The sequence below is a fragment of the Clytia hemisphaerica genome, unplaced genomic scaffold, assembly GCF_902728285.1.
Source record: "Clytia hemisphaerica strain Z4C2 unplaced genomic scaffold, Clytia hemisphaerica genome assembly, whole genome shotgun sequence".
In the NCBI taxonomy this organism is placed as follows: domain Eukaryota; kingdom Metazoa; phylum Cnidaria; class Hydrozoa; order Leptothecata; family Clytiidae; genus Clytia; species Clytia hemisphaerica.
This window is the reverse complement of record NW_027104525.1, coordinates 49,111-113,071: the sequence shown is the minus strand read 5'-3', so window position 1 is coordinate 113,071 and position 63,961 is coordinate 49,111. Positions and strand designations below refer to the sequence as shown.

The 63,961-nt window shown below is 35.3% G+C and overlaps 5 protein-coding genes across 5 annotated transcripts; 2 read left to right on the top strand and 3 right to left on the bottom strand.

The window, feature by feature from the left end:
- Window positions 1–4,341: 4,341 nt before the first annotated feature.
- On the bottom strand, window positions 4,342–16,828 carry LOC136822035 (uncharacterized). Its single transcript, XM_067078254.1, has 6 exons — window positions 16,631–16,828; window positions 16,061–16,147; window positions 15,665–15,733; window positions 15,086–15,097; window positions 14,437–14,606; window positions 4,342–5,477 (listed from the first exon to the last, which is right to left on the bottom strand). The coding sequence occupies exons 1-5, from the start codon at window positions 16,769–16,771 to the stop codon at window positions 14,478–14,480; spliced, it is 438 nt and encodes a 145-aa protein (XP_066934355.1). The 5' UTR covers window positions 16,772–16,828; the 3' UTR covers window positions 4,342–5,477; window positions 14,437–14,477.
- A 16,353-nt stretch (window positions 16,829–33,181) lies between these two features.
- LOC136822013 (ribosomal protein S6 kinase-like 1) lies at window positions 33,182–39,183 on the top strand. The gene is made up of 11 exons (XM_067078234.1): window positions 33,182–33,304; window positions 33,967–33,999; window positions 34,266–34,380; window positions 34,530–34,642; window positions 34,810–34,897; window positions 35,640–37,056; window positions 37,255–37,382; window positions 37,770–37,852; window positions 38,082–38,177; window positions 38,722–38,752; window positions 38,928–39,183. Exons 1-11 carry the CDS (start codon window positions 33,197–33,199, stop codon window positions 39,026–39,028), a joined length of 2,313 nt encoding a protein of 770 aa, XP_066934335.1. The 5' UTR covers window positions 33,182–33,196; the 3' UTR covers window positions 39,029–39,183.
- A 4,070-nt stretch (window positions 39,184–43,253) lies between these two features.
- LOC136821995 (uncharacterized) lies at window positions 43,254–45,023 on the bottom strand. Its single transcript, XM_067078211.1, has 4 exons — window positions 44,716–45,023; window positions 44,260–44,461; window positions 43,772–43,912; window positions 43,254–43,532 (listed from the first exon to the last, which is right to left on the bottom strand). Exons 2-4 carry the CDS (start codon window positions 44,339–44,341, stop codon window positions 43,363–43,365), a joined length of 393 nt encoding a protein of 130 aa, XP_066934312.1. The 5' UTR covers window positions 44,342–44,461; window positions 44,716–45,023; the 3' UTR covers window positions 43,254–43,362.
- Window positions 45,024–46,914: 1,891 nt separating this feature from the next.
- On the top strand, window positions 46,915–49,044 carry LOC136821992 (uncharacterized). The gene has a single exon (XM_067078209.1). It carries the CDS (start codon window positions 46,947–46,949, stop codon window positions 48,744–48,746), a length of 1,800 nt encoding a protein of 599 aa, XP_066934310.1. The 5' UTR covers window positions 46,915–46,946; the 3' UTR covers window positions 48,747–49,044.
- On the bottom strand, window positions 49,039–51,947 carry LOC136821994 (uncharacterized). The gene is made up of 3 exons (XM_067078210.1): window positions 51,670–51,947; window positions 51,090–51,571; window positions 49,039–50,522 (listed from the first exon to the last, which is right to left on the bottom strand). The coding sequence occupies exons 1-3, from the start codon at window positions 51,801–51,803 to the stop codon at window positions 49,420–49,422; spliced, it is 1,719 nt and encodes a 572-aa protein (XP_066934311.1). The 5' UTR covers window positions 51,804–51,947; the 3' UTR covers window positions 49,039–49,419.
- Window positions 51,948–63,961: the final 12,014 nt, after the last annotated feature.

Below are 63,961 nucleotides of genomic sequence, written 5' to 3'. Positions count from 1 at the left end.
TATGGTGATGTTACTTCAATGGCATCGAAATAATAGACAGATCTTTATGCTATGACACTCTATCGCTTACCCTTTTTAAAACGCGTTGATTACATTTTGAGTTATCTTTTCAACAAAGCGAATAAGGATAATCAACTTTGAACTCAATCCAAGATCTTGGATTATCGTCATACTTTTCTCTGCGTTGATTGCGCGCTGAGTAGAATTGCTTTTTACCGTCACAGAGGTCGGAATATGTCTGCCCAAAGTTTTTCCTAGGGGAGTACAGTTTGTCCTTTTTCGGAGGAGGGATTTTGAGCTATCCTGCACTATCCCCTACTTCTTCTTTTCAAACGATCTTCATTTAAAATGTATTTTGCTGTCATACTTGTTGTGTTATCTTTGAGATTTGATTAAAGGTCAAAAATTATTTCTAAAAAACTTTTAAAAAAAATCTTGTTTGCGGATGGTGCACTCTGAAAATTGACGTCAATACAACGCCGTAAAAAGGCTGAAAATATCTTATTTGTTTGGTAGTTTGAGGACCCATTAGGAACTCAACATCCAAATTTCAGACGCGTTATTTTTTAACTATGATACGGATGGATATATCAAATTTCTCGGAAAAGGATCTACAACTCTCAACTCCAATCCTGAGCTAAACGATCCTATAGTGTACACAATGTTACTTAGCAGGGAATAATCCAGGAGGCCAGATAAGTTTGGAAAAGGAGCCCAGGGTAACTTAACACTTAAAAGGAAAATGTGTACTTCCAAAATTTTATCCAACATGAGCCTGATATGGTATTTCAATACCACTTTTGGTAACAACAAAGCTTGGTTGACTCATATCTGATACGTCTCATTAAATGATTTTGTAGAGCTCAGTAGGTGGTCTCATTGCAAAAGGATTTCTAAAAACAAAGTAATAGATTTTTGTCCATGACAACTATGAAAATATATTTGAGGGCCAAATATCATTAAGGCTTTTCGGGTTTTAGCTGGCAGGATAGTATGCTTTGACGTCACAGAAAGATTCTACGAGGAAAAAGTTGGCAACAAATACCCAGAATACTTACCACGTTTTTTTAAGGAGACACGTTTATAAGGGACCTTAAGCTGAAAATGGTCCGAATAATAAGGAATCGTTAAGGAACTGCTCAGGTTGAGAATAAAAAAACAAGTCAAGGAACACGGAGTTAAACTTTTACAAAAACCTAAACAAAAAGATGACAAAATATTGACGAAACATTATTCAATAAAGGTTTTTTTACGCTAAGGAACATTCAAGGAACAAGGAATAAGGAGCTTGATAAAGAACTTTGAGGCTGGAACTCTCTGGAAAAGTAAAAGGAACTCAAGGCACATTTCTCTCGGAAAGAGTGAAATGATTAATTAAAAGGTCTTTTTAGAAATACACAGGTTGCAAAATTAAAGTCTTACAATGAAGTGGATACAGTCGCTCTCATGTTGTCTTCTGACCAGCCACCAGAACCGTTGGAAAACCAACGGATCCGGCGGCGAGACTCGAACTCACAACCATGCATGAGAGCGACTGTACTAACTTCATTGTAATACATAAGGGCAATATTCATGAAAATTAAAGTCTGAAGACAAATCACGCTTTTACTGGAATTTTTTTTATGTGCTTGTTACATGACAATTATTTCTGATTGGTTCGAATTTATTGACACTAATAAAGTTATCAGCTGTAAGTTGTAAAGCAAGTCCCATGGGAATAAAATCACGTGAGCTTTTGCAACCCGTTTATTGTTATAGCCGTAAAAAGTGCGAAATGTACGACAAATTGCAAAAACTTTTTGGTCTAAACTAGAAATTATCTTTCCAACGAGATTCTCCTTTTCCCTCAAAAAAATCAAACTTGTACCCAGTCCCTTAACTCGCTGTTCAACGAGTCTGATGGCGCTCACAAACGATTGTACCAACCTCCAATATTAAAATATAAAGTGCTTCAAGTGGCTCTTAGTACAAGATTGTTATAAGTTAAGGTTAAAAAAGTAACAGACTGCCAAATTTTTGAGACAGACTTTAGTGGCGATTCAATCGGTACGGACTTCACATTCTCTGAATCCGTCTTCACAGCGTATATTCATGGACTGAGTACTCAAAATCTTAATTCAAACTTGTAACAAATACTTAAACCAGTACTATTATTACCCAATTCATTGAAACTGAGAGAGGGTGGATAACGTCTATCTTAAAAAATTAAAAATTGGAATTAAATCAAACTAAATCTCACGCATTTTCAGACAGGCAGGGGATTATATAAACTGATAATTATCACATGTTAAAGATTAAAATTTCTCAAAACATGTGCATTCTTAATGCCTATTAATCCATAGGATTTAATTATGAGTTGTTTAGCTTCCTAGCTTGATTTTATAGCTAGACAAACAGCAGGGGACATGCAAATGAGTTAAATGAGGTTGATGAAAAGCCTTGTGATGACGTGAATAAAATCATAGTTGTCATGGAAAGGAAATTTGTGAGATTTTTAAGAGGAAGAGTAAACCTGTAAACAGCAAGTGGCTATTTTTTCCATGACACGCGATCTAGGACTTTCACCACTCTAAAATACTTTTTAAATTTCCTTTAAAGTTTAAGGCTTTCCTAGTATGGCAAATTTGAAATATAAATTGCCTCTACTCTAAGCAGTTGGTGAAAAAAGAGTTTGTTTGCAATGATGAAATTTTTCAAATCTGAAATAAATTATTGACTTCAAAGCCCCGAAAGAGCTAGACTCGAAACTCTTGGGTCGCCTGACCCGCGTGGTTTTCACCAAATTGAAAATAAAACCTATCGCCGGATTTCGAAAAATATGCCACTTAAAAACAAAGAAAGAGCTAGATTCAATCAATTCTAAATGTGGCACAAATTTTAAAGGTTTCACTTTTTTTGCTTGAGAAGGTCAAAGATTCCTCTTTAGCAGCTTCGGGGCTTTAAACTCAATGGGCGCGCCTCTTTTTATATCAACAAAAACATGTGCAACAAGTAAGACCAGTATGGAAATTCTCTTGACAAAAAAAAATATTGAAATTCTCTTTCAATGACTTAATAAAGAATGGTATTTTGAATTTCGGTACAGTATGTAAACATAAGAGAAATCCTCCACTGTGCACTACTGTGAAAATTTTATTGTTCATATTGTGAGCCTGTAGCGATAGGTACCTCCTAAATATAGTAGAAAAGAAACTCATTGAATTATGAAAGTTGAAATTTAATAACAAATCCGTTTTTAAGATTACCATGAGAAGAAATTTCTGAATCTCGCTGTTTTGTATTACTATGAAGGCCACACGATGCAAAATCCAAAACTATGTGCCTTGTTGCGATTATTAGATAAAAATTAAAAATCAATTTCAAATCACTTTCGAAATCTAAAATGTGAAATGAAAAAATGAATTGATTTTGAAAACATCACATCTCTTATTAGGCAACTAAGATCCAACAACGCCTACCATAAAATTCCATAAAAGTGGTCGCAAACTTACTTACTTCATAAAATTCAATCCTTATTATAAATGAAATATCCCGTGCGCTAAAAAGCTGAAAAGCAACAAATACTTCTTGGGTAAAGCTCATTTATTCCCCCAATGTGTCTAAACCAAGCCCGAGAAGACCATCCCTAAAAAAGCAGGGGGTTGTACAGAGGCAGGGTACTAACCCATAGGGTACTAACTTGATTTTTTACTAAAATTTTGTTTAGTACCACCCACCCATATTTAGTACCGGGTACTACTTCATTTTTGCTGTAAAAATAGGGACACCACCCCTAAAATCTTAAATTTTACAGATTAGACCAAGAGAGGGGTACTATTGTTAGTTTTTCACACTGAAAATTGACAGATAATTCAAGCAAACTATCAATGATGGAGTCAGAAGCTTTTGCCCTTTGATTTTCATAACACACTTCTTGACCATTTTGGAAGTTATGTCTTCAAAAAAATCAAAAAATTTCTCAAAAGAGTAAAAAAAAATTGTCGATTAAAAGAATTTCAAATCAAAAAAATTAATATTTGAAAAAAGTCAAAATATTACAACAAACTACTTTTTTATTGAAAACAGCAAAATTCTGTGAAAAAGTACCCAAATAGTATCCGGTACTTGCTTGAAGAGTGAAAAATACACACCCACCCCCAAAGTAGTACCGGGTACTAACTTTTTTGAAATGCAAAAATAGACACCATCACCTGGCTATGGGTACATCACCCTGTGTCTGTACACCCCCCTAAAAAAAGCCCCCTAAGAACTATATATACACCGAAGAGGGCTACGTTAGCCTCAAACTAATTATTGTCTTTAGAGACTTTTAAATTAAAATAGGATTAATTTACCATAAGATTTTGATTATTTAGAATTGTCTTTTGTCAATTTACGAAAATCTATAAAAAAAAATTTAAAATCTTTAATTTTTGAAATACTTATGTACAAGTTCTTTGAGAATAATCAAGAATAAACATGATATATAATAAAATATGAACATTTCTTTTACATTTTTAAAGAATTAATAATTTCTCGTTTAAAATACGGGGATATTACAAATTGAAAAGTTCTTTGAATATTGTTTTCTTCTTCCATTTTTTCAACGATCCGAATGATCCATTTTGGCTACTACTGCGTTGAAGAAATTTCTTATACTGCTCGCAGTCACCCACAATGGATTTTAATTTCAAATATTTGCAAATTTTTAAGACTCCATTTACATTGTTCTCGTTAAGGGACCATTCACACTCGTAAATAATTTCCAATACAACTGTCACTTCGGCAATTGTACCTGGAATCTCGAGAATCAAGTCATCGTTATTTTTCAATCGATCATTCAAGAATGAGCTCTGGGCTGTCAACAAGTTTTTATGGACTGGAAATAATTTATTTTCAACTTTTAATAACAAGTCATTATTTAAGGTATTCCATTTGACCTTCAGTACCTCAAAGCCTTGAATCGTCTTTGAAATGACTACATCGCTGGTTAATTTGCCTCGCTTATTCGTATCCGATATATTGAGATTAAACTGGTCTTCATTAATAATCGAGCCAAAAACAGAATCATTATCTTCGTACTCATCATATAAACTTTCTTCATCTGAAGATGAAAAATCGGATACCGTACTTCTGGATGTTCGCGATGACGTCATTTTCTGCATACTGAGGATGGGTAAAGTACGTTCAACATTCTCAATATAAAAATAAGGTAAGCATAAATCTTCCTTATCCACAGTGTTTTCATTCAACCAACGAGTAATACGGTCATTTTTCTCTTGATGAAAATTTTGCACTTGTTCGTAAACCATCTTGATGACATTCGATTGATAAACTGATTCAACCAACAAGTGCACCAACATTTAAATATCATTCCAATTTTTTAATTGTTGCTATTTACAGGGGGTGATTATCTTGTCCGTTATGCAATTATCTTTTTCTCATTCGAAATGTCAAGTTGCTCTCAAACGTCCATCATCATTGACTTATTACTTCCACTGAGAAGGAAAAACAAAAACAAAATATATTTCAACGACCTTCTTTCTACACAACTTCTCTTTACTGCGAGATCCAGTCGCATTCTTATTATTTAATAACGTCATTATGTCAAAAAATGATTAAAAATAGAGAGAAGAAAGACAATAAAAGTTTATAGACAATGTAAAAGATATCTGACCGTGTTTATAAGAATAGATCAGAAACTATTCTAACGTGCTTATAACTTAGCTTCAAGGTATGGAACAGGGTGCGGTTTTGATAGTAAGAGCTTTGTAGCTGGGTATGTGAGTGCGGAACGTAAATAGAAATATAAGTAAAATCCAGAAGCTAAGGAGATGTTTGGTTTTGAAGAAGTCACTTTGGAATATAAATTTAGTTTCCCTGAGGGTTGGTATTCGGAGTCTATAAATAACCTGAATCTTCTAATTAATGGAAGGTAGATATTCACCGGTAGCTTGAATATGTGAGTCGTGCAGCGGATTAGTAAGAAAGTCCGCCAAGTCAGCAGTAGCGTAGCCAAGAGGGGCGCAAAATTTGTGTAGGAGAGCAGATTTTTATGATACAGCACCTGACCCCGAGAATTAGCCACATTCCGCGGACGCGGTCGAATTGGCGTGTAGGGATAAATTTTTCAAAATGGTAGATTTCACTTTCGTTTTCAGTTAGGCGGCCTATGGATCTGAGCAAATCTGAGACTATAAGACTGGAAAAATAAACAGATTTAGCAAAGAAGAAGCTGAGGAATCAGGGGCGGATCTAGGATTTTGAGGGTACCATGCAAAAACTGAACCTTTTTATCAGGTTTACATTAAATTTTAGTCAGAATTAGTATGAAAAGTGTGTCCTTTGCTTTCTCTCATAAAAACCATTAATTTTCAGTACAGTAATTTAAACAAAATCGTTTTTTTCTCTGTATAATAATAACAAGACCAAATAAAAGAGAAACCATATAAATATTTAATGAAAAGCAAACAGCAAAAGAGCAAAAAAAATTTGAGAGTTTTATCTATTACTGTACTTTGTATAACAAGAAAAGTGTGTAAAGAGGGCAGTATAGAGTGATGAGAAAGATCTTCTTTCAAATTTGTTTTTTTTAATATTTGAAGTCATAAAATATTTTCCATAAATTACATTTTAAAGATAATACATATATACCTACAAATATATTACAAACAATCCCACCAAATAGAAATTCTTGTTGATACAAAAAATTATTTTGTCTGTTTTGAAATTTATTTTGCAATCTTGAATTCCAAGAGTTCCATACAAAAAAATGTCATTTAACTGTAAATCCCATGTTGTAATTTGATCAGTGTCCATAGGCTCAATCTCGTTGTCTCAGTCCACAGTGGGATTGAATTGTATGCAAAGTTTTACAACTACGCAAATGAAAATAATATAATACACATCCTGAATTCAAAACTAGGGGTGGAGAATTCATACCGTGATTGACTGATTGACTGCAATAATCTTGAGGACCCTCATATTGTTTGTATATGTAATTTTTTTATGAACTTCAGAATTCAGTTCTATAAAAACATCCATTATTGGCATTAATTTTCAAGCCAGCACATAAATAATGTCTTCTGCAACCTCATCCTTGAAGCATGACCTTTGATGTGTTTGTATCCTTCGTGTATCCTATTTGCTATTAAACATCGAGCTGTCAGTAAAGTGTTCAACAAAGCCAAGACCAAAACCAAAACAAAGCTAAGTGAGCAACTATCAAAAGAAATCTCCTGATGGTCAACCTCCTGGTTGTTGTTGGGGTTTCGATTGTGTGTGTACTGCTTGCTCATTTTCTCCATAGCATTGTTGTTCTTGAAACTGATAGAATTCCAGATAAAAAACCCAACGCTTCTTTACTTGTTCGTACTTAATTTTCTTGATCAGTTTGTATTGGGATTCAGGAACTATAACATCTGGTAAATCATTAGAAGATGATCTGAAACAAACTCCAATGGTCAAACATATGACACCAAATTTCCAAATCCTTCTGTTTTGAAAAGTCTTTTGTACTGTTTTCACAATTCAGGATCCTTTGACAAACGATGGAATTTAATAGGGTTACCATTACAGTCTTTCACAAAAACACAAGCTGGAACTGCAGTTACTTTTCATTGTGGGTTGTGAAAACAACTCCAATCTGCTAAAAATTTCAGTCTTCTCTAACTTTTCCTCTCAATCTTGCCTTGTTTTGGTTTGGAATTTTCGCAAGATGGCGCATATCATCGAAAAAGTCCCTACAGCTAGTTACCAGGCCCTTTTACGGAATGTGGCTCTAACGATAGTTCAACTTCACAAAAAGTTGTATCAGAGCCTGCTGTTACATATTACTTATCATTTATAGACATAAACTTGAATTAGTTTTATCCAACGGAAATCTGAATCAAAGTTGATCGGATACAACCCGAATTGAGGCATTTTTTAAATAAATCTTCTCTAAATCGAAATCTATTGGAATTAAGTTATGATAATAGGGTATTTTCTTACTCCTAATGGACAAAGGAAATGGGAAAAATAGTCCATTTCAAAATTTATTGTTCTAAGTCAGATATTTTGACGAAAATGTTTGACCTACTTTTTGGGGTTAGTTGACCTTCAATTTTGGGCCTTCATAATCCGACACAAAAAAGTTTGTCAAATTATGTAAAACTTATTTGTTGTACTTTCATAACATGAAAGTACTACCTGAGAGATGATTGATGTTCACATTTTGAGCTTTTTCGACGTATCCCAGACCCGCTGGGACCCAACCCCAATTAGAAAACTTGCCTAAGTTTGGAACAATAGAATTTCTATCCACATTGGGACTTTAGTAGAAATCTTTGTCCCCGTTGTGGGAAAAGTTCCAACGGGGCTATGAGGCAGGGGTATAGTTACATTATTCACATATTTTAACAAAAAATTTTCAACCTACAAAATAAAAACAACTTTCTTGTCTCTTCTTTTCTTCCTTTTTTTTACTTTTCCTCATTTGTAGCACATAAAATTAATATCTTTGTTAAATTTTTGTCAGAGTATATTTCTAAAGTATGAATTTCTCTTAGAAATTAATAATTTCGGATGAATACTGAAATTCTGTTCTCAACAACCAAATCTTTTCACCTACATTCTGGGGGTTAAAAAGCGAAAATATCCATTTTTCAGAATAACAAAATGCTCTTTAGAATATTGTTTTCACATAAAATATTTCTAAAATTTGCTGTTATAATTAATCCATTTGAAAAAATATCAACATTTTACTATTGCTAGATTTAAAGCCATAAAACCAAACCTACATTCTGGGGGTTATAAAAAAAATGGGAGTCAACTTCAAGGACCAAAAAAATTAGCCTATCTATCAAAAGTAATGAAACTAACCTCTGGGAAAGGATTTTAGAGGTTCAAAATTTCATTGAAAACATTCATTGTTTTTAAAAATTCAAATCTACATCTTTCAGGCCTGATTCAAATTTCACCTTCATTCTCGGGGTCAGGTGCTGTACTGTAATTATCTATTCATGGTATTAAAAGATAATTATAATGGCATAAGAAAATGCTCTCCTACACAAATTTTGCGCCCTCTTGGCTACGTTACTGCAGTCAACTCCTTATTTCAAATGATCAATAGACATCGAATACATTCTTGAACTTTGATAAACTTGATGTTCTATAGCATACCGTGTTCTTATATAAAATTGTGAAACTCATACCGATGTAAGTTATAACAAGAGTGACGAAAGCAGTTAGATAATTTCTCCCCTATCTCATTTATTTAACATTCTTAAATCCTAAAGTATTAAAAGCAGATGTGGTATCTAAAAATAGGATATGCTAGGATATCTTCATCCAAGCCCCGGAGACAGGGTTTTAGAATGAGATGTCACATTGCTTTGATCTCACAGATGAAGGGTTTTAGCCAGTATCATTAAGGTTGTAAAGTTACAACTTGGTAAAAACGAGCTCTCCAATGTAGTGTTCTTTTGATTTTTAAATTTTCTGCAAATGATGACGCATTTGTGGGAAAATCTTTTTCAAAATAACAGGCATTGAAAATGTGATAATGAAACCACTTTTCGCAGGTTGCTGTTAAACGATAGAAATAATGGTTAGATGAATAATACTGTACCGAAAATAGATTGAAGTTCTTCTTATGTAAAAAAATGGGTGCGTTTTTTGATTGATAGGTGTGTGGGTTGGATGGAAGATGATTTCAATTGAATTTGCCATTAGGATAATAAAAGTAGGATACTTCCGAGGGGAAAGGACTCTTTTATAACTTAATCCAAAAACCTGTTCATATGTAATTTTGCCTTAAAAATACAGTATTTTGGACAAGTCATCTATAAAGAACTTTAGAGAACTAAATACACGTTTTTTTTATTAGAACCCAGTTTGTAAGAACATTTAGGCTGAAATTTGGTAAAAATTTAAGAACATTATAAGAACATGTCCAGCCTGAGAATCGAATAGTTTGACGAAATTCGCTTAAAAATCTTTAGATTTCTTAAGGAGTTTTGTGCAATTATTACTGTAATTATTCCTCTCATCTAAAAATAATAGCAAATTTACTCGATTTTTAACCCAATATCGACATTCAAAGGTTTTATTAGATTTTAAGCGAATCGATTTCAAGAACGTCAATAAGAACATTTCAGGCTGAAAATTGATGAGAAAATAGGCACATCCAGCCTCAGCTAAAATGAAGACGTTCTAATAAAAAAAAACGTGTATAAAATTTGTGGATTTTGAGAAATTTCTTCAATTGTGTTCATTACAATATGCGGTCACTGAAGGTCAAATGCTAAAGCCAAGCGGAGCCAGCTATTATACGAACTTTATGGAGTTATCGGGTATCAAATAGTAAAGCTAACAAAATATACAAGTCCAGAACAAGGACGTGTTTCACCGGCTTTACGTAAAATTAACTTCCTCAAAGGATACTAATTAATTTCGTGTGCAAGAATCTCAAAGTCATTAAAGATTTTTCTTGTCCTTGTGGGCATAATAAGGAAAAGTTAATGAGATCACTCAAGAAAGCAGCAGGTTGCGTTTAAATTGAAGTTGGCAAGATAGCAAGGAAAACGTGGTTTGAAAATAAAATACTAATTAGAAACAAATTACGACAAAATTAGAGCTCTTTCGATTTCGTTGATGTGGGTTGTTAGTAATTTCTCTATGATTGAAACACGTTTAAAAATCAACAGGTGGTCACACTAGAAAGTAAGGTCAGAAATTGCCTGAAAGCAAACACAATAGTTGGTAGTTTCCTAATCTAATAAATTACTTTACACAAAGTGAAGTCTCTCTATCTCGAACTTGCAAGGGAAAAAAAGATTGCTCGATACAGAGTCTGATCCTTTTTTCATTAGCTATTTGCAAACATAAGGATATTTGGAGGAATAGAAAGTTTGGTTTGACCGGAATAACTTGTATCCAAGTAAAGAGCTTCAATTACAGACCTTTCATTATTCTGAGTGAGACTATCAAATCAATTTAAAAAGCTTACATTGAGCCGAGAAACGACGATTTGAAATCTCGGATTTTCGTAATTTTAAAGAATGAGAATCAAGAAAACAAACTATCTAAACGCATAAGGCGGCTCCGATGGCCAAAATATCAAAAACAAGCTCAGAACATTTAAAACGTTGCGGACTCTAGAACACCCAATTTCTTAGATTATTGCAGAAAAACACTCACAAAATGGTGAAAATAAGAACATTTTGGCTTAAAACTTAAAAAATTAAGAATATTCGAAGGCCTAAAAAATGTTGGATGTTCTTATAAAAAACATGTTTACCATATAGTCCATTCGATCGAGAGTTTTGTTCGTGATAGAGGGACTTCAAGATAGAGAGGTTTTACTGTAAATTCCATACATGGTTTTTAATTCATTTGGCTTTAGAATGCCTTTACAATGCCATAACTAACTTACAGTTCAAAAATCTTGCCATCGTTTGGTTTCACAGAAATTTCAATGAATCATTTTACTCATTATAGTAGACCTTCATTTAAAAATCATTATTCACAAAAAAAGATTAGATTATTACCGTCTAGTACCTAAAAGACATTAAGGCATGTTCAAATTAAGCATATCGATTTAGGAGGATGACAATAACGGCACAAAGTTTGAGCAATTTTGTGTATTTTGTGTATGACAATATCGGCACATAGTTTCCATTTCTTTGACAATTTCAAATCACCCATTTCTTAATTAAAAATATTTCATTTAAAGAAAGACAATAAGACGTATTTGATAATTTGTAATGGTATCATGACGTATTTAGTAATTACTAAACTATTACATGAATTTAGTGCACTAGAATTTAGTAATTATTAGATCATTACATTAATTAAGCGGTCGAGAGCGATTTCATAAATCAAATCAAATCAAATCAAATCAATACCGTAAGATTAGTTCGGCAAATTTGCATAGAATGACAGCGATGCGAAATTTAACAACTTTGGCATTATCAGATTCCACACAAATTTCGAAGCGTTTCCACTGCAAAATTTCACAACGCTTTCCTTCAAACCAAGAACGGGGTCACAGTCAGGGTGACGTGCGGGGTCTCAAATTCATGTGTATTTTGTAGAATAGCCCTAAAAGTAAACTTTTCATCCTTGGATTTTAATTTCCTATAGGATTGTTCACAATCATTCTTGACTTTGTTAAATAAGTGAGATTTTTCCTGATTTTGCTTTTTTCGAAAAAACCGCAACGTTACGGAATATTACAGCACTGCAGAAGTATACAATCATGAAAGGCATGCACTACTAAGATTTCAAAAAGCGTGATGTGTGATTGATAAGAAAATTTCTTTGGTGTAATGGGCACGATGAGAAAATATTTTCGACGTGATTGCGGGATAAGTAGGGTTTCCTACAAATTATACTAAAGTCTATTCACGATAAGTGTGCACTCTTTTTTCTTTTACCTATAACCTTTGAAAGAATTATTCAATCTTTATAAATTTGGTGTCATTTGAAAGATATTAGTGAGTGGAACAATTTAAAATAGAACAATTTTCAAAAAAATTCTGAAAATGAAGATGAAAATGAAGAAGAAAAAAATGAAGATCTTGTAGACAAGTGCTATAACTATCATTTTCACTGAAGTGAAACCTTGATCATCGAACGTCGTCACTGTGAAAAAATTTCTCAAAAATAATCATTCAGTCAAAAGATGTCAAACAAAGTTATAAGCTGATTGACGTCTAAAAACCCTGTTTTCTGCTGTTCTTTGGGGTCACTTATTAACTTTGTATCATAACTTTATATTGAATAAATATTTTAGTGAAATTTTTTCACAGTGATGACTTCCAAAGATCAAAGAATCTCTCCAGTGAAAATGAAAGTTATAGCAATTTTCTACAAGATCTTCATTTTTTTCTTCTTTATTTTCATCTTCTTCATTTTCATCTTCATTTTTAGAATATTTTTGAAGATTTTTTTATTTCAAATTGTTCCACTCACAAATATCTCTCCAACGATACCAAATTTATAAAGATTGAAGAATTCCTTCAAAAGTTATAGGTAAAAGAAAAAAGAGTGCACACTTATCGTGAATAGACTTTAAAAGAGGTTCATCAGCAAAATCAAAAAATGAACTACTAAATTATCCTTGGTTCGGTGTCCGAGCAAAAAACAGTTGAATTTCAAAAATTGTAGTCGTTGAAAAGTTCAATGAAAAAAATTCCACTTCATAATTAAGGTCGAATATAATTAAGTAAGCCTAATGTCATATGATCGATTAGTGTAACTAAAAGCCTTTTTATAGAAATCATAATCTCTCAAAGAACAAGCGCTAAAGGAACTCAAGCAAAAGAAGTGACAGATCCTTTTCTATAATTAAAAATAAAGCAAGGAAGGAAGAAAAAAATTCGAAAAAAGGCTTTTTTTATAGGAAAAGAATTTATTTAAAGTTTCACAACAACGATTGTACAAAAAGTTATTCGTAAAAGTGACAAAAAGCGATTTGACACCAATGCTTTCAAAAATAAAGCTTGTTTTAATATTATACTTATAAAGCAAATTCGAATCAAAGATTCTTTGTTTTGAATCGAGATAATGTATGAAACATGTATTTTTTTTTCTTATAAAACTTACTCATAGTAGATACTGTAGCAGGATAATCAGGAATGCCCATTCAACTTTTTCTTAACTTCAGTTCTTTAAAATTACTCGATTTTAAATCCCTTTAAATCCTTATAATCAGTTTAAAAAGATTATAAAACATTTTCGTCTGGAGCCTGGTCGAATTAACACCGACAAAATATAACGGTTTTAGCATTGTTTTTAAATGTGTGCTAAAACAAATACGAAATTTTTATAATTGCAGCGAACTACTTCGTAGGGAGGCGTTTCCTTGAAAAGAATTCCAGTACAGAATTAGCACCAATTATCGTATTTTAGAAAAGTCTCCATACTTCGATCTTCTTTGTCTATTAATATAACATCACTAGAGTTTCATTTGTAATCAAAGACACATCGGTGTCTAAGACACAAGACACCGAAAGAACTATTTATTTGAAAGTGTCTTGAAATGAAGACATCTTGATTTCGATTGTTCCTGTCGGTAAAAATGTTTCTTTGGTGAAAATAATCCAGAAATACCAGTACAGCAATTATTGTATTTAGAAGTTTCCAGAAATATTCAACAGAAGAATTTGTTATTGAGAACGGTAAAGTAGATTACATAAAGTTTAACAAGGCCGAACCCCGGTTTTATCTCGAAAAGTAAGACCGTTTAGGATTTCTATCTGAAATAAACAGTACTTAATTGCAAACTGTCCAAACAAAAGTCCTGCAAAACTCATCCCCGGTTTAGAAATCAGCATTCTTCACCAACAAGGTTATTAAATTAAAACAACGAGTTTACAAATTTTTTTTAAATGGTAATATTAGTAAAAGCTCCAATAAAGAAAAAACAAGGTCAATCAAATAGAATTTGTTGAAGAAAATGAATTTACTTACTTTACATGAAGAAATATAAATAAACAAAGAATATAGAAGCATCAATTTTGGTTGGCTTTTTCCATGTATGATAGTGGTGCAAGTATCTTTTTGGCGCAAGTCTCAATGATATGTCCATTCCATATCATTTCATCCACTAAGATATGGACTTTCTCCAAATTATAAATCAACTGGTTATAAAGAACTTTAAGTTAAGGAATTTCAACATAATAGAGGATGTTAAGAAGGAAGTATGGGGTTTTGCGCTACCAAGGGTAAAGGTTCCCTTCATTAAAAAGTAATTCTTTTCAGGCACTGTCTTCATAATTCCTTAAAACCAGGGTAAACAAAGTCGTACATTTCAAGACACACAAATCACACGTTAAAGAAAAAAAGAAAAAATGTCAAAAAATGTAATCCATGTTGAAAGTTCACGTTCCTCCAGTCCTTAGGACTTTTGATTGTAGTCAGGTTGAGATTCAAAGATTTTACAAATTTAGGGAGGGATTGTTGAATTAGGTGGAGGTTGGGCTGATAAGAGATTTCAGTTGGTAACTCTATGTAAGTGGGGTGACCTTTTTCAGGTGGGGGTTGGAGGGGTGTTGCCCACTTTAGGGATCTGGTACGATTTGTGCAATTCTGTCGCTCTAAAATATGTTAGAAAAGATACATCCAGTTCGCACTAGAAATAGAAAGAATATTTAAATGAAAGTACAGTTGAAAATCTCTAACTTGATTTTCTTAGGAATATTTAAAACACATGGAGATTGCATACAACTTTTCAGCTGAAGAAGAACGTGTTAAGTCGATTTACAGAAAGATTCGAATTTCAGAAGTTCGAATAAGAAAGAGTTGGCTGTTTTGATAAAAACAACAATAGTCAGATGTCATGCATTGAAAAAATTATTTGTTATTTTACCAAATGGTAACGATTCCTAAAAATCTAATGCAATAAAAGCATATGTTCTTTTTGGTGTTCCTTTTTGTTGTTTAAAAATAATCAAACAAATTCACCTTTTCGACCGTAGTCGCGCGGTTAGGTGCATACCACTTATTCATTTATACATTCCCCTAAACTCGATCCAATCCTTTTTTGACACATTTTTCTATTGTCTATAGGTGCGAAAAAAGGACTGGGACGCTTTTAGTGGGATAAAGCGGACAAAAAATACCCGCGCTGCAATTGGCGGCTACGGTGGAAAAGATGTATCAAACAAATTGAAAAATCAAGTGTGATTATAATTCTTACCACTCCTCTGAAGTAACGATCCAAAATTTCAACAAGGTTGTGTATGAACTCGTAAATCGCTAATTCATTCTGTATAATGGAAGGTAAAATAAAAACGAAGAAAACCAACAAAGCGATTGAAAAGTTATCCGAGCCCATTTGCGATAGTGGTCAAAACTTTGAATCATAACAAAAGGAGAAAGGAGCTGAATATAATCAACAAGTAAAAATTATCCATCTGTCCGTTCACACTGAAAATTCGTTAATCTAAAATGTAAATCATAATTCTTAATCAACCAAACTTAAACAAAAACATAAGTAATCAAAGAAAATTTTTACCTAAATAGCAGTCAAGTTTTTAGTAGCCTTGACTGATTACTTATTATAAGATTTTTATAATGAATGATAGAAATTTACCTCTTTTTCATCGATTCCAACAATGAAAAATAATGAAGCATATCGTCTGTATACAACTCTGTAATTTCGATATTCCAAAAATGAGCACTAGTAAAAAAGAAAAACGTGTTTAAGCAGTAAACACAGGAAAGTGATGTAGAGGTTAGATGAGATGAAATGAAATACGTCCTTTAAGATACCCCTTTCTCATTGACGTCCTGTAAGACAGCCCCTAATAGCCCCTGGTTTTAGAGTGAAATTATTTCCGTTCAATTTCGAATGGGGATGAAATCAAAGTCAATTTCCTAGTGGGGCTAAATTATAGGGTATTTCTCCAGTGGGATTGAAATCTTGGCCAGATTTCTAGTTGGGAAGAGGTCCCACCGAGTCGGTGTTTGAAGGATATATTAATCATAATCTCGCTCACTTAAAACACATTAAAGACTAAAGATTATAAAAACATCACACATAACAACTATAGCAAATTGCAATAATTACTTAATAAAGTTTGTTTAAAATGTAAAAGCTTTAAAGGACAGATATGAGGGTGGGATTAATACCCCATTAACTGAGGTGTGCCATTGTGTATACCTGTTTTTCATTCCTTGTTAGACATTTGCGAACAATTTCAGCTTCAATCCAACTCCTCTCCTCTCTTTTGATACTTTCATCATAGTAATTAGAAAATCGGGTATGACCTTGTTTGTTTACTAGCAAAATAAATTTTATCATTTTTTTCAATTTGTGTTGCTGAATTTTTTTCTAAAATCAGTCAAGATATTTATATGATGCTTAGTGAAAAAAAAATATTTAAGTTAAAAACAAATATTTCACTTTCACTTTCAAACATATTATATAATCTCCACTATACAGGATATCCTTTGTCAGAGAAAGACTAAGAGTAAAAACATTTTTGTATTATTATGTATTACTGCCAAATTTGGGGTTCAAACATATATTTCAGTATATAGCTAAAAAATGAAAAAATACAAGAAAATACAGAAGATAGATGATATAAAAAAGAAAATCACAAAGCAGGTACCAAAAACTTAATATAGGTGCCGTTCTGGAATCTTTGTGAAATCATGTGAGCAAATCCTGATTCTCCCAAAGACGCCAGGGAACGATGATTCAAGATAATCACGTGCGCAAAACGGACCCCGGACGACTTTAGAGACGTCTACTGTCGTAGAACATGATGCAAGACTAGCATCAGAATAGGGAGAGGTGTGCACATATCTTAACCTTTAAACTTTTTGCTAATGTCCTGACGACTGATGTCCTCATGACAGATGTCGCCAGGACCAATGCAACGCTGAATATGTGCACACAAAAAGGTTGAAAAATGACAAAAAAGAAAACGAACCTAGAAAACGAAAATCTATGGCACGGCAAATCAGATGAGGTGAAGAACATGAAAATGCCTTGCAGAATAGAATGTCAATCTAAGGTGATAGATAAAATGTTGAAAATAAAAATACATTGCTTACTTTAAATTGCCGAAACCCAAAAGGCAGCAACAGAAACCATACCAATAAGTAAATACAAAATCTTGAGCAAAAACCTGACATGAAAAATCGATTGAAATATCTCTTAAAAAATAACTTCTCTATCTCTCGTTCTGTGTGTCAACTGACAAGCAAATGGCGAAAAACCAACTGAAAAGAGCGCCAAAACACGCAATGCCCAAGAGACTATAGCTAAACAAAAGGACAAGGCATATAAAAAAGTCTGTAAAATTAAAGTGAAATAATTGCCTAGTAAAAATTCCTAAAGAAATTTTATTAAGCAGAAACGCCATAAATTTAGAAACATAACTATAATATCAATTGTTTAATAAAACATTTGTATGAAAGTCCCTTTTAAACAGTAATTGACGTTTGCATAATATCAAAACACATAAATACTAATACTTCACATACACACAGAAAACATTTTAAACTTGTAGTCTTGTTCTGACACAAAAAAAGTCCTGTCCACAGAAAAAGTCTCATATATAATATTTTTATAAACATATGCTTTTGATAAGACACCTCCTCCCCTTAGCTCATATGTACTATGAGGATGGCCCCTTAGCATTGATGTTAAAGAAGAAGCTGTCAAGACTGTTAGAAACGCAAAACTAAGTATATATAGGCAATTCCATAAAAATGCCAAGAAATAGGTCATCCTTGCTCCAAGATAGGCAACCAAAGAATGAACTTCATTTATAGACTGTATAATATCCTTTGTCATTTATTTGAGATTTTTTGCCTTTGAATGCATTTGAAAAAGGTTAAGACTAAAAAAAAATCATCAATGTTCAGCCTATGCGATAGACCATAGTTGTTTTTGAGAATGCGACGGCCTATTGAATAACTAATACTCCACAACAGTTACCTAACCTAAACTAGAGACAAGATAATTTATCACATTTTTATTGGCTGAGGGAAAGTAACAAAAACACACCAGACAGTCTGATGCGTTGGCAGGGTCATAACCATGCCCATGTTTGTTTATAGATAAATAGATTCCACAAAATCTAACAAGTCCGGGAAGAAACTTCAACACCAAACAGTTAGTCACACTAGCAGACTAGGAAATCAAGCTTTCAGAAAAAACAACATCAGTCATCTACAGGATGTATTTGCAACAACAAGGATGCGAGTTACCTGAATCAAGTTCAAGTTCCCAAGACAATTAATTAAAACTTTGAAACTTAAAATGATAATAACCAATGGACACTAAATAACCCACATCACACAATCAAAACTTTTATTGAAGCCTTTGAAAACGATATAAATTAAATAACCATGAAGTCACAAGAACCAAACGCAAATACAATCTGAAAAAAGAAGAACGTGAAGCTTTAGAACAACTAAGGAGAAAAGAAGATATCATCATCGCAAACGCCAATAAATGAGGCGCCGTAGTAATCCAAGATGTTGCAGATTATATAAATGAAGCCCTAAGACAACTAAATGATAGACTTTCTACAAGGAGTGTGACCAAGACCTCACATCAAAACATAACAAAAAGATACAAGACATCATAGAATCACTGAGAAAATCCAAGCTACTAGACGATAAAGCCACTGAAATGCTTACCGAGACACAGCCAAAGACACACCCAAAATACACAAACCAGATAACACAGGCACACCTGTCATTAGCTCCATCAATTGTCACACAGCACGTATCTCCCAATATGTTGATTATCACCTACAAGACCATGCGAAATCACTACCTTCATATATCAAAGACACAACAGACTTTATCAACAAAACCAAAGATTTACATATACCAACACACGCATGACTTGTGTTGGCACTATATACCAACATCCCGAATGTCGAAGGCATAGCCTCCATTCGTAAATCATTAACAAACGTCGAGTTGTCCATTAAACACATGACAGTAATTTTAACATTCTTACGCCTCATCCTCACCCTTAATAACTTTATATTCAACGACAAACACATCTCCAAATCAAAGGATGCGCAATGGGTACTAAATGTGCCCCATCGTATGCAAACATTATGGGAGAGTTCGAAGAAAGAGAAATCTATCCACGTATAACTAACAACATCATAAAATACCGTGAGTGGTCCTAAATCCGACAGCCCTGACGTGGTCTTTCAAAGATACAAACTAAAATAAAAAAACATTTTGCTGTGACGCAACGAAAATACCAAAGTGTCAACTAAGTTGAACCAAATAATTAACAATAATTGCTTCTTATACGAAACATAATTTTTTTTGCAATATGTCAAACATCATAAATGATAATAAAAGGTAATTACATTCAGACTTTTACAACTCACACTTTTTAATTACATTATTGACATTTTGACATTATAGCCATCTTGTTAGATGTTTTGAATTTGTTTTGAGAATTCTTGCAATAGTTTTTTGTTCAACTTGGAGAAGGAGTGTTTGTAAACATAGAATTTTTTTTCATAACCTTTATTTGGCAGTTTGGGGGGTCGGAATTAGGCAGGGCTGTCGGATTTAGGACCACTCACGGTACCTCAGATTCATAGATGACATATTTTTTATATGGAAAGGCACAGAAAGTGATCTAAAAGAATTTTTCGCAATCATCAACACAGTTCACCCATCAATTAAATTCACGACGGAATACTCTCATAGCGAGACCGACTTCCTGGACACAACGATAACCATTTTAAAGAACTATCGACTAGATTACAAGATCTTCAAAAAACGAACAGATCAGTCATCATAGGTCCATAATACCTCATACCACATAAACAACCTAAAACACAACATCCTATACGGTCAAGCACTAAGGATAAAAAAGATTTGCTCTAACCCAGAAGAATACAACCAATCCCTCCTCCAAATGAAAGATGCATTCATCAGAAGAGGATACAAAGCTGAAAACCTCCATAAACAGTTCGACAAAGTTAAGAATAAGAACCGGGAAGATCTCCTAAAATACAACAACACCAAGAATAAACAACAAATCGTCTTCATCACTACCTTTAACAGTGCGTCTCAAACCGCGATATTTCGAGAGCACGGAAGCGCGTCAAAACACCAGCTTTTTTAGAGTTTTGTCTCGTTTACCCAAACGCTGCAATCCTGCGTAGGCTTTGGGCTCAAGACTAGAACCCCCAATACGAGACATTGGCCTGACCGAAAAAAAATCATCATCATCAATTTTGTTAATTGTCAGAGTCGTTTACTCACTGGAAATACGCAACTTTCTGAAGTTTCGTTTTTTTTCGGTTGTGCTTCATTTTAAAAATAACGAAGATGAAAAGTTACCATCAATCCCGCGAGTAAAAGAAAGTACTCCGACTAGTCTACGAAAAGTGCGCTCGCGCGGCGAATAGAATATCTCGCAAATTAATATATGCATAAAACTGACGAAATCCTTTCTTTTTTATGCTTAGGTGACGTCATCATCGATCCTGACTCGACAATGGAGAACCAAATTTGGCAATGTATAATTATTACGAGCGGCCGAGAAAGTTTGTGTGACGCAAAAATTGCGCGATAAACGAAGCCCTAGAAGAACGCCCACTGAAAATGAAAATTGAAACCAGGAATTTATTGAATATTTCACTAATGAAGTATCAAACTTTTTGTTTTTCGTAATTATTATAAATTCATAATTTTTAAATACTATTTTTTGAATGTCAAAGGACAATTAAAGTGAATTTAAGCTGATTGGGTGGATATTGGGCGGACGGGCGTTTTGCACGTGCCGAGATTGGAAATTAAATGACAGTAAAAGACGGGGGCGTCTTAGTATGTAATATTAATTCATTATTCTTTTATTTTTATTTTTCGCGAATGAAAAAGGAATTTTTGATTTTTGAATTAAAGAAATATAGTATAATATATTGTATTTGATTGTCAATGCCAAAAGATACTTACGAATAATCTGCTGTGTTGCTTCGCTATTTACCCCCGGATTGTTTTAGTAGGCACTTCGGTCACGTAAATAAAAACACGTGTATATGTTGAACCCGACTGTGGACTGACCGCAATTGTAATTTACATAAATTATTGTGGAAGGGAACGCTTGAGACGAATGTTTGGGAAATCAAAAAGACAACTTTTGTGAGAATGTTGAGTTTTGTTTATATGGCTGTTTGTCACGCACTGTTTAACAAAAACTTACCACCTATCCGTACCTTAGGTACGCAATGACTGGTGTTTGTTGGAAGGTATCTTGAAACCATTCGTTGATGTTTAGGATGATAGCCCAGTGCTTTTCCAGTACCTATAGACGCAACAAAAACTTGAAAGATCTACTTGGACAAACATCAATATCCAATAACAAAGTCTCAAGAAAACAACAAAAACTGAAAGGAAAGTGCCAGCCTTGCTTAACCTCAACCTTCACCAGCCAACAAACCAAAAGGTTCAGCATCACCCTGCCCTGTTTCCGCTGTTTGTATTCTTTCTGCAATTAATGATTAATTCATTTTTTCTTGTTTGCTTGATTGTTCCTCCAACGATTAATAATAGAGAAAAATAAGTTCAAGTTAAAAGCTGTCAAGAAAAAGCACAAGCTAAGACCACACACCACACACAAAGCACACACACCCTGCGACCTGCATACCCACACTTTTTTACTTTTTTAACTTTTTTAATTTTAGGAAGAAAATGAAAGTGAAAGTTAAAATTTCGGATTCCAAAACGGATTTTTTTCGGATATGAGTGGGGGCGTGGGCGCTAGGCGTTTTGTCACAAACGTACTCACCCGTAACAATCCAAAAAGTGCTTCAACAATTAAATTAATCCGATTGGTTAAATGTTATAGTTAAGCCAAATCAACAAATCAGTATTTAGAAAAGTTACTTATTGCTAACACAACTTTTGGATTGTTACGGGGAGAAATCGCGGTAGCTCCCAGATCTTCAAACTTACGAACCGCGTAGAAATTCCATGAGTTCAACTCCAGGAAGGAAGTAGAAGGTTTGAAGGCACAATGTCAGAATGTGTCGAATGCACACAGAACTGCACAGAAGGTCCTGGACTGTCTGATCTGCTGATCAAGTTATATAATATTTATCCATTTAGAAAAGGCAAATAGACAGGGATTCTTGTTGGTAAGAAGGGATCTCTGGGAGAAAAGCATTAGGGGAGGGGTTATTAGACTAGAACTAGACTAGGGCAAACGGGTTACAGGGATGCGCCGCTGGTCAGGGTACCTTTATAACCCCTACGAGTCCCTATGCAAAAACACCAAAAAAGAAAAATCAGCCCCTCATTGGGGAAAAAGTAGAAAATTTGAGAAAATTTTGGAATTTTAGTCCCATTCAGGGTCACTTTTTTCGCAAATTTCTGCAAAAAATTTTTAAAAACGAGTCCCACGTATAGGGTCCATTTTTCGAACCTCAGCTACTAAAAGCACCCCCGTCGGTTGTTAAGGGTATTACTCCCCCCGCCAGGGATAGCATAGGTCATGTTTTAGAAAGGTAAGGCAGCGTCTGTTGGAGGCCAAAAAGGGCACTAGGGCATTTTCAGTTGGGTGTTTAAGATAAAACCGGTAATTATTGCTCTTTTTGGCAATTTTTTTAATGATGAAATGTCGATTCAGCAGAAATGTGCTGTCCTTATGAGGGCAAAGATGTCAGAGGTGTTTGCAAAATGTAAAATTATATTGAGGGAAAGGTTTTTCGGATCTTTAAAAGTGATTTTTTCAATTTTTCATTGCTCAATGACATGAAAAGTTCTAAAAATAAGATGTGAAAAGATCCTGCATGTATGACGACCCACACGACATGGCCCGAACATGTTCGGGCCTCTTGATTAATACTGCCCGCGCAGTTTCAGACCATGTTCGGGCCAGATTTTTGAAAACTTGCTACGATCGCGCGTGTAATTTCAGGACCCAATATTTATATTTTAAATTCCTTATTTTAGCAAACAAATTTAAAAATCTTCATCTTTATTCAAATATATATTGTTAAAATATAAAGGTTAATCATCTATTTTCCAATAGACCTTTTTTTTAAGAGGCAGCCATGTTGAATAATTATGTACTCCAGCATAAAACAATGATACAACCATGCATAATTTTTAAAATATGCATGATACAGTAATTATGCATGGCTGTATCATTGTTTTTATTCTGGAGTACATAATTATTCAATATGGCTGCCTCTTTACAAAAAGGTCTATTAAGTTAGGAAAATTATTTAAAAGAATGATTTGAATCTTACATAATATGGTCTTCTTTTTATTCTTTATCCCATTCCCTTTTCTCGTGGTCTTCTCCTATCCTATTTGAAGCAGAATTTTTCTGGATCGTTTTTTGTACTGTTATACAACTTGAATCAAACTGGTATTTGGAACTTTGAATTTGTCTAATGAAAATATTTAACAATGGATGATGATAAACCAGGAAAGGTAAATTAAATTAAATTCTACTATTCCTATGATGTTCCTTAAAGCTTGGTCCTCACTTGTTGAAAAAATTGCATCTTACATTAGACGCTTGCGTCGAGTTCTAGGTGCCTGTGTCTAGAAATTATGTCTTTGTTGTCCTCACTACGATGAACTTTTTTGAATTAAAGGATTAAAATTTGGGAAATGTGAAAAAATGAAGTTATGAGTTTGAGCTTCTCTTCAGTTTATGTTTTCTTATTGAGTGATGGAAAGAAGATGGATAGCTACTTTGATAATTGTGAAGATTTGCTCCTTCTACTTTTGTTACGAAAAAGACAAAATAGGAGAAAAGGGCGTCGCAGGCGGTTTTGGGGACGAGATATTTTTCAAGAAAGACCAATCCATGGAACGTTTAATACTCTTGTTTCAAACATTGCTAAAAGACAGTGAAATGTTTTTTCGGTATCAAAGAATGACTACATCTTGCTTTGAGCATCTTCTCTCACTAATTAAACATCGTATCAACAAGAAAACCACTTGATGTGTCAGCCAATATCAGCTAGAGAACGTCTCTTTGTAACATTAAGGTTTCTGGCCACTGGAGAAAGCCAACAATCCCTGTCTTTTTCTTACAGAATCGGACGCACGATGGTATCAAATATCATACTGGGTGTCTCTGAAAAAACTTCCCCCTGTTTGATTCAAAATTGCGAAAAAGTGAAAAAATATATTAGCTTGATTTTTCGAAATCGTTTAGTGGAGGGTTTAACTTAAATTTTGGTATATCAAACTTTAAAATTGCTTCATTAGATCAAAAGTTATGACAAAAAGAGTAAAAAAAAAATTCAAAAAGAGTGAAAAAATAGGAAAAAGATATGAAAAGATTACGAGAATTTACAACTTTGGGGACATTTAATTCTGTTTACATTGCGGTGCCTTTGAACGTTAGACGCGCAGAACAAAATTTTTTGTTCCACGCGTCTAGCAAATTTTGTCAAAGTCCAGGCGTCTAACACTAGACGCCCGCGTCTAACACTAGACGCTCGCGTCTAACAAGTGTACTCACTAGAGGTTCCAAACACTTAGTCGCGCGTGTCTAATGTTAGACGCGGGCGTCTAGTGATTAGACGCGATTTTTTCAACAAGTGAGGACCAAGCTTAAAAGATGGCCCAAACATGGTCCAAACAAAATGTTCAGGCCGATTCAATAATACTTTTTTGTGGCCTGAGCATGGTCCAAACTGGCTCAAACATGTTTGGGCCATGCCGTGGGTCGTCATCGATGCCGAAACACAGCTAGAAGGAAAAAAGAGAACCCCCTGTTGTAAGTTTGTGTACATATGACTCGATTTTGCTAGTCTGCATTCTGGAAGAAACCAGTTGAAAACAAAAATAAACGAGGCAAAGTGGGCCTACTAATACACCGTTTAACAGTGTCGACTGCGCACACGTATGAACAATTTTCCATTGTTTTTATTTTGGCAACCACGGGAAACTTCACTCTCCTCCGTAAAAAATGGTAGGTAAACATCCAGTTCTCATAAGAAAACCCAGCAGAGAAATAGTAGGTAAAGAACTCCTTTTAATCATAACTTCTTTTCCTCTAGATGAATTTTTGTGAAATTTTTAGGAGAGATACATAAAATTGTCATTAATATTATGTTCAAATATCTAAAAGATTCTCTTTAAAGGAAAGAAAAAATGGCAATTTTTACATTTCTCTAACCTTCCACAGTACTAAAGTGAGCATTTTTACCTACCGCCTCTACGGTGGAGATGGCGAGACTGTTAAACGGTGTATTTCAAGGGTGTCGAATACCATGTGTTTAATAATAAAATCAATTTTTATTTCCAAAAACTGCAATAATTGCCGAAAACGGCAATTTTCATTTATTTACTTTTTTTGCTTTTCTGCTGAATCAACATTTCATCCAGTGTTTTTCCACTAAAAAGGCTGGTTTTATCAATATTTTAGTAATTTCAGGAGGGGCAGCGTCTGATAACTAGACACTTAGGGCATGACAAATGGCCTAGAAAATATAAATTGACCGTTTGGCTGTTTGGAGGGAAAAACGCAAAGGTCTTATGAATAGCTAATTACTCCAGCAAAAAATTTAATTGATAACGTTGTATAATTGATTTGTCTTCAACAAAAACACAGCTGTAACGTAGGGACAAGGTAATTTACCCTATTTTTACTGGCTGAGGGAATGGAAAGTAATGTGTACCGTGAAGTCAGGTAACTTGCATCAATGGAGGAAAACTTGCATAGCCATTAAATGACTGACCAATCAAAGCAGCAAAATTTCAAAACAAATGAACTACGCAGTTCCGCTCGCAGATCTACTCTACCACTTTTGTTTTGATTTAACTTTGTATTTTAATGACCAGACAGGTCATTCATTTGAGGGCTATGCATGTGTTATAATGTATGATGCTGGAGTAATTTTTTTAGCTATTTAAATAGTTGTTTGAGAATTTATAGTAAAAATTGCATTTTGCAGTAATTAATTTTCGTAAAAGACACCCAAAGACGCAAAAAGGTACTAAAGAATCAAGGATGTCCATGAAAGACTTTTATCTCGCCTGGCGTGAAGAGGGAGCAGAAGAGGCAGACAAGAGAAGACGTGCACCAAATGTCATCGTTCATGGTTTACCAGAGAAAGATGAAGAAAATGACAAAAGTTGGGCATCAGATTTTATCAAGGATACCCATGCCCGAGCTAACATTCAGCGTGTCAGAAGATTAGGCGTAGCAGATGGAAATAAAAAGCGACCCTTGTTGTTATCACTCAAAAATGAACAAGAAAAATGGACCGTTATCGGAAATTTAACAAGTTTAAAGGGATTAGAAAACTACAAAGGTATCAGTATTACAGAGGACCTAACACCCGCACAACGGAAAGTATATAAGGAATTATCGAACGATGCAAAGAAGCTAAACTCTGAGGAAAAATCTCAAACTGAAATTTATCGAGTCAGAGGTGATACAAAAAACGGTTTTGCTGTAAAGAAGCTGAAAATCAAAAAACAACAATAGAAACAAACCACTATAAACAAGCATCAACTAGCAATAAAGCAAACCCTACCCCAAGAACTATACCTGAAATAAGAATCCTATCAACAAATGCCGATCAATTTACGAAAGCAAAGAAAGGAATATATTAAATAAGATAAATCAACTCGAGAAACCGCACCTAATCGCAATTTGTGAAGTAAAACCCAAACATGGTGAAAAATGGCAAATCCACGAATACGAAATGAAAGACTACAAAGTTGTTAACTCCACTAATACCAATAACAACAAAGGTCGAGGAATCGTTATATTGGCACACTCATCAATAGACCACTAGTTGCTGACATCGAAAGTCCTGTTGAATTCGAAGAAACCTGTATTATCGAGATTCGTCTAGCAAAGAAAGACAAACTTGTATTTGCGTGTATATACAGAAGCCCTACGAAGCAAGCTAACTCGCACGAAAACAATTCTATGTTGAACAGCCTGTTGAAGTCATTGAGTCAAGACAAGAGATATTCACACAAATGTATAGTTGGAGATTTTAATCTACCAACAATAAATTGGGAAAACTGGACAACCCCCCATATTGAGGACAGTAAAGAAGAAAAATTCTTGGATGCACTACGAGATTCATTTCTTTACCAATACGTCAAAGAGCCGACGAGATGTAGAGGAACAGACGATCTGTCTCTAGTAGACCTCATTCTAACCAGTGAATATAACCAAGTCAACAATCTCAAATATCTTAGTCCACTTGGAAAAGGTGACCACAGTGTACTTGTCTTTGACTTCAAGTGTTGTGCTGAGCAGAAGCCAAGTTGCCAAAAGTATTCCTACAATTCAGCTAACTTCCAGGAAATGCGACGCTTTCTTCGAGCGGCTAATTGGACGCAAGACTTTATCGCGCGACATCAAACGGAAAGACAGTATGTGAGCTCTGGGAACAGTTCAAAACTGATCTAAACGATCTAAAGAGCCGATTCGTCCCGCTAAAAGAAGTTGGAAATTCCTTCTGGAAAGAAAAAAGGAAATATTCCGATAGGGGAAGATATTCGAAATGAAATCAGGATAAAAGATCGCCTACATAGGAAGTGGATTAATTCTTCGGATGCTGAAAAGGAGTTCAATAGAGCAAAATATGTTTCGGCGCGAAACCGAGTCAACAGTATAATGAGACGCACGCGTAGAAACCATGAACGAGAAATTAGCAGATCGGCAAAGAACAACCCGAAGCGATTTTGGTCGCATGTAAGAAATCAATTGAAGTCGACAAGCCGAGTTGCATCTCTTCTGGAGTCGGAGGACAACAAAGAATCATTGAAGCATGAAGACATAGAAAAGGCAAATATCCTACAAAAGCAATTTTGTGGTGTATTTACAAATGAGCCAAACGGACAATTACCTTCATTTGATAAAAGAACAGATACGATAATCGATATCCCTGAAATTTCTCTAGAAACAATAATAAGACAGATCAAGCAGCTTGACCCAGCAAATCATTTGGACCAGATGAGATTCATCCGTTGATGCTGAAGGAACTAGTTGACTTCGTTGCAGAACCGCTGAAGATAATCATGAACAAAACATTAGAAGATAGCGTATTACCTGAGGACTGGAAGATGGCGCATGTCACGCCAATCTACAAGAACAAGGGTGCTCACAACCTAGCCATAAACTACCGTCCAGTCAGTTTAACATCTATAGTATGTAAAATGATGGAGTCAGTGCTACGAAAAGCAATTATGGATCATCTTGTGGAAGAAAATCTTTTATCTGAAAAACAGTACGGTTTTATTGGTAAGCGATCAACAGTCACTCAACTTCTTTACTACATTGACCGATGTTGTGAAACGATGGCAGAAGGCAAAGTTGTCGATTGCATCTATTTTGAGTTTGCAAAAGCGTTTGACACCGTCCCTCACAGGAGGTTAAAGAAAAAACTGGAATGTTACGGGTAGGTGGAAGTCTACTAAACTGGATAACATCGTTTTTGTCAGATCGCAAGCAGCTGGTCAAAGTCAACTCAGCCAAATCAACAACTAACCCTGTCGTAAGTGGGATTCCTCAAGGAAGTGTACTTGGACCTCTGCTATTTGTCATTTACATCAATGATTTGCCAGACAAAGTAGTTTCGGATGCATTTCTCTTCGCTGATGACACGAAAATAGTGAAGACTATAGATTCGGTAGAAGACTCTATTGTTGTACAAAGAGATATCGATGAAATGGAAAAGTGGTCTCAGGATTGGTTACTCACGTTCCATCCTGATAAATGTCATGTCTTAACAATAGGTAAATTCGCCAACATCAAGCATGCACACAGATACCAGCTTGGAGGTAATGAACTTGAACATGTTTTTGGAGAAAAAGACCTCGGCATCTTGATCGATTAGGAACTAACTTTCGAGGAGCATATATCCAAACAGGTTAACAAAGCAAATTCAATCCTTGGAGTTATCAAAAGAAGTTTTAACGACTTGAGTCCTTACTCCTTGTACTCTGTACACCACCTTTGTCAGACCTCACTTGGAATATGCACAATCAGTATGGCAGCCAAAATTACGTCGTAGTATAAACTTGATTGAAGATGTTCAAAGACGGGCGACAAGACTGATTCCTCAATATCGTAATCTCCACTACGAAGAACGTTTAAAAAGACTCAAGCTTCCATCTCTTGAGTTCAGAAGGCTTTTCAGTGATATGGTGCAAATATATAAGCATATTCATTTTTACGACCCACAGACAACTCGGAACAAGTTTGTTAAAAAATCCCGTCCAACCAGATTCCATGATCATGAATTTGTTCCAAACTTTGCTGATGATGGTTTTCGTGGGGCTCAGACGAAATCTTTCTACTATAGATCGATCCCAACATGGAATGCACTACCGCGATTTGTCATCGAGTCGACCTCAATCAAATTGTTTAAAGAAAGCCTAAACAAAGCGTGGGAAAAACACCAACTAAGATACTTGACATATTAATATTGTAATTAGAAATCGGTTCGTAGAGGTCCACCTCGGGCCTGTGAGCTTGTATACATCATAATAATAATAATAATAACATTATCGAAGTCCTCTACATCAAAGAAGAAATTGTAGCATGAATTTCCAGATCTCTCTCTATAATGTAATATAGCAATGCGGACAGTTACATCTGCCATATACCATATATAAATTCTGAGATTTGATAATACTCTATGATGGCACTAGACATAAACATTAAACAATCCAATGGGCTGACAGAGTCGTCTTTTTTGGAGGGGGATCTCTTTGATTTGAAAACAACTTCGTTATATTATGTGTGTCAGATAGAGATTTTTCCAGACAAGTTAGCAGACCATCTCAATTGAAGAAAGTCCAAAAATCATTAAATTACATTGAATGGCTAATTCAAGTGACATTTAAATGATTTCTGTTTCATGTCATTCATCTATGTTTGAACTGTGTCCCATTACATAAAGCACTCTTTTTTCATAAATGTTTCATTTCTGTGATTTGATTTGAATTACTCTAGTTAATGTTGGATTGAATCAACTAATACAATCCAAAAAGTTTTACTAATTCAGTCAGAGAAAGATCCCATCCCGAAGAGTTAAAAAATCAGAGTTCTGCATTAACAGGGATGCGTAATTTGTCGTTCTTTTAGACCACATGTAGTTAATTCCTGTGATAAACAATCAGGAATGAATCGGTAGGGGTGGTTCAGTCACTTTTCAGTTGGGGTTGTGGATGACCAAAGGTGGACTTTTTTTTTATTCTTCCTTTTTGACCTTTTCGATATTTTCGATTTTTGATTATTTCGATCTTATCAGTTACGGGTCATAGCCTATACTAGACGTTACGGCTTTTTCTCTACGTAGTAACGTCTATTCTACTTTGCGACTTTTTCGAATGTTTTGAGCCCAGGTTTTCGGGCTCCAAACATTCGATTTTTTTATGTCACTTTAAACTTACGAAGCTCTTGCAGTAGCGAAAATATCGAATTTGCCTCAAAGCACTTGTTGAAAGGCTTCTATTTTTCAAAAATCATCAAAGTGGAACTCACTAAGAAACGGGATAAAAAATCCCGGCTTTTAGTGAGGTGCTCGCTATTAGGGTCAGGGTTGCAGCTCGAAACATTGTGCCATTATTTAGATGATCTGCAACGTGTAGAAGAGGCTTTCTGGGGGAAATTGTATATTCTTTGGAATAGGACCTTTCTCAGCCTTTCTTCCCCTCAATTTAGCATGGTTTCAGCCCCCCCCCTTAAAGGGGTAAAAATCTTAGAATCTCTGAATTAAGGAGGGACTTGGTCTCAAGGGTCGAAAATAGAAGGGACTAAAAATAGTCCCAATATAAAATAACAATGAAAGGGAGATTGTCTGTTATCTGTTATTTCATCCAAGTTAGTTTTGAATTTTGAAAAAGTTTCATGACACTTTTGATGGCATTTGAAATCTCATTAATTCCATCTTGTGTGAAAATCAATTGAATCAAGTATAATATAGGTTGACATTTTTATTAAAAGTCGAGGTCTAAGTTCTAAGTTTTATTTCAAAAATGTTATGTAAATTTCCAGGCCCAGTTCTTTCTGAGAGCTAAAAACTTCACAAAGCATAAGAGAAATGTTTCTTGTATGAATTGTCATCATTTTTAAATGCCTCCTCAAATAAATGCTCCTCTAAGTAAAAGTTTTCAATAAACGCCTCCTCAATAATAATATAATAGGCTTTATTATTTGATAATAATACGGTACCTTGTGTTGTGTGTCACAACCCTTTCTATTTAGTTTTTAGAGTGTTTCATATTTGGCCAGGAACTTGGGAATAGTAGAGAAGGAGTCTTGTTTGCATTGCAGCACTTATGAAATACATACAGCTAGTTAAAATCTTTAAAAATTATTCAAGAAAAACTGAAGAATGTAGAAATAGAAATGCTTTCTTGCATCAGAGGAATGTAAAGAAATTGAAAACAGCTTCTTGAAAACAATGGAAAAACAGCTCGTCATATACCAGGTCTCTTGCCCTTAAGGGAGTTTATGTTGAGTAAATAGGTTTCTTTTGTTGTCGCTAAAAAAATCTGCATAATTAGCGTGTTGTGACAAAATTCTTTTGTTTCAAGCCTGATTATGCGCAAACTTTTAGGGCTTATATTTTGGGTACACCTCTCGCATACAAAAAGGTACCTATATCTTCTTGCTCAGAATTTCCTAGCGATTCTACTGATATAACCGCATCATGACCGCATCATAATATGGAAAGCTAGAGCTCGAGAAAATTATAACTTCATCTTGATTTTGCTCGACTTCTGACAGTTTTACAAGAACCAATTTAATATCATTGCGTTAAGAATTTCTTTTTTATACATTGGTAAAAATATTGCTCCTTATTCTTAAAAATTGAACTAGTAATCGGCAAAAAAGGAAAAACAAATTTTCATTTTTATCGTCAAATCATGTAGAAACCGTCCGATTTGTATGGCGATCCGTCTTTTCTGGACTTTCATTTAATGACCTAATCAACGTTATTACAATAGAATTTTCAATAGAAGTGATTTTTGAACTTTGAGTAATCAGAAAAGTTGTTTTTCCATCTCTTTACATTCTTCTGCTTGCATATTGACGAAACCACCAGACAAGAGATTTCTGAAATTTTGAAAACTTAAATAAATGTAAATAAATCCTACAATAAATCGACATGATCAATATAATTCTGATGATCTCTTTATGTTTATATATTACATTAGCTAAGTTTTCTTGCTTCAGTGATTATCAAATCTTGCATGATACAGTTGGTGATAAGCTCGAATATCTGCCAGTATAGGCTGTATCATTTGAAAATTCCAGGCGTGTGGCCAATCACACTCCTAAAATCTTAAGCCTTAATTTTAGTAATTTAGGTGGTAGTAAGTAAGTAAGTAAGTCTGCGACCGCAGTCGGAGGCAATCCGAAGGCCCCTCTTTCGATAGCTATCTACCCTAAGGTAGGGGAGGGTGCCACTCTTTCTCCCTGGATTTCTCCACTTACCCTTGATCCTTCTCTTAGTTGCTGAGCATCAAGCAGAGAGGCATCGAGTACCATTTTGGGAATCTTTGGTATGACCCGGCTGGGGGTTGAACCCACAACCGGGTCATACCGGGTCATAGGTGGTAGTAAGGAGTGCTATGCTCAACTTTTAGTTGTGAAACTAACTTTATGGCATGCAGTTCTGCACTTCTAAGACATTTTAGGACAAGTTATGCAGCCTGCAATATCAGCCAAACATCATTTTTCTTCAATTGATTTTTTTATTACAGTAAAACTGAAAAAAATAAAATGGAAGCAATAAGTAATGCCCTGAAAGAAAAAAAACAAATTGGTTTTGATGTTACTGATCCTATGCGCTCATTTGCTGGCTACACAGTTTACAGACTTCATTTAAAGGTTTGAGAGGTTTTCTTTTTTTCAGTTAGTGTTGATGACAACATAGGTATCAAATTGAAACAAATAAATATGTATAAAGGAATAGTTCAATTTATGCTATTGTGTTCGGAAAAATAAAAGCATGAAAATTTTGTGAGTGCATATCCTCCAAATCATATACTTTACTAAGCCTGGAATCATTGAAAAATAAGATGTAATTTATTTGTTTAATCAATATTATTTCCTTGGTGATTTGATGAGTTTTTTGGTACATGTTTTTCTTTATAAGCATACAAAAATCCGAAAACAGGCTCAGAGATGCTTAGGTCGAAAGCTTAATAAGGCTGAAACATGGGGATGCTTAAATCTTCAGCATAAATTTAGGGAAATACTTAAAATCTGTAAAATTCCAGCCAAAAAAAGCCAAAATCAGGAAAAAAACATTTTTCGTAGGCTCAAGTAATGCTTGCCATGCCATAGGCTTAATTTTTCCCCATATCTGAGCCTAGATATGCTTATAAGTGCAATGCTTATAAAAAAAACATGTAATAGACTTATTTCTTCCTTTCACTCATACCACAAGGGATATAGGTAGATACTTTTTTAAAGGTTAAAATGTAGAAAATGCTTTTTTCTTTTATGAGATAAATTGTAATTCAAATAAGCGGTTTCTTTCTTTTTAGATTTTCACTAGCCCAGAAGAGTGCACATCACAAGTAAGATCTCCTCAAATTTTGAGGGATATTCATGATGAAATACTTCTGGAAGGTCTTATTGAAGTTTTGACTAAACTGACTTTAATCTGACATCTTCAATTTAATTTTTGCAGAGTGTTTTTGTTTTAGTGGGAAAATTTTCACAAGTGAAACTATTGTTATTAGAATTATTTAGAAATATTTACAACTATTTAAAATTTCCATCAGCAAACGCTAAAATCTAACCATTTGTTCTTAATAATTCCTTCGAAATTAATGTTGTATAGTTTATAGGGTGGAAAAGATTCAATGATTTCAAACACCTTCATAAAACAATGAAAACAGTATTCCCAAAAGAGTTCAATACCGGTTATAATGAATTCATCAAAGGGAATTTCTTTGGTAAGGACATGTTTGTCTTCAATACATTAGCTATTATACATTTGTTGGCTTCAAGTAGAGCTTAAATTTGCTGTTTGTTACAGAAACAAACATAACTACTAAACAAAATTTTCTGGTGTTCATGGTGTTTTATATCCTTTATTACATAGGTCGATTTGATGAAGCTGTCATTGAAGAACGACGAAAAGCTGCTATTCGGTTACTTTCATTCATCACACTTTACTCTGAAATGCTTGAACACCAAGTTTTCCTGCATTTTTTGGTATGCTTTCTTTCTATTGATTTCTATTGATGAATATAGATTTTGATGATTACCAAGAACTAATCTGTCTAATTTGGAAATGGAAATATTCAAAAGCAAAATTTTCTTGTTCAGTATCTTGTACATGAATTACCCCATCTTCTATCAAGACCTCCATTTTACTTTAGAATAACAATGAGACAGGACACAAGAGTTCTTCTGATGATTCCCCTCGTATGCATGAAGATTCAATGTCCTCAGACTCAATTGATTGTGGTATAAGCTCTATTATATATACAATACAAGAGTTAGCAGTGATTTTAAAAGTAGAAAATTTTTTAAAGAATTATAAGCTGAAAAGTTTCTTTGGAAATACAGAAAAGTAGCAATTCAATAGAATTGCCTATAAACTATCGTTCGTTCGTTCGTTCGTTCGTTCGTTCCCAATTTTCACAAAAAGTTTTTTTTGGGCAAATATGGGCCAAAAATTACAAAGGTTTTTTGGACTTTGTGTGAGATTGCTTCATTAGTTTTTTCTGATTTTTTAATAAAATAAAAGGTCAAGGTTCTTTAAAAAGTGGCGAAACAGTTTTTTTCAGAAATTTGTCTTTGGCTTGTCATTTTTAGGGAAAATTATCATTCCTTGTGACTATCTTGGTATTTTTTTCTGATTTTTTGCACATTGATGTAAATTGGTAATGTTTGAAATCTGATAAAGCCCAATTATTTTCAAAAAAATAATTTTTTAGGCAAATTTGGGTCAAATTTCGGATTTGTAGAAGTTGTTCCATTCAATTTTATCTTTAATGAGATAGTTATCTTTATAGGAAAGGAAGGATTGTTTTGTTTCTGCCAAAAACTCCTTGGGGGCTCCTTAGCTCTAAAACATCCGAAAGTTTCATCATGTTTTCTTTTTCGTTCGAACATTTTCATTTTCACTCACTCAGCATGTTTCCGACTAGCCATATCTGGTAGGTCCATCCAGCATGTTACTTGGCATTGTTTTTTTTTATTCTAGGGAATCTTTGTGATGAGGAAGATGGTGTCATAAGCACTGATGACGTATTAGATGCATCAATTCAACAAATGACTGTTGTTGAAGATGGTGAGGAACCTGAAGCTCCTGACGATGAAGTCTTCCTCAATGTCGAAAATAGTGGTTCCTCTTTTGAAGATGATGATGGTGGTAGACACACATGGTTGAGAGAAGCAAGGTCTCTCTGTGGGGATGATTTAGAAAGCCTCGCATCTGAAGCAGCCGATGATTTTCCAATTACACCACGGTTGAGTGATGATAGGAATAATAGTGTACTGTTGGGTGATCCACTTGATGATGATATTATTTGCCAACAACAACAACAAATTCCAACACAGGATATCACTAATAATAACAATACAGATATCACCCCAAACTCGACTGAGCCTTCAGAAATTTCAGAGGAGAGTCCTCCGTCAAATATAAATGATTTTCATGAGAAATTACAAGTTGATGAAAAAATGTCTGCTATGATCACAAAAACAGTGGAAGAGGATGACTATGTTTTTCAAGCAAGTGTTGCAATGAGCAATGCTATTGAACAAGAGGAACTAGGGAATGTAGAAGCAGCTTTTGATATGTATAAATTTGGTATTGGTCTCCTGTTACGTGGTGCTCAAACAGATAAAAATACAGACCGCATTGAGGCTGTCAGGAGAAAGACTGCTCAGTATTTACTCCGTGCCGAAACACTTTACAAACTGTGCTTCAAGGACAAAGAAGAATTGAAGGAGGTTAAAAAGGATGAAAAAACAATTCCTACAGATAGCATGTCCTTAGATAGCAAGTGGAAGTTTCGATTAAGTGATGTAAAGGTCATTGGTGTTATTGATAAAGTTATGCTGGTCCAGAAAGTCTTTTCTAAAGAGGATGATGTATTTATTATGAAAGTGCTCCATAAACAAGGTGCCGAATATAAAAGGACGGTATCGAATAAAAAGGCGAATAAATCAAAAAGGAACTTGTATAACTGTCGCTTTATGACAGCTCTTGTGAACTGCGTTGAGACAAAAACAGGTGTTTATTTACTGTTAGAACATGTACATGGTGGTCGACTATGGGACCTGCTAGGACTTCAAATATTCACTAATCGACGTAAAAGCTCACATCACTCTTCCATGACAGATACAACACATCATTCTTTAAACTCTTCAACTTCACACCATGACGCTAACAATGAAAATATAGACATTGTTGATATTCCAGCTAGTAATTATGTTCAACAAGGTTCTGGTGCATTCCCCTCAAGACTAAGAGGTGTTTCTTCAAGCTCAGTAACTTGTAAGATAAAAAGATCTCCTTCAAAGAGCTCAAGTCTTGATGAAAGTGAAGTGCAAGTATGGGCAGCACAAATTGCGTTAGCTTTGATGGATCTTCACTCAAAAGGAGTTCTTTGTAGGTGAGTCAAAAATGCTCATTTTCTGTCTGTAGGAGTCTTCAAACAAATATACAATGATGAAGATCTCGTACTCGCAAAATGGTTCATTATTATTCTGGAATATTACATAATTTTCATCTGTTTTTTTTCAAAACTTTCCTTTCATCATTACGCTCATTATGTTAGTTTGTTCTAATTTACCTTCTCTACTATTTTCAGAGATTTGAACCCAAGAAACATTTTAGTTGACACTAATGGGAATATCAAGTTGACATATTTTTCGCAAGTTGATGGTATCGATTATTCACTTGATGACAATGCTGCTCAATGCTTGTACACCTCACCAGGTAAGATACAAGTTGAAAATATTTTCGGGAACTTACTAATAACGTTGTTAGAATGGACATCTTTTTCTGTATAGACAACCAGCTTGTTGGGGCTTAAGTCTTCAAATTAGCCAATTTTATCACTATCTTATAAAGCAAAAGCCTAAAAGATAATCTAATCATGACATAAGATAACCCCTCATCCAATAAGCAAAAATATGCTATAATATCAGGGGTGGTCAAACCAAATTTTTCAGAACATGAACTAGAGTGCTAATTAAGAAAGCCCTGAACCTGAAAATTGGAGTTGATTGTAAAAAAATTGTAGCCCGTCTTTCATGGTATTGTTTTTCCACTTTATTTATATTTCTAGTCTCTTCATATTTCTTTACTATGTTTATCCTTTAGAGGTAGATGGTGTGTTTGAACCTACTTCATCAACAGATTGGTGGAGTTATGGAGCCATCTTGTTTGAGCTATTGACAGGAGAAGTAAATATTTTTCTGTTTTTTTTTTCATGGTAAAGACCACACAAACATGGCAATATCTTTGATTAGTTTTGTGAGGAACCCAATTATATTACTTGAACATAACGAACATAGACTTTGTGAGGGATGAGCTATTGCTTCTTAAACTTAAGTTCCATACCGCTCTGACAGGAGCAAAGGAAAGATGCTTAGCACAATATCTATATTATTTTATATATTATTTTTAATTCAGGCTCTATATTCTTGTCATCCGAACGGTATCAGCAGAAGATCAGTGATAACTTTACCAAGACGTGTCAGTAACGAAGCTTGTGCCTTGTTAGCTGGGGTAAACCTTTCTCAATAAAAGATGTCACTCTTTTGAATAGATAGATAGCTAGATAGATCTGAGCCCTCCGAATGCATTCGGGATGGGTCCTACCCACGAAGGAGTAGGAATCACGGCGCTGACAGACACTGCGACTTGACAGACGCGAGCTGCCAAGCCATGGCGTATACTATGACACTCGAACGACACTGGGAGAGCGATGCTCACGTGAGCCCGGACTTTATGAGTGCCACGGCACGTCACAATGTCTGTCTAATCTACCCACACTCTTGTATCAGAGTACCCAATTCCCCTCACATGGCATGGGTTGACCCGGGCGAAGGTATATTCACTTGCCAAGTGAATCGAAGAGACGCGGTGGGTATCGATCTCGGGCCTCCCAGGCGGGAGTCAAGGATGATAACCACTATACCACTACGCCACACTACACCACTCTTTTGAATAAGGCTTGTATTAATTGCTTGCTTTTATTAAGTCTGATTGCATAACAAATACTGCTTAACTTTTTACTAAAAATTCTAATGATGATTTTCCTTTATTTCAGCTTTTAAAGTATGACTCAAAAGAAAGATTAGGTAAGTCCAATCGTTAATACCACGAAGAAAAGTGTTACAAAACATCATTCCATACTGATTAAAGTGTCTTCAAAAATTTTGTACAAGCATTACGTAACAAAAAGCTCGTGATATCTCAATTCTTCATTGCTTTCTCAGAAAACTTTTCTATTAATGCTTCTATTGTTCATTCCAGGAAGTGGACCAACAGGAAATGAAGAGATCAAAGCTCATCCATTCTTTCACGGAATCGATTGGGAAAGTCTAAAGAAAAATTCACAGCAAAAGTTTTCCTGAGAAACGAAAATTGCTTTGGTGATTTTTGGATGGTGAAGGTATCATTAAATCAATATTGAAGAGTATATAGTTAGCTGAAACGATTTTTTGTTATAATTAGAAACTCTAGAAATTCGCTCTCGCATTCTGTAACATTCTATAACGTCGATTGCATTCAGATAGGTTTTTCATAAGTTTTAGCTGGTTCGAAATCAAAATAAAAAACCCTCTGAGTCACAGTCACTTGTTTGTTGGGTGACAGGCTGCTTTGTTGTAAGCATTAATGGGTTTTATGCTAGTCATACAGCCGTAACTCGATTTGAAGTTGTTTTTGCTATAGATCTTATGGACTTTATATCCGTGGTAGATAGGGACGAGGGAAACTCGGTTCATTCACATCACTTATTAGATTAAGAGGCATTTGGCTATTTAATTGTATATTCTTGCCTCTTGGTCGGTACCTTGTACAAAGTCATCTATGCCGATGAATGATAAGTTAATAAAAACTGCGCCTATTATGTATTAGACTGTTATACAATTGAGTTATACTTCATTATCTTTCTTCGTGTTTTTTTCAAATTCAAGAGAACATCAACTTGTGATGTTCCCGTGACGTAGATGTCTACAGTCAAAAAACTCCCTACGGTGTACCAGCGTATTGTTAAACAGCTGAGGGTTTTCCCAAGCCGACGTGACCAAGCCTGGTCGCTCCCACATAAATCTCCTCGTCTTTGATAGTTGTCAGTTAGTTCTCATGAGTGTCGACCACATCCTACAGCCCCCACTTCAAGGCCTATGTACTTAAGCTCTCAACATTCGCTGGCGGTCTTTTGTACTATGTAGTCATATCCTATCCTAACCCCTAAGACAAGTCTCTTTCGTGCTTTCGATTTTTTTTCTATTACCAAGGGTCATGCAATACATAATCAAAGTTGATTTTGTCGGATTTCTCCTTTGTCTTTATGTCGAAACTCGTTTGCAATGGCTGTGGATCCAGTATTCGCATTCTTTTTCTTTGCAACACATCCAAGGGGCATCCGTCAGCCAAATGACGACGCCTGAGCCATTTTAGGGTTCCTTTCTGTTCCTTTTTGTCTCATATAATTCTCAACGAGCCAGTAATGATTAAATCAAGAAGAATTTATCTATAAAATGTTTGAATGAATTGATTGCATGAAACTGAATTCCATGGTGACAGACAAATCCACACTGTAAAAATCAAATATTTTATCTCAAATCTAGAACTGTTTTTCTAACCTGGAAATTGATAATGGAAGAGATGTTTATCTCAAAACAAGATTTTTTTATCTTATCGATCAAGACATGTTTTTCTTGAAATAGGTTTTCTTTTTCTTGTATTACATAATGATTTTGCCAGAAAAAATTTGCCCAGTCTACGCACCAACAAAACACCCAGTCAACGAAATATCGTTAAAACATTGACCCAACAAAATGAGAGTTTGATCAAACAATCTGGCTGGTTCTGCCAAAGTATCCTTCTGATTGTTGTCTAGGAGTGCCTGGCGCTCTAACTCTATCATGTCCCAAATAATACATACTGGACCCAATACTGCATGGATATTATCGTGTATGCTTTTGAGCATTTTGTCCTTAGCAAGGACATCTATTTTGGAATGCTCTTGTAATAATTCCTTTATTTGAATGTCCAAAAATTGGAACATTCTTGATGTTAATCGGAGTAGGTGACTCGTCCAAGATTTTCTCTTTAATCTGGCGATTATAACGTGGTTCGAAAGGTACTTATTCAGATAAATAGCCTGGGCTTCTCTCAACTCCAGGTCCTACCTTCTTCATCTTCGTTGAGCTCGTATCTCACTAATTTTGGAGCTGGTGGCAGGTCATCCAAAGGCAAAGCAGATCTCTTCCCAGTAGAAGCAGTAGTAATGGTAAGAGGTGTCGAAGTTTGCTGATTCGTAGTGGCTACAGAAGTAGAGGCATTCTCTCCATCAGTATTTGCTGATTCAGTAGATTGATGAGATGCTTTTGAGGTTCTACGAAAAATACGAGAAAATATATTGAAATCCCCAATCAAGTAATGATTGAAATTAATAACACATACTGGTTGGCGTCATCAATCGTGTCGATTTCCCCGTTCTGGTCGCGGGCAGATCCATGTGGCACCACGACAAACTCCTCAGCAGACAAGCCACGATCGGCATCTGCAACAAAGCCGTACTGAAAACGTGTTAGTTAAAATGGTACTGTTTAAAAAAATGTTCTATATCCTAAAAGCAATCTAACAAATACAATATACTATGGTATGGTATATAGTACTGAATGTTGAAACAAAAAATAATATCTATTCAGTCTAAATCACAGAAATTTAATCCTCCTGTTTACACGGGGAATGACGATATTTTTATGAAAAATACAAAATAGGTGATATAAAATCGCCTAAACAAAAGTATACAACACACAATTTTTTAATAAGCAACTCAAATTTTAGTGTCAGCCTTCGATGCTCAATTTCTAAGAAATTTGCCTAGACCACCCCTGATATTATACCATATTTATGCTAACACGGTCAAGGGCTACTTAAATCTTTTACTTTAGGAGATAGTTAAAGAAATGTTGATTACAGAGCTCGGGCCTTAACAACCTGGTTGCTTAGAAAAAGGTGTGTGTTGTTCTCAACGAAGGTATTTCAAAACAATTTGGTCTCGAAGAAGCAAAAATGGTCAAATAGCCCCTTAAATTAATCCAATCTGCAGACAACATTGTTTCCTCAACTCAGAAAAATACCTTTCCAGCATAGTTGTATTCAAAAAGAAATTTTTTGCCTGAAAATTAATTTTCCAGCACCCGTAAGTAATATTTGTATACTCCCTCCTGAATTTCGGAGAGTCACAGTTTTTCCAGCAAACAAGCGTTAAATTTATTGCTAAGTTACAACAAGTTATTAATCCCGTCATAGATACTAACTGGAAGTTGTATTAGCTGGTACATCATAATTAACAAGAGCTTGTGGAAAATATTATCCAGATTCTGCCTAGAATTTGCTGGTGTTTTTAGTGGCCAGCATTTGCTGGTGTTTTTGAAAAAGTGTGTGGCCAGCATTTGCTGGTGTTTTCACAAAATTGTGTGGCCAGCATTTGCTGGTGTTTTCACAAAAGTGTGTGGCCAACACTTGCTGGTGTTTCTGAAAAATTGTGTGGCCAGCATTTGCTGGTGTTTTCCCCGAAATGTGTGGCCAAAATTAGCTGATGTTTTTAGTGGCCAAGATTTGATTGCGTTTTCACAAAATTGTATGGCCAGCATTTGCTAGTATTTTCGAAAAAATATGTGCTGTTTCCTGGTGTTTTTACTATTCAGACTTTCAAATATAATACATCTTTTCATAAATTACGTTACAAACATTACTTGTCTTGCTTGTTTTTGACATGGGACATAATCACCATGGCAATTGTTTGAATACGAGGCAAGTGATGTTCGTGACGTAATTTATGAAAAGGTCTATATGGTGCTCGAAATGTATAAACATGATGTATTCTTTTTTCGGGGGATTTAACTTACTTATCACCATAATGGTGTTAATGAATTTTTGTAGCAAGCAGTAAGTTTTTGTTGAGGCTTAGCTGTTCATATTCTTTCAGCACGTCGAGTCTAGTTGTTCTTAATGTGTTCTTATTGTTCCGAATTTTGAGCCTCATGCAGTTTTTACACAAGAAAGAAAGTTTACTTCAAAACACTTAACACAATTAAAACAAGGACGAAGGCAAACGGAAAACAAAAACAACTGAATGGACTGCATCCCGTATACCCGTATATGACTCTTGTCAAAAACAAGGAAGATATTCATCCTTTATGAACGAAGGGCCCTTAGCAAATCAGCAATTGCTGATCGCTATTCTATTCAATTTTTTTGTTTTTCCGAAAAAAGTTGCTTTATCAACCTATCAATAAGGCAATTAATTAATGATAAGATATTCTAAACAAAAAGACAGACACAACTTTAGATTTTGATTTTTGAGATAAATTATTTAATGGCAATTATTCTAATATAAAATTATTTTGGAATATTGAAAATATATCTGGTGTAAAAGAATAATTATAGTACAAGATAAAGCATTTACACTACAAAAGCCCAACAGATTACTAAGCAAAATAAAAACGAGATGCTTTAAAAATGTTAATATTATGTACATTGATTTAAAGAACAAACAATGAAAATCTTTCTCCTTTGAGAGACAGGAAGGCATAAAAATTTGGAACGGTTTCGCACCACTAAAATCTTTCTACAAAATTTTAATCTAATTCATTTCTCATTTTGAAAGGCTTCTAACAAAAAATATATTAAAATAAAACCTGAGAAAAAAATTAATCATTATATATAATCAGGTAGTTTTGTTCACCGTTTCGTTGCTCTCGAGACTCTCAAGTACATCTTGCTCGAAATTAACATCGTCCGTGGAGAGACTGTACGCAATTTCCAACTCTTTCAGGTCGTTATCGATGAGCACTATGCTGTTATTTACATTGTTTAGAATTTCAGAGATTGTGTTACCTATAACAAACAGATAAAAAAGTGGTTGATCATTCATTCTAAGGTATTTGAAGTATTATTTTAGCATCAAGTGTAGATCCCCATATTATCAAAACTCAATTTTCTTCCAGTACGAAAAAGAATACATATGATATATCTAGACTTTCTATTTTGAATTTTATAGTCCCTTTATAGGGGGCCCTTTATAGATTCTTTCTCGGGATGTTCGCCAAATGAAAACTAATAGAATAAAAATTTACCATTGTTATTAAATATATGAACGAATAAGCCATTAACACAACCATCAAGTTTATTGATCTCTTCCAAATAGTGTCCATTGGTTGCTGTAAACCGTTTGCTTGGTTTTGTAGTTCTTCCAACAACCATCAAGACGGACTTTCCTAAAAAGGTCACAGAAAAATACCTGATACAGCCTCTGTAAGATGAAAAATAGGTGCACCATTAGAAAACCTTCCTTACAGTCGGTGAATGAATGCGATTATAATCGATCTATTTTTATTTGGATAATTGTTAGCGATTGCGTCAAAGTAATGAAATAGAGCGCTTGTTCGAAAGCCGCAGTTTCTTTTCTTACTCTACTCAAGGCAAAAAACGATCGACATTTTTAAGTGTTTTGAGAGTAGTGGTAGCACTATTTAATCGAAGTCTGTAAAAAGGCATTATCCAAATGAAAATGGAAGGAAGGACTATAAGTATGTAAGTACAGTATGTGTAGCTATGTACTAACCATTTTCTTCGGTAACCAGGACTTCTCTGTAGTTTAGTTTTGCACTTGTAAGAATAGCCTTTAGTTTCAAAGTCAATGGCATCCATTCCTCTGTATCAGGGTTCACTATAAAAGTGATTTGATGGTCACCGATTTCACCCGAAAGCACATTGACCGAAATGTATTGTCGAACCAAATCGTCATAAAAATGTTCTGGGTGATCCTAAAAGTAAAGTTAAAAAATGTATAGTCGAGGTTGTTGAAAAACGCCCTTTTGCACATGTAGGATTCTTAGCACTAAAATTGTGCATTCTGCAAACTTTGCTTGGATTTGAATTCTAAAACTATAAGGGAATCTTTGTTTGTACGTAGAGGAAAATGGTAAATAGCACCGAGACAATGAATAATTAAGTTAAAAGATCAAAGATATTGAAGGAAGTTTATCTTTTTTACATAAGAAAAAACATAGATGCTTACTGTCTTGGTGTTCACAATCAACTTTTTGATCGGTTGCTCCAAGGAACGAATTTTATCGAAGCAAGGTCTTGGCGAGTTCAAGTCTATCTCCAAAAGCTCAATATTACGTTCTTCTTTTTCTGTGTCCTTTAAAACACCTCGAATGAATGTCTTAAACGAGTCTGGAATAGGTTTCCCGCGTTTTACTCGTCCTGAGAAATGGGTGTAAGATTCTTCTTCTGCGAATATAGGGTAGCTAAGGGAGCGGTCATAAAGTATCTACTAGAGGGGGGTGGAGGATATTTTGAAAAATCCAAAAAAAATTTCGCACCCCCCCCCTAAGCCCTCAAAAAAAATTTCGAACCCCCCCCCCCCCTCATAAGGCCCAATTTTTTTTTCGCACCCCCCCCCCCAAACTAAGAAAATCTTTACGTGAAAAAGAATTCATCCAGATGCGGTACAAAGAGTATTATTTTGTTGTATGACAGTTTTTTTATGTCAAAATAAGGTAAGGGAGATAGTAGTTTAGCCCTGTTAAGTTAAAGTATAACAGGGTTAAGACAAGAATCATCAAGTGGTTTTCTCTGAGCTTCTGTAAAATTTGGAAAAAAATACGGCTTATTTTCCCCAGTAGCGACCTGGCTTAATTTTCTGGGGGTACAAACTATGAAATTGGCGCCCCTGGTATTTTCTGTCCTTACTTGCGCCCTCCATTATTAAGTGAAAATATTAAACTGTAAGAGCAGTATGGTTGAAAGTAACGCCCGGAATCTTTGAGTCAAGAAACTTGGAATTTGTTTTTTGTAATTTGAAATGTTAAGGTGTTTTGACATTAGCGGATGCTAAGGAGGCGCAACCATGGTTTGCGCCGACGGGCAAAAATTTCAATATTTTTCACCACCATTTTAGCTAAAAAACACTTCGTTTTGACAAATTTCTTTTAAGAAGTACTTTTTCAAACCACCCTGATGAGCTGTGAGAGCCACTAATCTACTTCCGTCGCCTAGCTCAATGTTACAAACCAAAAGGGCAAGGCGATGATGCCCAAATAATGCCATTAGGAAATGTACATATATCCAATAAGATAAATTATGAGTTGTCGGCCGTAAGGCCGAAAAATTTTTGAAATCTTCAAACGTAAAACTATGAAATTAGACTTCCTACATTTTCTCTTGAGTTTCCCAAAAAAATTTGGAAAAATTTGCCTTCTTGTTGATTTGCTTCGGCTCTGAGAAGCAGTCCTCCAGAATTGCTCTTACTTCTTCTGACGGAAGATTACGAAGCTCTTTAAACTGGCTCATTTTACACTCAAACTTGTTGGTGTTGTTGTAAACCGTCATGATATTGATGACGTTTTCGACAATCTTTTCATCCATTTTTGCAATTGCGAAATAATATTCTAACGTGGATTCCTAGAAAAATGGAGATTGAATGAAGAAGAAATGTGGTCAATAATTGTTGTCTTTTAACTCGCAAAAACTACAAGTTCGAGTTTAGGAGAATCCCATCTAGTAAAAAGGCAAGGTACAAGGCATAATGTTGATAAGAAGCTCGCAAGAACATTACTTACTCTGGGAAATTTTTTTACCATTTTAATCCGACTCAGAAACAACAGAATTTAACCGTCTAGCAGAAACACAAAACAGAAAATTTCAATTAACTGACACAAGATACGAAGAAAATATCCAAACAAAAGAAACCGTTTCAATAGTCCAGGACAATTTCACATTATTCATCTTCCATGCTGTCCAAAGATGCACAAAAATCTCCCCAATTTTTCTTCCAAATTTCTTTCAGTTCTTCCTGAACATTTTCCATATCTTCCTCTCCCAGGACTGCAAATTGCCAAAATGTGAGCACCGCTGACCAACACAGGGGATAATTCAAATCCATCAAATAATAATGGAAGAAAAATGTGATAACAGCACGCTCAATTTCATAAGCCTCCAATTTAGCCAGTAGTTTCCTGTAGGACAGGATGTCTGCCATTATTTGGTACCCTGGTTGCAGTTCAAAGATCTAGCCGTCATTAACAGTACCTCTCCCTCCATTAGCTTCCAGAGAACTTGGAGAATTAAACATACGGAAACACCGTGAAATATTCTTTAAATAAACTAATACACAGATTTCATAAGTAGCTTGTTGCTACGGTTACGGTTCCGTGTGAAAATATCATGAAAATTTCGATCAAAATTTTCATAATGGTGGTTTTAGTCAAGCGAAGCAGGCTGTGTTTCACTGGAAAGCTCAAAATGTCTTATCATTGTATTGTTATTGGTTGCCAAAATGGATCTTACAAGCTGAAGAAGTGGAAGAAAGTGAACATCAATCATGTCGAAGAGCCACCTTTCCAACTTTTTCCGGTCCCAACCCTCAAAAAGCACCCAGAGAAAAGGTCAATCTGGAGGAGAAACATTAATCGTTTGGCTCCAGGATCAAAGAATAAACTTCTGGACCCAAGTAAGGATGCAAGGGTTTGCAGTGAACATTTTGTTGACGGAAGGCCCACAGAGCAGCATCCTTATCCAACGAAGAACATGGGGTATGACTTTGAAAAGAGGAGCAAAAGATTTAACAGTGAGTCTCTGCCATCATCTTCATCATCTCTACTACTACCCACTTGTACAAAAAGAAGAAAATCATCTCTTGATTTATCAGAAAAACATCAACCTGATCCTGAATTGAAAACTCCAAAAACCAACAACAGTAAACAACAAACTCAATTGATGACTTTTTTATCAAAACTTTCACCAAAACAAAACCTTGTAAAGGGAAAAGCTGACGACGAGAAAACAACAGCAAATTGCTCACAACAACCTATTGACCAACCTGCTACTACATCAAATTCTGAATGTCATGATGCTGATGCTGATGCGACTGCTGTTGATTTTGATGTTTTTATTTCGCTTGATGATGAGGATGCTGATTTGTCGTCACCACCACGTCAACTTTCACCAAAACAAAACCTTGAGTCTAACAGTCTTGTTGAAGATGCTGGACCGTCAACATCTACGTTCTTGTCATCAACTCATAGCATGACTTCCACACCTGAGCAACACCAGTCTGATCAACCTAAAAATTACAATGTAAAGAATTACCTCGGTAGATCTTTTCAAGGGACATTTTATAAAAAACTTATTAAATCTGATAAAAAGTGCAATTTCTATACTAATATTTCAAGCAGAGCACTATTCGAGGCCCTCTTCAAGGTCATCTGGCCATACACAAGGAAAAGGTACAGTTCTAACCAAAACAACAACAAGAAAAGCAAAAAGTCAACAAAAACTGGTCGTCAGAAAATTTTAAGTGGCATTGATGAAATGCTTCTAACGATGATGAAGCTGAAATTGGGGCTATATTTTGAAGATTTGGGTGATAGGTTTGGCATCAGTACATCAACTGCCTCCAGAACATTTACATGCTGGATACGTGCAATGGCACTGTGCCTAAATTCACTGATCTACATGCCTGATGAGGAGGTTATTAGAGCAACACTTCCCTCCAAGTTTTCATCCTGCTCAGATGTAGTGTCTATTATTGATTGCTCTGAAATTTTCATTCAAACGCCGAAAGACTTAGAACTACAAGCTGCCACATGGTCGGAATACAAACACCATAACACTGTAAAATTTTTAATATCAACTACACCTAACTCATTTATTACATTTGTCTCCGAGCCTTACACTGGTCGAATATCTGATAAAGCTATCACAAATGATACAGGATTTCTTGATACCGTACCTTCACACACACGTATAATGGCAGACAAGGGTTTTAATATCCAAGATGAGTGTGTTGCTAGGCTTATCCATTTCCTTGTGCCTCCTGGACGAAGAGGCTCAGCACAAATGACCCCAAATGAAGTTAAGACTACCACCCAAGTAGGAAAACTGAGAATCCTTGTCGAACAGGTTATTAGACGTGTTAAAACATTTCGCATCATTGCTGAGGAAGTACCTCTTTCCTTGGTTGAACATTTGAATGATATTTTGATTGTTTGTTGTGGACTGTCCAACTTGAAAGGTCCAATTATTAAAGATCGTGATATTTAAAATTTTTCATGTTTTAACTTATATATGTTTTTTTTAACAGATATTTTACAAATAAAAATGTTTCATAAGCAACAAATATATTTTGTTAAACAAAAATGGATACCAAGGGAAAATATATCCTCTGTCTGAAAAAGCAACTAAGCTACAGCAGAAATTTGTAGAACCCTGTACACAACTTACACAATACTTTGAGGATATGTTTTCATATACACCTTAATATATTATACACATTTTTAAACATTTAAAAAATCTTGCTTTTAACAACAAGAAAGTCAACAATATAAAGCTTCTTGAAAAACTAAACCACTTCTGTATATTTGAGGAATAAAAAGTAGAAAAAATACTATTAATCTAGTTTTACTCTTCAAAAATCAAATATAAACAAGTTGAAAGTCTTAGAATTATAAGTCGTTGTTGAATTTAAATTCTAGGAGTTACTTTTTATTCTTTTGTTAGTACAATGTCAATTTTCTGTTGAATAGGCACTTTCCCAAGTCTACCAAGAGTAAAAGTATCATCATTACTTCCAACTTTTTCTTCTGGTTTTTCGATTAATAATTTTCCATTGTCTGCTTCATTCATTCGATAAACATTTTTAAATAAAAGTTCTGGTACCATGTATGTTCTCCAAAATTCATCAAGATTTTTTAAAACAGAGTCCCAAAAGTCTTTATCAAAGTAGATACGTGAGCAATGATATCCTTTGAGTGTTAGGACAAAAAAAGTCTGTGTAACTTCGCTTGGTGAGTGCCATTTGACCTTGTATTTGACAATAATATTCACTAGAAATATTCAAAATATCTTTACCGTTGATACTTTTTAAATGTTTGTAATTAGATGACGTTGGAGCTTGATTTCTTATGGAACCTGGACATTTTATCTCTACCAGTCCTAATCCATGACAATCACATTCAACCAGTAGATCTGGTGAAGCCCCAATCCATGGATGAGACTCCAAGATAACCAGTCCACTTTCCTTTACTTTCAGATTTTTGTGTGTTTTAGCGTTTTTAGACCTGTATATCTTTTTTGCATGCATCTCCATACTGATTCCGAATCTCATGTCATCTGATAGTGGTTTTTCAATGTATCCCATGAGGTCAGATACAAGCTTTGTATGATCTTTATTTTCATCCCTTTTAAGAGAGTTCATTTTTGTGTAAACTCGTCGAAATTTCGAGGCTGTAATTCGTCCTTTCCTTTGAGCGAACCATACTTTACTACTGCTTTGTTTTTCGGTCAAAATACACACAGATTTCATGTCTTCAACAGTCATTGATTTTATTTTATTGATATATTGTGCTGCACATTTGTCTCCATCTTTTTCATTAGCATATGTTATGGATTTATTAGCGATTTCTTCCAAAGTTTCAACGTGTTTTGTATTTTTATGTTTGATTTTTCTAGGTTTTTCTTTGCCTTCATATGTTTCAATAAATGTAGATTGTGGGACAATTTGTCTCGTTGCATTGAAGAGTTTCATTCTCATTAATTTTTTGTTTGCTATATTCATTTTGAGAGGGCTTGGGGCTGGGTTATAGTTAATTCTAGCTTGTTGAGCTGCTTTTTTCTTTTTCAACGATGATTGCTCAGAAAATCTCTTGTCTAATCGATCCTGTTTGATCAAAAAATTCGATAGTTTTCCTGGTTTTACTTGCTTTTTGGTTTTTGGTCTGTTCCAATCACTAGGGATATCTGTACATGTTTCTTGAGTAATGCCCTGTAAGACTGCTGCCTCCACACGAAATAGAAGCCCTGCGACATGATTGCAGCTCCCTGAAAAGAAAAAAAGAGGAAAAAAGTAGCTTGTGGGAAGCAAAATCTCCCTCTATATAACATGAAACGTCGAGGGTAGAATTTTTCATTATTTACAAAAGTATAAAAAAATTCCAGACAAGGTTTCAGACGGCTTTTGATTTGTTTTGATTTTCTACGATTTTGATTGGATAACAGAAACATAAACAAATGTTTGGGTTTCCCTTTCAACGCTTTAATAGCTCTCTGATTGGATAATTCGATTCAGAGGAAATCCCATAGAAATTCCATAAATTCCGATGCATAAACAAATGTTTGGGTTTCCCTTTCAACGCTTTAATAGCTCTCTGATTGGATAATTCGATTCAGAGGAAATCCCATAGAAATTCCATAAATTCCGATGCCCATTGTTTTGAAATAAGCGGTGAATACTGATTGGTTTATAAATATTTCTCGCAATTTGATTGGTTTAAAAACAAAAGAAAGCAGCTAGTATTCTCAGAAATTCTAAACTTTTTTTTTACTATCAGAAAAAAACATGAAGTGAAAGTTTTTTTATTTTATGAAGTGAAAAGTTTTTTTATTTACCTAGCAATCCTGCAGTACAAGTGCAATAACCAGCCATTATCTTCCCTCCAGTGTCTGTTTTCGTCTTTTTTTCGACTACACACCACACATCATACTGCTTGTTGTTGAGTCTTTGTGAAGGAACACATTTAGCTTTTAAAACACAGTATTTTGACAGTGGACTGATCTGATTTATAGACACTTCTCCAAGAAATCCATTTGAAAAATATCTAAAAGCTTTTCCTTCCTTGTACTCGCACTCAACTCGTTGCCACAAATCCTGTTTCGAGATGACTGATTTGTAATAATATGAAATGTCCATGAAATAAATGCTGGGCCATGTCTTAATTCCTTGTTCTTCTCCAACCCAACCAGCTTTCATAGTCATAGGATCTGACAAGGATAAGTCCTCGAACTTCTTCTTGTATTCGGACAATAAAGTCCTTTGGCGATGCTCTAATTCGATGTCGACTGGCACATTTTCTTCATATGCTGTAAATGCCCTGAAGAAATGAAAAAGGATGGACTTTAGAGCTGCACTCCAGTTGTAAGAACTAGTAGTAATGCTAGAGATAAATACCATGAAAATAGCATGTCTTACCTTGCTACGAGAGTCTCGAAAGATCCAACAGTTGATTTCTTCCTCAATTCTAGGTACTGCTTTAAAGCAATAGTGCTAAAAAGTCGAAAATACTCTATTGTATGCTCTTTTTCTAAAGCTAATGGTTCATCCATTTTGCTGCAAACTACTACCGTCGCCTACGAGTTTCCACTTTCGTTTTCAATTTTGATCGAAATTTTCATGATATTTTCACACGGAACCGTAACCGTAGCAACAAGCTACTTATGAAATCCGTGTATTAAACTAATAATAAACTCTTTAAATATCGAGTCAAGCATGGTTGGTATTACAACATACCTGTAATTTCTTGTACGGTGCCAAATTCCACCACTTCCACCTTAACCATCTTCCTCTTCCAAACCACTTGGATCTTATCCCCGACTTGAGCTCCTTTGTAATACGATGCCCAATCCGACTTATAATTATTTTCGTTAAGAAACTTATAACACAGCACTTGATCACTCATTTTGATTATTGAAAAATTCGATTAAAAAGTTACAAAGTTGTAATAATACTAACCAACGAAACACTCAAAGCGACTCAGAGAAAGCAGTTTCCCGCCAAAAATCTTTTTTTTTGTCAAGCACAGTTTGTTGATTGTATGCAAGCCATTTTCCTTTATATCTATACTTTACCCAACCTGTCTTGTTTTTTTTTATAATCAATATCAGTCATATATGGAGGATTAACATGCTAGTAAATGTTATGGATAATAACACTGAAGTTGCTCTTAAATACTAAAAAACTGCCATAAAATAAAACTCTTTATATCTCTCTAAAATAAGAACAAATAATGTCGTTTTTGGGTTTAAAGTAAAATGAAATAAATAACGAAAGATGTACGTGGTTGATCAAAATCATTCACTGTTGATCAATCTTCACTATCAGCTGCTTCATCCATCCGAGCTAGCTTCGACTGGAAATATACATATCCCTAAATCAAAAGAATTCTTTACGATTAATTTCAAATGAATAATCATCTTTAGCTCGAAAATAGTTTCTCGGAATGTATCATAAAATGGGAAAAATAAAAAAAACTGGCAGTAGAGAAAATAGGCGAATGACTAAACATCTGGAAACACCGTGAAATATTCTTACTTAAAACTCGAGTCAAGCACGGTTGGTCGATTAAATGGAAGCCGTTTTCCCTTATATCTACAATTTCGTTCATAATATAATGAGAATTTTTGATTTTTACCACAGCTTGAACCTGTCTTCCCCCTTCCCCCCTTACTACAATGCTGAAGGAAGACTCTGCCAGTCCTTTTAGGCTTGAATCTTCATATCCAGCATTGTAGTAAAGGGGGAGGGGGTATTTTCGATAAAATTGACTGTAATTTTGAAAATTCTCATAATTAATGCACAAAGTTGTCTATTTTTTTAAAAAAAAAATTGAAAGGACTCTCCCTACTGCGTGGTAAAAAAATTTTTTTAAAGTGCGTCTGCAGTGCTCTGCACGTGGTCGCGAGTCAATAATGGCGATTTTTCCATAATGGCGGACTTGGAAAATAACAAATCACAGCAAAAGTCATGGGAAGCAACTTCCAAAGCTGCAAAGTTGAAAATAGCTAACTCTACTCTACTGGTCTATAAACTTCAATTACATACATAAAACTATTTACATCTTCTTCATATAAGACAAATAAAAACAGTCGTCGGTTATTGTTCTTTTGATGTTGGCAATTGAATTTTTGTTGTTTGTTTTCTTGTTATATTGACCTTTACGTTACTTACTGAGACCTTACGTTACTTGCTTTTAACTCGGTTCCTTATTAAGAATTTGTTGCACGGTGGACGGGCGTCCACCGTTAACATTAAGAGATAATATTTTTTTAGACTTATATTTTTATGGTGGACACCCGTCCACCGTGAAAAATTTTTTTTTCCCTAAAAAACAAAATTTCTCAGCTGTGCCACAAAAAAATAATTAAGCAGATTTGAGCAGGGCACAGACTGTAATTATGATGTTGATATTCTCATAGCTATATTTTTTACAGGCTATGTCCTGGTTTTTTATTGTGTTATTTTTTAGCATTTGGAGTGTATATATTTGGAGTTATTTATTTCCTTGCAAGAATACTATAAAAAAGCAAACCTGTTACTATACTTAGTACTTGGTTCTTTGTCCACCATTCTTGATGATAAGGTCTATCCGCTTGTCCATACTCTCAATGGTCTTGTTGATCGGTTCAACCGGGAACTCCATCATAGTCTTCTGAACGCGGGCCACAAATTCTTCTTCTGTCTCCGAAGTGATCTTTCCATCAAGGGCCTGACGCTTTAATTCCTTCCCAACAAGATGAAAAAAGTTTTCTATCGGGTTCACATCCGGGGACCGAGCAGGGATGCAGAAGAGATGGCCACCCAGACGACCAATGCTGCTCTTGTGGCGCGCTTTGAATTCTGAACGGGGCACCCATCCTGCAGGATCCTTTTTGCCTTCGGGTTGTTGCTCAATGAAAATGCCAGAGGGAAATCACGCCTCACCATCCTTGCAAATTTATATCCATTCAGTCGGAAATCAAATTCTTTGCACAACACCACCCCTTTGTTGTATGAAATTGCGACCATAAACTTCTTCTGGGTTGTTCCCTCCTTGCTGCCCTTGGTGGTACACCCAAAACTCAACCCTTCATTTTTCGTTCTCCACTCTCTCGCTCTCGGGGTCCTTGCCTGATCCAGTGGGTTCTTTTTGTAAACAAATCCTGTCGCGTCTAAGTAAAAACTGATACCTTCCTTCCAAAAGTTTGGTCCCAATCCCAACCGCTTAACTTTCTTTGCAAATTTGAGCCTCTTTACCAGGTCTTCTTTCTTCAAAACTCCCTTTCTTCTAGTGTTGCGGTAGCAATAGCCCATTCTTCTGAGGTAACGCCGAAACGTTGAATTGCTGGTCTTCTGTCCTGTGCTATGCGCTTGCAGTTTTATTGAAGAGAAAGCCCCCTCACTGCTTCGCAGGACAGAGATCTGTCTCTTCACCACCCGCAAGTCACGGTCATCCAACAAGCGCGGTCTGCCTTTGTTCCATACACGTTTGTCATGAGGATCTGTTCCATCAAGCGGCTGTTTCGCATGTTTGTACAGCGTTGACACAGGAATATTTGCAAAGCCAGGGAATCTCTTCTTGTCATTAATGATCGTCTTGACTTTGACACCACCATACTGCACCAGTGCCCTCAGTTGACAAGATTGCCAATATGATAATCTATCTGGCATCTTTGTTACTTTACTTACTTGTGTTACTTGTGTAGGTATATATTTGTATTGATTTATTATCTATTTTTGATATCTAGCTAAAAATAAAGAAAAAAATAATTAAATGTGTAAAGCGCAACAAAAATAAGCCGATGAACTTAACACGATAAATTCACATTTCCAAAACAGAGTCTTAAACATCTAAAAATGAGTCATTTATTATTCACCCTGACCAGCCAGTAAAGCAATAAAGACCATAAGTAATGCTAGAAGACACCTCATACAAATCCAAGCACTCATAGATACCTATATTAAAAAAAAAAATTTTCAAAATTAGTTCAAAAAATTTCTAAGTCCTTGAAAAATAAAGACAATTTCGTTCATAATATAATGAGAATTTTTGATTTTTACCACAGCTTGAACCTGTCTTCCCCCTTCCCCCTTTACTACAATGCTGAAGGAAGACTCTGCCAGTCCTTTTAGGCTTGAATCTTCATATCCAGCATTGTAGTAAGGGGGGAGGGGGTATTTTCGATAAAGTTGACTGTAATTTTGAAAATTCTCATAATTAATGCACAAAGTTGTCTATTTTTTTAAAAAAAAAATTGAAAGGACTCTCCCTACTGCGTGGTAAAAAAATTTTTTTAAAGTGCGTCTGCAGTGCTCTGCACGTGGTCGCGAGTCAATAATGGCGATTTTTCCATAATGGCGGACTTGGAAAATAACAAATCACAGCAAAAGTCATGGGAAGCAACTTCCAAAGCTGCAAAGTTGAAAATAGCTAACTCTACTGGTCTATAAACTTCAATTTACATAAAACTATTTACATCTTCTTCATATAAGACAAATAAAAACAGGTCTATAGCCTTTTATACACAATATTTACATTTTAGTGACAAAAAAACTAAGCAATTATTAAGAATTTGTTGCACGGTGGACGGGCGTCCACCGTTAACATTAAGAGATAATATTTTTTTAGACTTATATTTTTATGGTGGACACCCGTCCACCGTGAAAAATTTTTTTTCCCTAAAAAACAAAATTTCTCAGCTGTGCCACAAAAAAATAATTAAGCAGATTTGAGCAGGGCACAGACTGTAATTATGATGTTGATATTCTCATAGCTATATTTTTTACAGGCTATGTCCTGGTTTTTATTGTGTTATTTTTTAGCATTTGGAGTGTATATATTTGGAGTTATTTATTTCCTTGCAAGAATACTATAAAAAAGCAAACCTGTTACTATACTTAGTACTTGGTTCTTTGTCCACCATTCTTGATGATAAGGTCTATCCGCTTGTCCATACTCTCAATGGTCTTGTTGATCGGTTCAACCGGGAACTCCATCATAGTCTTCTGAACGCGGGCCACAAATTCTTCTTCTGTCTCCGAAGTGATCTTTCCATCAAGGGCCTGACGCTTTAATTCCTTCCCAACAAGATGAAAAAAGTTTTCTATCGGGTTCACATCCGGGGACCGAGCAGGGATGCAGAAGAGATGGCCACCCAGACGACCAATTGCTCTTGTGGCGCGCTTTGAATTCTGAACGGGGCACCCATCCTGCAGGATCCTTTTTGCCTTCGGGTTGTTGCTCAATGAAAATGCCAGAGGGAAATCACGCCTCACCATCCTTGCAAATTTATATCCATTCAGTCGGAAATCAAATTCTTTGCACAACACCACCCCTTTGTTGTATGAAATTGCGACCATAAACTTCTTCTGGGTTGTTCCCTCCTTGCTGCCCTTGGTGGTACACCCAAAACTCAACCCTTCATTTTTCGTTCTCCACTCTCTCTCGCTCTCGGGGTCCTTGCCTGATCCAGTGGGTTCTTTTTGTAAACAAATCCTGTCGCGTCTAAGTAAAAACTGATACCTTCCTTCCAAAAGTTTGGTCCCAATCCCAACCGCTTAACTTTCTTTGCAAATTTGAGCCTCTTTACCAGGTCTTCTTTCTTCAAAACTCCCTTTCTTCTAGTGTTGCGGTAGCCATAGCCCATTCTTCTGAGGTAACGTCGAAACGTTGAATTGCTGGTCTTCTGTCCTGTGCTATGCGCTTGCAGTTTTATTGAAGAGAAAGCCCCCTCACTGCTTCGCAGGACAGAGATCTGTCTCTTCACCACCCGCAAGTCACGGTCATCCAACAAGCGCGGTCTGCCTTTGTTCCATACACGTTTGTCATGAGGATCTGTTCCATCAAGCGGCTGTTTCGCATGTTTGTACAGCGTTGACACAGGAATATTTGCAAAGCCAGGGAATCTCTTCTTGTCATTAATGATCGTCTTGACTTTGACACCACCATACTGCACCAGTGCCCTCAGTTGACAAGATTGCCAATATGATAATCTATCTGGCATCTTTGTTACTTTACTTACTTGTGTTACTTGTGTAGGTATATATTTGTATTGATTTATTATCTATTTTTGATATCTAGCTAAAAATAAAGAAAAAATAATTAAATGTGTAAAGCGCAACAAAAATAAGCCGATGAACTTAACACGATAAATTCACATTTCCAAAACAAAGTCTTAAACATCTAAAAATGAGTCATTTATTATTCACCCTGACCAGCCAGTAAAGCAATAAAGACCATAAGTAATGCTAGAAGACACCTCATACAAATCCAAGCACTCATAGATACCTATATTAAAAAAAAAAAATTTTCAAAATTAGTTCAAAAAATTTCTAAGTCCTTGAAAAATAAAGACAATTTCGTTCATAATATAATGAGAATTTTTGATTTTTACCACAGCTTGAACCTGTGTCCCCCTTCCCCCCTTCCCCCCTTACTACAATGCTGAAGGAAGACTCTGCCAGTCCTTTTAGGCTTGAATCTTCATATCCAGCATTGTAGTAAGGGGGGAGGGGGTATTTTCGATAAAGTTGACTGTAATTTTGAAAATTCTCATAATTAATGCACAAAGTTGTCTATTTTTTTAAAAAAAAAAATTGAAAGGACTCTCCCTACTGCGTGGTAAAAAAATTTTTTTAAAGTGCGTCTGCAGTGCTCTGCACGTGGTCGCGAGTCAATAATGGCGATTTTTCCATAATGGCGGACTTGGAAAATAACAAATCACAGCAAAAGTCATGGGAAGCAACTTCCAAAGCTGCAAAGTTGAAAATAGCTAACTCTACTGGTCTATAAACTTCAATTTACATAAAACTATTTACATCTTCTTCATATAAGACAAATAAAAACAGTCGTCGGTTATTGTTCTTTTGATGTTGGCAATTGAATTTTTGTTGTTGTTCTTGTTATATTACCTTTACGTTACTTACTGAGACCTTACGTTACTTGCTTTTAACTCGGTTCCTTATTAAGAATTTGTTGCACGGTGGACGGGCGTCCACCGTTAACATTAAGAGATAATATTTTTTTAGACTTATATTTTTATGGTGGACACCCGTCCACCGTGAAAAATTTTTTTTCCCTAAAAAACAAAATTTCTCAGCTGTGCCACAAAAAAATAATTAAGCAGATTTGAGCAGGGCACAGACTGTAATTATGATGTTGATATTCTCATAGCTATATTTTTTACAGGCTATGTCCTGGTTTTTATTGTGTTATTTTTTTAGCATTTGGAGTGTATATATTTGGAGTTATTTATTTCCTTGCAAGAATACTATAAAAAAAGCAAACCTGTTACTATACTTAGTACTTGGTTCTTTGTCCACCATTCTTGATGATAAGGTCTATCCGCTTGTCCATACTCTCAATGGTCTTGTTGATCGGTTCAACCGGGAACTCCATCATAGTCTTCTGAACGCGGGCCACAAATTCTTCTTCTGTCTCCGAAGTGATCTTTCCATCAAGGGCCTGACGCTTTAATTCCTTCCCAACAAGATGAAAAAAGTTTTCTATCGGGTTCACATCCGGGGACCGAGCAGGGATGCAGAAGAGATGGCCACCCAGACGACCAATTGCTCTTGTGGCGCGCTTTGAATTCTGAACGGGGCACCCATCCTGCAGGATCCTTTTTGCCTTCGGGTTGTTGCTCAATGAAAATGCCAGAGGGAAATCACGCCTCACCATCCTTGCAAATTTATATCCATTCAGTCGGAAATCAAATTCTTTGCACAACACCACCCCTTTGTTGTATGAAATTGCGACCATAAACTTCTTCTGGGTTGTTCCCTCCTTGCTGCCCTTGGTGGTACACCCAAAACTCAACCCTTCATTTTTCGTTCTCTCCACTCTCTCGCTCTCGGGGTCCTTGCCTGATCCAGTGGGTTCTTTTTGTAAACAAATCCTGTCGCGTCTAAGTAAAAAACTGATACCTTCCTTCCAAAAGTTTGGTCCCAATCCCAACCGCTTAACTTTCTTTGCAAATTTGAGCCTCTTTACCAGGTCTTCTTTCTTCAAAAACTCCCTTTCTTCTAGTGTTGCGGTAGCCATAGCCCATTCTTCTGAGGTAACGTCGAAACGTTGAATTGCTGGTCTTCTGTCCTGTGCTATGCGCTTGCAGTTTTATTGAAGAGAAAGCCCCCTCACTGCTTCGCAGGACAGAGATCTGTCTCTTCACCACCCGCAAGTCACGGTCATCCAACAAGCGCGGTCTGCCTTTGTTCCATACACGTTTGTCATGAGGATCTGTTCCATCAAGCGGCTGTTTCGCATGTTTGTACAGCGTTGACACAGGAATATTTGCAAAGCCAGGGAATCTCTTCTTGTCATTAATGATCGTCTTGACTTTGACACCACCATACTGCACCAGTGCCCTCAGTTGACAAGATTGCCAATATGATAATCTATCTGGCATCTTTGTTACTTTACTTACTTGTGTTACTTGTGTAGGTATATATTTGTATTGATTTATTATCTATTTTTGATATCTAGCTAAAAATAAAGAAAAAATAAAGAAAAAATAATTAAATGTGTAAAGCGCAACAAAAATAAGCCGATGAACTTAACACGATAAATTCACATTTCCAAAACAGAGTCTTAAACATCTAAAAATGAGTCATTTATTATTCACCCTGACCAGCCAGTAAAGCAATAAAGACCATAAGTAATGCTAGAAGACACCTCATACAAATCCAAGCACTCATAGATACCTATATTAAAAAAAAAAATTTTCAAAATTAGTTCAAAAAATTTCTAAGTCCTTGAAAAATAAAGACAATTTCGTTCATAATATAATGAGAATTTTTGATTTTTACCACAGCTTGAACCTGTCTTCCCCCTTCCCCCCTTACTACAATGCTGAAGGAAGACTCTGCCAGTCCTTTTAGGCTTGAATCTTCATATCCAGCATTGTAGTAAGGGGGGAGGGGGTATTTTCGATAAAGTTGACTGTAATTTTGAAAATTCTCATAATTAATGCACAAAGTTGTCTATTTTTTTAAAAAAAAAATTGAAAGGACTCTCCCTACTGCGTGGTAAAAAAAAAATTTTTTTAAAGTGCGTCTGCAGTGCTCTGCACGTGGTCGCGAGTCAATAATGGCGATTTTTCCATAATGGCGGACTTGGAAAATAACAAATCACAGCAAAAGTCATGGGAAGCAACTTCCAAAGCTGCAAAGTTGAAAATAGCTAACTCTACTGGTCTATAAACTTCAATTTACATAAAACTATTTACATCTTCTTCATATAAGACAAATAAAAACAGGTCGGTTAGCCTTTTGATGTTGGCAATTGAATTTGTTGTTGTTCTTGTTATATTACCTTTACGTTACTTACTGAGACCTTACGTTACTTGCTTTTAACTCGGTTCCTTATTAAGAATTTGTTGCACGGTGGACGGGCGTCCACCGTTAACATTAAGAGATAATATTTTTTTAGACTTATATTTTTATGGTGGACACCCGTCCACCGTGAAAAATTTTTTTTTCCCTAAAAAACAAAATTTCTCAGCTGTGCCACAAAAAAATAATTAAGCAGATTTGAGCAGGGCACAGACTGTAATTATGATGTTGATATTCTCATAGCTATATTTTTTACAGGCTATGTCCTGGTTTTTATTGTGTTATTTTTTAGCATTTGGAGTGTATATATTTGGAGTTATTTATTTCCTTGCAAGAATACTATAAAAAAGCAAACCTGTTACTATACTTAGTACTTGGTTCTTTGTCCACCATTCTTGATGATAAGGTCTATCCGCTTGTCCATACTCTCAATGGTCTTGTTGATCGGTTCAACCGGGAACTCCATCATAGTCTTCTGAACGCGGGCCACAAATTCTTCTTCTGTCTCCGAAGTGATCTTTCCATCAAGGGCCTGACGCTTTAATTCCTTCCCAACAAGATGAAAAAAGTTTTCTATCGGGTTCACATCCGGGGACCGAGCAGGGATGCAGAAGAGATGGCCACCCAGACGACCAATTGCTCTTGTGGCGCGCTTTGAATTCTGAACGGGGCACCCATCCTGCAGGATCCTTTTTGCCTTCGGGTTGTTGCTCAATGAAAATGCCAGAGGGAAATCACGCCTCACCATCCTTGCAAATTTATATCCATTCAGTCGGAAATCAAATTCTTTGCACAACACCACCCCTTTGTTGTATGAAATTGCGACCATAAACTTCTTCTGGGTTGTTCCCTCCTTGCTGCCCTTGGTGGTACACCCAAAACTCAACCCTTCATTTTTCGTTCTCCACTCTCTCGCTCTCGGGGTCCTTGCCTGATCCAGTGGGTTCTTTTTGTAAACAAATCCTGTCGCGTCTAAGTAAAAACTGATACCTTCCTTCCAAAAGTTTGGTCCCAATCCCAACCGCTTAACTTTCTTTGCAAATTTGAGCCTCTTTACCAGGTCTTCTTTCTTCAAAACTCCCTTTCTTCTAGTGTTGCGGTAGCCATAGCCCATTCTTCTGAGGTAACGTCGAAACGTTGAATTGCTGGTCTTCTGTCCTGTGCTATGCGCTTGCAGTTTTATTGAAGAGAAAAGCCCCCTCACTGCTTCGCAGGACAGAGATCTGTCTCTCTCACCACCCGCAAGTCACGGTCATCCAACAAGCGCGGTCTGCCTTTGTTCCATACACGTTTGTCATGAGGATCTGTTCCATCAAGCGGCTGTTTCGCATGTTTGTACAGCGTTGACACAGGAATATTTGCAAAGCCAGGGAATCTCTTCTTGTCATTAATGATCGTCTTGACTTTGACACCACCATACTGCACCAGTGCCCTCAGTTGACAAGATTGCCAATATGATAATCTATCTGGCATCTTTGTTACTTTACTTACTTGTGTTACTTGTGTAGGTATATATTTGTATTGATTTATTATCTATTTTTGATATCTAGCTAAAAATAAAGAAAAAATAATTAAATGTGTAAAGCGCAACAAAAATAAGCCGATGAACTTAACACGATAAATTCACATTTCCAAAACAGAGTCTTAAACATCTAAAAATGAGTCATTTATTATTCACCCTGACCAGCCAGTAAAGCAATAAAGACCATAAGTAATGCTAGAAGACACCTCATACAAATCCAAGCACTCATAGATACCTATATTAAAAAAAAAAATTTTCCAAAATTAGTTCAAAAAATTTCTAAGTCCTTGAAAAATAAAGACAATTTCGTTCATAATATAATGAGAATTTTTGATTTTTACCACAGCTTGAACCTGTCTTCCCCCCCCCCTTACTACAATGCTGAAGGAAGACTCTGCCAGTCCTTTTAGGCTTGAATCTTCATATCCAGCATTGTAGTAAGGGGGGAGGGGGTATTTTCGATAAAATTGACTGTAATTTTGAAAATTCTCATAATTAATGCACAAAGTTGTATACTTTGTCCAACTTGCAGTAGATTTTTAATTGAATAAAGAATTGTACTTACGATTAATGTTCATTTTTTCTAGTAGTAAAATTATGAGCCGAGCATCAAATCAGTACAGAGATATAGTATGAAATCTTGTTATTTTGATTGGTTAAAAATTTAAGAGTAATCAAGTTTCTCGTTTTCATGAAATTAAATCTACTCAATATTTTCCAAAACAGCTTCGGTGCAAGAACCACCTTTTTCAGCCAAAGATGTCATTTTTGTCGCAAATTTCAAGCAGATGTCAGATTCATTCGCGTTATCAAATCCAATCAGTAATTCTTTTAATCGAACTTTGAATACTCACTTTTGAGCCCGAGCATTGCACAATGGTGTATTTTCTTTTGTACGTCTGCGAGATAAAAGAATACCAAAAAAAGAACATGAGAAGTACTTCGAAATTATGTTCTGACATCATCTTTTCAATTTCTTCTTTCGATAATTCCTAGTGTTACCGCGACACAAAATCCAACGATAATTCAAAGAATCATTATTTTGCTATGCCAAATTTTAAGTACTGAAAAACCTAAAACGTTCAGTGTTCAAAATGAAAAATCTATTTTCTCCATGGTCAAAACCCTCAAGGTAATCAACACAACTGACAATCTTTCTTTTTGTCAAGCACAATTGTATGGAAGCCGTTTTCCCTTAGAACTATACTTTACCCAACCTGGGGTACATTTTTAATTGAATAAAGGATATTTCACCTCTTCAAAGAAGAAAACATTACTTGATTCAAAGTCTATACCTTCGACATCTACTTCTTCTGGTTCAGTAGTCTCAAGAGATTCAAAAATCTACAAAGAAGAGAAAATTCAATAAACTTTTGATACCTCTCTCGCCCTTAAATATCAACCGATATTCACAAACAGGGTATAGTTCAGACTTCTTTGAAATAATCTTATTAACAAACCTTTTGAGAAGTACTAGCAATTTCCATTGTCGAATTCTGAGATTCTCTATTATCCATTGAAATGTTCTATAAAAATAGAATACTTTTGATAAGCCTATGCACTATAACCAATTATTAAGTAACCAATTAATCTGAAAAGATGATAAAATAACTTTGATAAGCGGCGAATTAGACTATAGTTATACCAACCCTCTTTCTAAATCGGTTCTTTGGAGTATTTTGGTCCTGATATTCTTTGTTTTCTAAGGTTTCCATAAGCTGAAGAGGTACAACAAAAATTTATCATGTTTAGGACACCTTTGTTTGTTAGAACTTTTTGTCTTACAACATGCACAAGTATTTGTCTAAAATAGCAGTTAGTTTAGCCTGAAATTAATACTAAGTCGTCATCACATTCAGTCTCTTTAAAATTAAA

What these genes read in the sequence shown, in the direction of transcription:
- LOC136822035 (XM_067078254.1), bottom strand. Translation starts at nt 16,771, where the DNA reads ATGATAAAATTTATTTTGCTAGTAAACAAACAAGGTCATACCCGATTT. An exon ending in TAACAAGGAATGAAAAACAG is followed by an intron (nt 16,148 to 16,630) that starts GTATACACAATG and finishes CTTTTTTACTAG; the next exon opens with TGCTCATTTTTGGAATATCG. An exon ending in TTGGAATCGATGAAAAAGAG is followed by an intron (nt 15,734 to 16,060) that starts GTAAATTTCTAT and finishes TCCATTATACAG; the next exon opens with AATGAATTAGCGATTTACGA.
- LOC136822013 (XM_067078234.1), top strand. Translation starts at nt 33,197, where the DNA reads ATGGAAGCAATAAGTAATGCCCTGAAAGAAAAAAAACAAATTGGTTTT. An exon ending in CAGAAGAGTGCACATCACAA is followed by an intron (nt 34,000 to 34,265) that starts GTAAGATCTCCT and finishes AATGTTGTATAG; the next exon opens with TTTATAGGGTGGAAAAGATT. An exon ending in CATCAAAGGGAATTTCTTTG is followed by an intron (nt 34,381 to 34,529) that starts GTAAGGACATGT and finishes TTTATTACATAG; the next exon opens with GTCGATTTGATGAAGCTGTC.
- LOC136821995 (XM_067078211.1), bottom strand. Translation starts at nt 44,341, where the DNA reads ATGCCATTGACTTTGAAACTAAAGGCTATTCTTACAAGTGCAAAACTA. An exon ending in CCTGGTTACCGAAGAAAATG is followed by an intron (nt 43,913 to 44,259) that starts GTTAGTACATAG and finishes TGACCTTTTTAG; the next exon opens with GAAAGTCCGTCTTGATGGTT. An exon ending in TCATATATTTAATAACAATG is followed by an intron (nt 43,533 to 43,771) that starts GTAAATTTTTAT and finishes TGTTTGTTATAG; the next exon opens with GTAACACAATCTCTGAAATT.
- LOC136821992 (XM_067078209.1), top strand. Translation starts at nt 46,947, where the DNA reads ATGTCTTATCATTGTATTGTTATTGGTTGCCAAAATGGATCTTACAAG.
- LOC136821994 (XM_067078210.1), bottom strand. Translation starts at nt 51,803, where the DNA reads ATGGATGAACCATTAGCTTTAGAAAAAGAGCATACAATAGAGTATTTT. An exon ending in TTCGAGACTCTCGTAGCAAG is followed by an intron (nt 51,572 to 51,669) that starts GTAAGACATGCT and finishes TCATTTCTTCAG; the next exon opens with GGCATTTACAGCATATGAAG. An exon ending in TTGTACTGCAGGATTGCTAG is followed by an intron (nt 50,523 to 51,089) that starts GTAAATAAAAAA and finishes TTTTCTTTTCAG; the next exon opens with GGAGCTGCAATCATGTCGCA.